Source organism: Lactuca virosa, chromosome 1 (assembly GCF_052849685.1).
Source record: "Lactuca virosa cultivar CGN04683 chromosome 1, Lactuca_virosa_CGN04683_v6, whole genome shotgun sequence".
Lineage (NCBI taxonomy): Eukaryota > Viridiplantae > Streptophyta > Magnoliopsida > Asterales > Asteraceae > Lactuca > Lactuca virosa.
In genome coordinates, this window is record NC_136426.1 from 50,036,935 (window position 1) to 50,109,023 (window position 72,089).

The following is a 72,089-nucleotide window of genomic DNA, read 5'->3' on the forward strand; positions in this document are numbered from 1 at the left end:
TTTTGGTTGAGTCCAACCGTTGTAGTGTGGGATCTTTCAGTCGAAGGACTATTTAGTCCTTGCTGCATGTAACTGTATTCGTAAGATAGTTAGTTGACATTGGTAGAAGTTTATGTCGCAGTTGATAGGATGGTGGGAGTGAGTATTCCTTGTGATCTTATGGGAGTGCTAGAGTGTGCTGGTGTGAGAACTTACATATGAGGAAGTCTAAGTTAGGAATCTAGGTAACTTGTGGTGGCTTTTCAAAGCATATGGGTGTGCTGATCCACCTAGCAGTGGTGACGTTCCTAGAAGAGCATTATAGTGCGAGCTCGTATGTGAGAAGAATCCTAGAAGGGGAGAGTCTAGGATGGGTGGTAGTGTGTTTCTGTGGTGGCACAGGCATCCACGATTGATAGTGGTCTGGTATAGTGACTTAGAGACTTTGAGGCGTTCCTCGGGACACGTACGGATAGGTGTGGAAAATAGTAGGGGACCATACTACTGAAAGCATAGGATTCGTACGGGGATCGGGAAGGGTCAAAGAGGTTTCTAAGGAGCTAGAGAATGGTAGCTACTATGGTATAGCATTAGCATAATTGCATTCGTTCCCGTCGATGTCGTCCTGTCAGGTATGATTGTTCGGATTGAGATCGGTAACCATTTGGGCCTTAGTGTCCATGGAAGTTTAGGTCTGCTTGGTGTAGAAATTTGTGACTTAGCCGATTCAAAGGCCTCACTGCCTTGCGTAAAGTAGTGTCAGAGTCGTGGGACTCATGAAGGAAGCTGCCGAGATAATCGACATGAGGATTACAGCTAGAGGTTGAGTGGTCAGCTTATGGAAAGGAGTGTTATTTTCTGTATCAGGGTTGTGTTTTCCTACCTCCTGGGCTCAAGGGAGGAGTGATCGGATGTGGGTCAGTCGATGGTTAAGATAGGAGGTGGTAATCTCCTCATTAGTTCTGATGTAAGAAGGTGAAGTTTGGTTCTTAGTGATGGGTTTTGAGCATTCTAACACTTCCTAAGTGTACATTCAACCCTAATAACCTTGAATCTATGTTTTCTCTATATACATGCAAATTTCATTTCCAAGGTTATTTCCTAACTAGCATGGCATGGGGAATATATGAAACATAAAAACTAGTAGAAATACATACCTTGTTGTTGCTTGGATTCCTTCAAGACTTTGTGAGCCTAGCACCCCAAATGTTGTGCCTCAAATGCTTCACACAACACCACAAGACTTGGAATAACTTGAGAGAATACTTCTAGCACTCAAAATCGGTTATGCCCTCTCTAGTAACACTAGGTCCACTAGGTCATCATTTTGCTAGCCATAGGGTTCCTTTTATAGTGTTGTCACAATTAGGGTTTACACATGAATGCCCTTAATTGTCATGACTCTTGATTTCCCATGACCCATGGATTTGTAACTCCCATGGACTATCCATGGAGCTCCATATGGTTACATCCATAACCCATAAACCATGGATCATTAATCCACCATAAAAGAATTGATGATTGTCATAATCAACCCTATATATTTAATTAGTCTCACTTTGATCACCAAATTAATACTAGATTAATACTTGATCAATACTAATTAAATAATACTATTATTAATATATTAGAACTTATAATATATTAATAATCATAAGTGCCTTATTCTCTCATTTAGTCTATCCAAGTATTACAATGCCATGCAACCCAAATGGACCATGCCGGGTCGGGTCAAGTACATACCAAATAAAGTTATGGACTTAGACACTATATCCAACAGTCTCCCACTTGGATAAGTCTAATAACTATATTTGCAAATATGACTTCAAAATCCGACTAGCAATCGTAGCTCTTTCAAAGTCTCTCGGAACTGAGATGATGATGATACGCCATTTAAGATAAGTGATCATATAATCCTCTGTTCTCATGATATCAGCCGGACAAACACATGGAACATGGTCTTACTTATTGTCCAGCATTTGTTTCTCGATCTCTGATTTGTTTCGACATAGAACTAAATTGAACACATCAATTAGGTTCTGACCGGGCCCGGTACATAAGTCAAAACCAAATCATCGAGGGGCCCAGATATCGCTTCTATTTCTAGAAGGAACAGATAAACTTCGACTGATATGCTTGTACTAACTACTTGTTGAATTATTCACAAAGGCACGTTTTATAACATCGATTTACCAATGCGTTTTCGTACAATCAATGAATAACCAACTCATAGTCAACAACTCATATCTCTAGGTTTGAAGATTTATATGATATTACCATCTCACGATCACTCGAGATAAATTCCATGAAGTGATGCAAGTGAGCGTGGGTTGAATCCAATACTCAACCCTTATGAGTACTCATGAATGTTGTAGCAACCATTGCATTGTCTAAAGCACTTTAGACAAATCATACAAGCCAAATTCATGACAGTCTTGATTCATATCTACTTCCAACATATGACTGACTGTGGATGGTTTGAATAATATGATATATACCATAACATAATTATTCTGGAAGTCAAAACATGCAAAGTGAAACATAAGAATAATACTAATCTTATATGGCCCCAACACTTTGAGTGTAAATAAAACACCTTTTATTTAAGCACCATATTGATTACTCATTATTTATGTTTCGATTAATCAACTTTATGCTTGAATTAAAACATTAGTTGTCCCATGCTCCAAGCATGTACACTATGGTTTTCCAAACAACAATTATGCCATACTCCAAGTATGCATACTATGTTTACATATGGTCCTCTCTTTGTGAAATAGATCAATTGACAATATTCCAATGATGCTCATTTCACAATTCCAATCCTTGTTGTAAATGAAAGAATACCAAACTCTTGCCATTTACTGTAATCTGTTAGATTCTAAACTTATATGCAATGATCCCCTTGTAATTACTATGCACATAAGTCATAAAGACTTGGCAACAGAAATTACAAAGTATTCCAATGGAAAACAATTCCATGGAAATGAAGTCTCAAATTCAAAGTACATTCCTTTGAACATCCTTCTTAGCATTAAGTTCTTTAATCTTACACAGATTCAAAGAATAACTTCCACCTATGGAGACAATTCCATATTACCATTTTGACCATCACTTCTGAACAAGAGTTGCCTCTTTTCAAAATATGTCAATATGGTCCTTACTTTATACTTCTAATTGTCCATGAGCAACCAATCTTTGGTAAACCTTAGATTGTCCTTGACAACTTTGCTTAATCATTTTAGTCATCTCCAGTTCTATTCCTTTTTCCATCTTAATGCCCTAGGCATTTGGAAAATTTAGAATGGATGAATATTATAGCACATGTAATCAAACCTATAACCAAAGCATATGGGACATGATTTATGCTATAAAATTTTTATTTGCCATGTTTTCATAATTCGAACTATGAAGAGGGATGCCGTAATCATAATCGAATTTTGAGAACGCAACGTATATAGAATTTCCTTATGTTAAACCATTCCAACATAACATTCATATATATTCTTGACTAAAGTAGATTAAATTCTCAATCTAAGCTTGTAGAATTGGAGTGAAGTATAAAATCCTCTCCCTTAATTATAGCAAAACAACTTTTTCAAGGCGAATTGAAACTTTTGTTTTCTATAATTAACATTGCTAACCTGCAATATTTAACATAATCGTCATGCTCCCACTAGCATAATGATTACCAGCATAACACTTTATGCTCCCACTAGCTTTGACATGTACTCAGAAATCAACTGGACTTCTAGAAATCAATACTTTATTGACTTTCTTACCAAAGTTCATATTTCTGATAGTAGATTGCTTTGATAAGACTTTATCAAAAACATACACCTTTCCTTAGATAGCTCACATGTTTGTCTAGACCTTTTGCAATTCTCACTAGTTAGTGTGCCGGTTAACCACACACGCTCCACTAACTATATGAGAATGCAAATATCACAACCGCTATCTACTTAAAATCTTCTTAGTGGAAGCGTTTCCTCACCATCATTATCATGAATCGAAGAGAAACCTTATGACACTTAGATTTTATGGTGTATGTGTTCCTATCCATGTGAATTTGTCATAACCATAATCACAGGACTAGGTTAGTGACACTTCCAAATTCATATGGACTGAACTTGTGCAATCTTAATTTCTTGCCACCTGGTAGCACAATGCCCACCATTGCTTCCGGGTTGTTATGCAAACAATTGAGAACTCATAGAACTCACAAGCATAATCAACTTTCAACTGGAACAGACACAGAAACAAGAATATGTCAACACGATAGGTTACAAACCTCAAGTCGTGGGCTAGTGATTATCAAAACTCTTGATTTAGTTCTTGAAACTATTTCAGAATCATTTAGACTCCCACTATCCTCTTGACATATAAGACTTCTCTTTGTCAAGAACCATTCCTTGACAAAACAAATATTCAAGATCTAGTGCGGATTCTTATCAAGTTAAACACTTCTCACTATTGGTCTTAGCTGGTCTTTGTTTTATCCAAAACATCACAACTTACCAATCTCAAATGTACAAGAATAGGAAACATCTTACTCTACATTTGACAAGTGTTATGAACTTTCTAAAGACTATGTCACTCAAGTTACAATCTTGGAGTATAACTCCAGGATTTGTTTTTGGCACGAAGTATGAATTATCTTTTGATTTAACCATTTCAACAATTCACGATTCCTCTCCTCAGGCAACAAACACACTAAGGTGTCCTTAGAGGATCAATTGTGATATGGTTCCATAATTACTAAGATAATCATAAAACAAAATACACAAGTACTCTCCCATCTCTTCAGATTGGAGAAAATTTTATCTTTCTGCCTTATTTGATTCTTCTTATTCATTCTGCCATACATTGAAACTTTTCCAATGTTTCAGAATTACACTTAAACTCGTAAGCATAACCATATTTACTAAACTTTAGTAAATCATAACGAATAATCTTATCTATCTTTGTGGTGGACCTGACCAGCACACAACCAAGTGTACCCAATCTTTTAGTCCTTCACTTGACTCACATGTACATGTGAACAAGGAATTAGTCTTAATTTCCCAAAGATGAAAACTTCTCATTCATCATACAATACAAGTTGCATGATTCCAAGTTTCTGTCTAACTGAAACTTGGGCGATGAAAATCTTTCCTTATTTGGTAAATTATGATACTACCACAAATGAAAGAATCAAATCCATTTTCAAATATTGCTATTAATGGAAACATATAATCAATAATTTTTCACAAATGCCATTGTAAGGATACTTAAAATAAATAAAATCAAAACTTTTCTTTATTTTAAAACTTTGCGGAAAACTTATCCTTACAACCCATATGAAAACCTTGTTGTTATCTATTCCTAAGCAATATGTCTCAACTCTTAAGTAATAGCTCAAAATTCTGATCACCGAACCATGCGATCAAAATCCCTCTTCGCGATCAGAATCAGCATATACTTCCTTTAAGTTTCTTCACTTTTCTTTGATTCTTAAAACATCAACATGTGACCCAGTCACATCATGCAATAAGAATCTCAGAATAGAAACTTAATAGAGTTAGACAATGGACTTTACCTGAAGTAGAGTCAAACATTTGACTTTACTATCCTTATGGACTTTTAGGTAAATTTGGCAGCTTCGCAACCAATGCCCTTCCTTTGGCAACAGAAACATATGGACTCTTTGGAAACGGTACACGGGACTATCATAGACTTAGCCTTTCTCTTTACCATTTGGTCAACCGAGTTGACTATGGCCAATCCCTTTCAATTGGGAAGAGAAAGTTTTTCTGGACTTCCAATGTTACCATTGTCAATGTCCATGGAAGTTTGGGAAGTTGATCTTCCAATCAAATTTTGCTTTACCAATGCTCCAAATCATTGCTGATTCAGCATCATCAAGCAAATAGGTAAGATAAATAAGGGTCATGTCGTGATCTGTTATCAGGGAGTGACCAAGTCAACAACCAGCTACCTTGAGACTTCGACACCCTACTCTCCCGGCTTGTCAATATGTGACTTAATCTCCAAGACCTAAGCACATATAGACTTTGTTTGCCAATAGGGATTGAGTGACTTAGAACTTATCATGTCTTGAAACTTGTGGGATAAGGAGATTTATTGGAGGAGGTGGAGGAAGTGAAGTATGATTTCCAGTCCCACTAATGCACAACAAAGGGATTGATCTTTCAGCTTGGTTGCCATTTGGGATATCATCTTCATTAGGAAGCTTGTTCCTAAAGATTTGGGAAGACCATAGCTGTCTAAACTAGACATCTATAATGGGAGAAATTCAAGTTAGTTGATTTAAAGTCCTTAATATAACACCCAATATGAAATATTAAGGCTAGGACCCAACAACCTATTTATAACTGGAAGAGGGATGCCGTAATCCAAATTATAAAATAGTTGAAGGTAGGTAAATGACGATTTACCAATTTCCTACCATAAAAACGAAATATAATTAAGTTTTTAATTGGATTTGAAACTCCTAGATCTTTTGAGATACATTGAACTTTCAATGGCATGTTTGAATCTCGATTGTGCCCTCTCAAGTTTGTGACTGGGATGCCGAGGATCACAAACAAGGTGTGAATAACCATACAAATTGACTTGGTACCCTCAACAATATTACCTAATCGATGTGCCGGTTAACCACACACGCTCCACCGATCTATAATAAAGTCAAGTTACCCTTTGCCACTCTTACTAGTCCATGTTAGTGTGCCGGTTAACCACACACGCTCCACTAACGACTTGGTAAGGTACAAAGTGTAATTTTATGGGCTAGCACCAATTTCACATTTTCCTAAAGTAACTAAGATTGGGAATTTATAATGTATAGTTACTTTATAATTAATTATACTTTTAACGAGTATTTAAAGTCGTATCCTACCCGTTCGGCTAACGACCCTCCACCGATCAAGGAAGCGGTGGGTGAGAGTGGACACCCATTAAGTCACCATTTTATAGGCAACAACCTTATACCCCCCTTATAGACCGGCTTCGTGAATGAGGCCTACTAACGGTAAGAATGACATATTCTTATACATATCTATATAATTAAAATTATAATAATAGTATAAGGGTGTATTTTAAACATTTAAAATACTTGGTGGTTTAATCTATTAATTAAACTATACTTAATTTAATTAAACTTAAACCATGTCTTTATGGAATTATTAACTCTTTTAATTAAACACTTTAATTAATTTAATGAAGTCCATAAAGCTTGAATTTTACCTTTAAAAATTCTAAGAGTTCAATTTGGAATTAAAGTGTAAGGCTTTTCAAATTCCAAAACTTGAGGGCAAGAATTGAAACTATTCCAAGTCTCTTCAATTTGTAACTTATGAGTTTTAATGGTTCATAAAATGAAGACTCTTCATTTTATGAAACATCTTTAGTTCTTTAATCATAATTAAAAGAAGTGACTTTTGGTTATCCATAACTTGAGGACAAGTTATGGACACCATCATTAGCATTAAGATCATGAATTAAACAAGCATGTAAGTTACACAAAATTCCTATGATCTTCTAAAAACTCATAAGAACAAATATTCATATCAAACAATTTCAAGAAAATCATATAAACATATACAATACTTGAAAATTGATAAAAGTCATGTAAAATGGGTTAACATAATCATTATCATTTTGAAAAACAGATTTTACAAGTCCAAAACAGATTGGGATAATGATCTTAATCCATTTCCAGCAACAAAACTCGAAAAAACTGCCCAGCACGCTCCTACTCGCCGAGTGCATTATTCTACTCGTCGAGTAGGATGAATTTGTTCATGGACTCGGCGAGTCCTCCCCATGGACTCGGCGAGTCCAGTCGTCAGAGTGCAGAATTTTCGATTTTTAAGCAGTTTTGCATCAAGTATACAGAAAACAATACCAGGCTCTGATACCACTGATGGGTTTTGAGCATTCTAACACTTCCTAAGTGTACATTCAACCCTAATAACCTTGAATCTATGTTTTCTCTATATACATGCAAATTTCATTTCCAAGGTTATTTCCTAACTAGCATGGCATGGGGAATATATGAAACATAAAAACTAGTAGAAATACATACCTTGTTGTTCTTGGATTCCTTCAAGACTTTGTGAGCCTAGCACCCCAAATGTTGTGCCTCAAATGCTTCACACAACACCACAAGACTTGGAATAACTTGAGAGAATACTTCTAGCACTCAAAATCGGTTATGCCCTCTCTAGTAACACTAGGTCCACTAGGTCATCATTTTGCTAGCCATAGGGTTCCTTTTATAGTGTTGTCACAATTAGGGTTTACACATGAATGCCCTTAATTGTCATGACTCTTGATTTCCCATGACCCATGGATTTGTAACTCCCATGGACTATCCATGGAGCTCCATATGGTTACATCCATAACCCATAAACCATGGATCATTAATCCACCATAAAAGAATTGATGATTGTCATAATCAACCCTATATATTTAATTAGTCTCACTTTGATCACCAAATTAATACTAGATTAATACTTGATCAATACTAATTAAATAATACTATTATTAATATATTAGAACTTATAATATATTAATAATCATAAGTGCCTTATTCTCTCATTTAGTCAATCCAAGTATTACAATGCCATGCAACCCAAATGGACCATGCCGGGTCGGGTCAAGTACATACCAAATAAAGTTATGGACTTAGACACTATATCCAACACTTAGTAAATCATCCATGTGTTGCAACGAAGAGATGTTTGAGACTCGATGATTCTTATGGTTCGATGGCTAAGGTAAAGGACATGATGCATGTGGAATGAGTATCGAAGATCTGGGGGGGGGGGGTCAGGTGTACTCCGGAGCGGAGACATTAAGTGGTTTCTGTTTTAGGACTCTAGAGAGTTCTCTAATTATGTTGGGTTGTCGGAGCTTTATTTTTAGCATCTATGGGGGTTCTTGATGTTTTGAGAGGAGGATGAGGTTTTGGGTCAACTCCCAAAGTGCACGATTTTTCCGTGCGAAGGTTCAATTCAGAAGGTGCCAAGTCTTTTAATGGATTCTTATCGATTTCACTAAGTTAGTTAGTGATGTTGGGTGAAAGGCCTTCGAAGTCTCCATCTGAGATTTGAAGTTTCCTTGTCTGAAGGATCATCTTGTGTTGTTCATGTATTCTGAGAGTCAATGATGGTTCTAGCCCTAAGTAGGGGAGAACAGGGTCATCTATAGTTCAGGGATGTGGAATTTTAGTTCAGGGTTATGGCTACATAGAGGAAAGAAGTGGGCTATCATTGAACTGTTCGTAATTTGGAAGTTTCTCATTCCGTTCCTTAGGGATCCTTCGGAGTCCTCCTTAGATGCGGAGAATTCAAGGTTTTGTCAGATCGTGAGTGCATAGCAAGTCGTCGTTAGTTGTGTGTGCTGTCCTCGCAGTAAAATTTGACAGGTAAGGAATTGTAGTGGTCGGTAGTTCATTTTAGGTAGCTCCATGGATCTGGTTGGAAGGGTGTTGAACCACTCTTTTGTGCATCAGATTTAGAGATCATGGTTGGGTCGCGGTGTGGGTCGGTTAGATATGGCTGAGAATGGGCAATCATTGATGTGGCATGAAACTTTAGCGTTCGATAAGAGTATTTTACGTGGGTTGTGCTCAGTATATGTGGAGTTATCAGGTTTAGTTCTCGTCCCATTTTCTATCGTTGGTTGTTTTGTTACTAGTAGCAGTTGAGATTACTCGAAAGATTCAAGTTGTATCATCTAAGGCTGCAATTGACGATTCAGCCCTTAGTCAAGCTTAATAAAAATTGGTACCTTGGTCCCTGTGAAGGTTTCCTATCGAATCCTTGGTTGTGAATTTGTTGCTTCTTGTGGTTGAGATGGTAGCTGGTCTTAGTTATTGGAAGATCGGATATCGGAGCAACGCTATTCAGTTTTTCAGGTAACATCGTGGTTTCGCAAAGTGCGGTTCTGGTAGGTCGTGTCAACTGGGCTGGTAATCAGATTGTTTTAACCAGATCTTTTGGCTGCATTCTGGATAATTGAGGAGTTTTCCTCTGCGATTGGAAGTTTTAATTGCTATCTATGCATTGGTGGGATCTGTGCAGTTCTATCAGAGTGTGGGATCTAGCTAAGGTACGTCACCTTCTAGGTAAGGTCAGGTTTAAGAAGAAATACAATTGGCTTGAGGATCGTTGTGTTATCTCCTAGGGAGTATATCATGTTAGGTTTACAAGTGATGTCAAGTTTACAAGTTGATACAGGAACTTGGTGGCTTATTTTGTTACCTGATTGTGTACGGTCATGTTTCGTTTGACGATGTGTCAGCAGTAGTCGTACTGTGGAAGAGTGTGTGTTTTAGGATGATATGGCTGCTTTTGTCGGGCGAGTGTAGAATGGGATGTTGACTGGGTTCCTACCGATCAGTAAGACAATGGAAGTATGACCTTACACCCGTTGGGGACAGGTCGGTAATCTTCATGTTGTTGTAGGATGATGGAAAAATGGTGAGGATCCGTGAACTTCTCATCCTAATGGATGGATGGCGTCATGGTGTGTAGTGAGCCATCGAGGTTTTTACTTTTGTGGGCAGGGTTGGCGGTTATGTAGTAATGACCCGTGTGTTGGTTTGCTAATCGGGTGGCAATGGCGGGTGCTTGAGCAGTATAGTGTTGTCACTAGTGTTTCAGTGACTGGCAGGTTGAGTTAGACTGTTGTAAAATGTTGTCTTGCTAGGAAAGTAATGGCGGTATTTTTGTAGCTTGTTGTTGGGAGTATTCCTATCGAAGTTGCGTTCGTTTTATGATGAGGCATCGCGATAATTCTCTCCTTGTCTTACCTATGTCATAGTAGACTAGCCAAGTCTTAGTAACTGAAGGCTATTATGAGTGTTTTCGGAGTTGTTGGAAACTCCAGGACTACTGATAGTCCTCAGGACTGCTGATAGGCACAGAGTTGCGATAACCCATAACTGATAGATTGACATAGGGGTAGTGGTATGCTGATTGGATTTCCAGCAGACCAGTTATGCGGGCGGTGAAAAGTCTCTTGAGAATTTTGGCAGCTGATGGTGCACCTATGCTGATATAGGGGCCTAAGAGTCCTACAAGTCTTAATATCGCCATGTTTGGGCTCAGGGGAGTAGTTAGTTGGTAATGATTTATCAGGAAGTCGGATGCATGGTTTTTGAACCAAAGAGGATGTGTGGGCTAGTTTAGCTTTCACTCGGATGTCAGTAAGCGAGGTTGTTAGTTTCCGCAGTTGGTAGTGTTTCATGTCTTCTGCTTTCAGTGGGACGGCGTAAGATCGGAGAGGTTTTGTTTGGGGTCATATCTTTGAGAGTTGGTTAGCATGGTAGATGCGGAGGGATGCCTTGTTTACCGGGGAGACAAGCATGTTCGTAAAGTTTTCAGGTTACGGCGAGGGAGTCAGTTTTCTTGTTTTAGTGGGTTGTGAGACGTGAATCTTCATTCTCTGTCGGGGGACGTGATTTTGACTTTGGGAAGTCTTTGCTCAGGTTTGGCGTGCGCACGTGGTTTTGAAAATCCTTGGGTTTTTCAGTCGTTGATGCGAGCATCCGGGGTGGCGATGGCTAGAGTAAGAAGTAATTGGTCTGGAAGATCCCTCGAGGGGATTTAGGAGGAGGTAGTTTCAGAGTGATTGATAATGGCATATTTCAAGAGAGAAATCCAATTCTAGTGGGGGAGATTTGTAACACCCGTTTTCTTGGATGGATCGTTTTAGGGTTTCAAGGAGTCAAAAGGTTAATTTTTGGAAGAAATAGAGTCTCACGATGTGACATGGGTTAAAATCTAAATTGGGTTCGGGATTGATCTCACGACGTGAGGCATAGAGGCTCACGACGTGAGAACTGCTGCAGTCCAAGCCTATGATCTTTTAGGGTTTCCTTCGTATTTAAGCCTCTCTAAACCATTGTTAGGGTTCATTTTCAGCCTCTAACACACTTTCACCTCAAAAAATCCTAACCCTCATTCCTTGCTTGATTCTAGAGCTTTTTGGAGCTTTTCTTGGCTAGAAGAAGAAAGGAAGAAGAAGAGAAGAAGAAGAAGAAGAAGAAAGTGATCTTTAGGTGGAGCTTGCAAGGCATCAATATTATCATCACCTCATATTGTCTGTGGACCCTTGTAAGTGTAAAATCTTCCACCTTTATTGTTACATATAGCTAGATCAAAATTTGTCCCACTCTTCTCTTTGTTGAGCAATTTTGAATGATTGGAAACCATGTAGTGACTCAGTTATGATGATGAATACGGAAATGTAAAGATTAAATGAATCAATCAATCACGAAGAACACAAAGAGTAAATAATTCGTTTAAGCTCTCATTAATCTAGTAAGCTATTACAAAGTGGGTATGTAATAATTCTCTTACTAGACTAATCTCACAAATGATTCTTACATAAAATGGGAGTCACTCACTTCCTATTTGTAGGAAAGGCTAAACCCATTACACATCCAAAGAGGGTAAGCCACATCCAAGGATAACTTTGCACCCTAATATTCTCCCACTCAAATTTAGGATTGGATGTCCCGGCTTCAATATCCAAACGAGCTCCAAGCGATCGAGACCAAACTCCCCCTCGAAGTAACACCGGTCTTCAAATCTACTTTGAAAAAGAATATCCGAGAAGCTTCGAATACCCAATTCAACATTCTCCCCCTTTTTATAATCAACAAAGGATTATAAAAACCACAAGGTTATGAGAAACGCTCGAGGAATAAACCATACGAAACTCCCCCTCGATGTATGACAAAAATGTAACCACATAAATCTTGCACGAAAAACAATCACGAAAAGTCGAGGAAAAAATCTTCAAAAGTTGTGAAGATTTTGAATTTTGGGTGAGAGTTGCAAGAAATTCGAAAACAGGGTACAAACTGTCATTTTCGCAAATATTGCAGGGACTCGTTGCAAAAAATTAGCTTTAAATGCGAAATTTTACCCCAAATGCGAAAATGGGTATAAAGTGTCATTTCGCATAAGCTTCAGACACAGAATCTGAAAAATCTTCACACTTCACAGAAAATTACCCCCACATTGAAACTGGGTATAAACTGTCAAAATGTTGAAAATGCAGGGACTTGAATTAAAACATTGAATCTTCTTCCCCAATTCGTTCCAACGCGAACGAACAGCAACATCAGTCGAATTCAACACCAATCAAGTTTCCATACTAGTCGAACTCAACCTTGATTTTCGACCCAAGCAAAGCAATTTAGCTTTCGACTATTAAACCCAAAACACATTCGACTCGGACTTAACAACCAACACCGTCGAAATCGATTTCGACTCCAAGTAAGGTATTTTCGACTCCAATTAACACCAATCGAACACACTTTCGATTTCAATCATGTGAATTCGACCATAAACCCCAAAATACATTTAGGGGGTGTTTGGTTTTCCTTTTAAAACAACTCTTGGACTTTTAACTTTTCCAAATTAAAAAGTTAAAAAAGTCCAAAAGATGTTTTGCAAAATAGAAAAGTTCTTTTAAATCAACTTCTAGCCATGACCAAAAAGGAGCCTTTTTAAAAGTCATAAAATCCCATCTGTTTGTGACTTTTGACTTTTATCTTTTAAAAGTCTTAAAAATCCACCCAAACACATTTTAAATACCTCCTTTTAGAAAAAGTTCTTTTAGAAAAAGTCCATTTTACAAAATGACATTTAACTTAAAAAAGGAATCCCAAACACGCCCTCACTATAACCTGTGAATATCCCAGTTGCAAAAATTCTTATTTCGATAGAAGCACTCGAAAGTCTCAATCACTGTAAAAGCGAAAAAGCCATCTTCTTCTTCCTAAATTCAAGTCAAAAACTCAATATCGACACCTCAATATCGAAAAGAAAACTTGTTTCCGAGTACCCATATTCAAAAATTACGACCAAGTTGCAAAAATGCACAATCTACTCGATACGAGCACAAAATCGAACAATATCAAACATCGCTTCTATCTGCTTCGATTTTCATTCCGATTTTCTCAATCAACAACAAACCAATGTCGAATTAAAAATTCTATCTACTTTGACTTCTTCAAACCAACGTCAATTTTGACTCGAAATTCTTTAAATCATTTAAAACAAAATCCAGTCTATCAACTCCAATTTCATTCCTATTCGACTTCAAGCATACACTTTCGATTATCAGCCTTCCCAATCGAGAATCAACCATTCAATCTACACTCAAACTTGACATCGATTCTCAACATTAATCAAGAGTAACGAAAGCCAATCAAACTCATATCACATTCGAATGTTCATCATCTACTTTTGATTCAACAAGATATATGATTGATAAAATCATATTGCTCAATATATGAGAGGATAAATTCAATCGATGGAAAAAAAATGTTATGACGAAGATAAATCAAGAACATATTAGGAAGTGTGAAGGAAATAATAACTGGAGCGAATACTAAAATCTATTTGATTTCACGGAGAGCAAAAAGATTCAAATGAATTTAAGAGTACGAAAACACGAATCAACTTGACGGAAGACTAAGAACAATCAATGCAAATGATTTGATCTTGGGCCGATGAATTGAGTAATGAGCAATAATGGAACAAATTTTATGGATTGGGATGAATTGATCGATGAACAGTAAGCAAACAAATTGTTTGGGCTCAAATTTAGATCAAAAGAATAGTAACTTGATTGATCAAATAGAATTTGGGATTATTCATCATTGGATCTTCAAAAACAATGAATCAACAAGAACTTTTTGGAATCCATTTCAAAATTTGTGATACCTTCTTGAAAATCCTTTTCCCATTTGCAATGCATAAATCATACATGGAAGATTTGGGTTCCTTGGTTGGAATTAAGAATTTCCAATTTGCACATTGTACCGCTCATGATGCACATTGTACCATACATGGAACTTCTTCTCATTTCTCCAAGATCTAACTTAATCTTCATAACGGATTTGAGAATCTTCAACAATTTTGGGTTTGCAATTCGATTCCATAACAGAATTTGATGATTTTTGCTTTGGAACCCAAGTTTTCTTCATTGATTTCGACTTCAAAACGACATTTGAAGAATTTTGTTTAGAAACCCAAATTTCTTGTTTTTGATCTTCTTCTTCTTCTTCTTCTTCTTCTTCTTGGATCTTGAAGATTTGAATTCAAGAAAAACATCATTATTGATAATTTCGAATTTGCAATTTTGAATCCAATCTTTTGGAGTTTGATACATTTGAACTTCTTGGATTGAAGGCTTTCTATATGGCACCATTCCTTTAAATGAATCACAAGAATACAAACAATCATTGGTTTGAACTCCAACTGAACAAAAAACTTTCACAACTTCATGAAAATCACATTGAATTCCCTTGTCTCTAACATCATGAACATCCAGGTAAAATGCAAGAACATTGACACCATATTTTCATTCATCAATACGAATTCCATTAATATTTCATTTTCTTTCTTCTTCATTTTTCTCTCATGATAAGTTGTAACCAAACGATTAAGAAACACTTTATGATTATCATGATCAAGAGGATAACCAATCATCTTTCCACATTCATCTATTTTTCCACAAGAAATGAGTGAATTTTGTTTGAAATACCCGGTTGTAAAGTTTTTGACAAGTCCTTCAAAACTATATGGATATGGATCATCTTCAAGAAATACAAACCATCTTTTACAAGATTCTTTTTCCATTTCGAATAAAAAACGAAAAGATCACAAGAATTTAAATTTTTCTAGAAAGAGAAAGTGATTTTGATATGAATTCTATAGAGAGAGAAAACAAAAATCACATGAATTCTAGAGAGGGAAAATCGAATTTGAATCAAGATCAAAGAACAATTTGATTTCTAGAACCAAAAATACTCTCAAACACGAAGAACTTACAACAATTGATGATTCACCAAATCATTTTGTCATCATGGATCAATTTCTTGAAAACTTCAAGAGCACCGTCTCTGATACCAATTGTAATGACCCGGTTATGATGACGAATGTGGAAATGTAAAGATTAAGTGAATCAATCAATCACGAAGAACACAAATAGTAAATAATTCGTTTAAGCTCTCATTAATCTAGTAAGCTATTACAGAGTGGGTATGTAATAATTCTCTCACTAGACTAATCTCACAAATAGTTCTTACATAAAATGCGAGTCACTCACTTCCTAATTATAGGAAAGGCTAAACCCATTACACATCCAAAGAGGGTAAGCCACATCCAAGGAGAACTTTGCACCTTAACAAACCATAAAGTTGGAAACTTTATGGGTTGTAAGGGTTCTTAGAGTGTCATAGAGTTTAGATCTAGTGAATGGTTAGGTTTTGAATCTTTGCATGTCGCGATTTTCCTTTTTCCAATCGAGTATAGGCAGCAGGTAATTGTAATTTTGTAGTCCTCCTTCTTGCCTTATCTCAATCTTCGATTTTGCCCTAATGTTGTTATTAGATGATGATTATACAAGGAGCAACAACATACCACACAAACAAAGGTTTGTAAATCAATTAATTGAACTCATAGTATTCCCCCATTTCATTTTACAAAAAAAAAGAATCCTATTTAGATTGAATCAAAATCACAACTTATTTTTCTTCCGACACTTATATTTTTTGTCAATCTTACTATAGATTATTCATCATATTAAATTGACATTTGATATGTAAGATATCTAATTAATAATTTAACTAATTTATCTTCTTTTAAGCTTCCATTAATAATTCTCTTTTTATGGGCATTGATAATCGTGTCCGCCCGTGTTTGTTTAAACTTTCAAGTGAAAATTGGAGCTACTCAAAGGTTTTCTTTTGATTGCTATGGTTAAGCCCTCAGAATTCAGAGTTATTGTTGATGTTAGTTTCTGGTTGCCCTTGTTGCTTTGTTTTTGGGCAATTGTTTGTTGTCGTTAACACCGAAGCTGATCGTGAGAAAGACTGCTAGAGATATAATCGTGTTATGAATTCTTGCCATTTTAGAAGGCAAAGGGCAATAAGGTCCATCTAGTTTTTAATATAGTTTTAATGATTTAAAAATATTAAAAAAAGGATTATTAAATGTTTAAAACTATTTAAAAAATAACTTTGACAAATCCGATATTTAATATTAATGACAAATACTAAGTTTGATATTTAGACATTTAGTAAGGATATGTACCAAAACTGTTTGATTGAAGTTCATTTTCCCTCTTTCATTGTAGGTTTTTCACTTTCTCTCATATGGCAGCATATTCCACTGTCATCTAGGTCGTTTGTTTTACGTTCTATACTACTTTTTAGTTTTATTAGATCGAAATTTCATTCTACTTTCATCTTGTTGATTGAGTGTCACGTTCTTATTAGTTTACTGTTGGCATAATTAGTTTAGAAACCTAAACGTACGTTTAGGGTTTTAGCATGTTCTGTAACAGTAATGGTTGGAGCAAGCTCATGCAAATTAAGGTTTCTAAGAGTTGAATTTAAGTTTAATGAAAAAAAAAAACAGATTTTACCTTTGGGGTTCGGTGTTCTGTGAAGTTTGACCATCTAGCATTTATATTCTGCATCCTGCAATTCTTTACTCCTATCGAGTTGATTATAAACGAATAAAAGCTAGCCAAGATTCGTAATGTTTTCATTATGATGTGTTTTTAAGTACAACATATAAGTAAATAGGCGTTTTCACATTGTTCTTCAATACAAAATTCTTATTTCTAAGAGCTCGAAACTTACATACCTTACCCAAATGCACAAAAATCAATCGGGAAGGGTGTTAAAAAGATATATGGAATTCTGTATATAATCAATATCTATTCATCAAACCTCCTAGACGATGTTCGATTGAGTATATTTCTGAGGCTATTCTTGCTCTCTTTCTTTCTCTTACTAGATTGACCTTGAGTTTGACCTTTACTTGATTCATCAAACTCGTTTTCCAATAATAGCCCGCTCTCGAGCCGCCTTGAAACCGCCACAATCTCGTAAGAATCCCATAGTGATTGTGTGAAATCCCAACTTGTTGAGATACTGTTACTGGCATTGTTACTGTTGTTCCATGATGATGGTTTTTCAAGCTTAAAGCGGGTGGGTTTGATCTTGAAACTCAGGCGACGGGTATCGAATTCATTGGTGGAGGAGGGTGGTGAGGTGGTGGTGGTGTGGCCGAGCCATGCCTGTGCCACAGCCTTGATGATTTCGAGTTCATGTTGTTCAATGTTTTCTTTCATGGTGTTTTGGAGGAGGTCATGTGTATGGGGGCCATGGTTAGGACTTAGGACAAATGTATTCCTATCTTTTACAGGCAAAATCAGAGCCTCACATGCCACGATTGAATTGAACAAGTAGATAAATGGGAACAAGTTAATGTGACATCACATAAATGGGGCTATCCAACCTTACTTCTCACATATTTAAAGTTCATGAGTTTTGTTAGGTTCTTTTTTTCTTTTCTTTTTTGTCGTCTTAATTATAAAGAACATCAAGAGAGTTTATCAAACTGTGCGATTGTGTTTATTTTTATTAAAATTTGATTTATAAAATGACAAAAATAATATCGGTTTGTTTTATTTTATAGTTATTATGATGTAAATATGCAAAATACATTTTTAATGTCATTTTTTAGTGTATAAACGTAAAGAAAAACAAAATTTAGTGTATGGTCTTACAAGAAACAATGTTCTCTTTTTCTGAATTCACAATTTATACAATAGTGATCGGATTAAATCAATAAATTATAAACTCTAGTGAATATAAAGAGCAAGGTGTCTATATTTTGTAGAAATATATTAGTCCAAAAGCACCCACATGCTTCAACCTCAAAATTGTGTGTTGTTCTGAAAAAAATGGATAATACAACAAACTAGGTAATCAAACAGACCCAAAAAGACTAGAAATTCCTTTGTTTTTGCGAATATGAGGTGGACACTTGAAAAGCAAATCTTTAGCCTCCAATTCTCTACCTTCATCAACAAAACCCTGAAACACATTCAGATAAGACGAAACTGAAGGACTTTCTTTATAACTCAACGCCTTCAAAAACTCTAAAGCATCATCAATCGTCCCAAATTTGGAAACAAACCCCACAAAAGGCTCTGAAACCGGTGGATAGTCGTGTTTCTTCATCAGCCTTAGGAGCTTCAATGACTCCTCAAATTTCCTCTCCAACAACAGTTTTCTAATCAAATTCTTGTAAGTCGCCTGCCATGGTTTCACCCCACCTGTCTCAGTCATTTCAACAAGCACCTGGTGTGCGTCTATGGCCTTGTTTTGACTCAAGAACCCGTTTACTAAAACATCCAAAAGATCCGCATCAGCCTCGCAGCCTTTCTCGATCATGTTGGCGAAAATGATCAGAGCTTTGTCGACTTCATTGGCTGAACAGTGTCCCTTGATTAGAATCGTCCATGTCTTGATGTCAGGAGTGCAACCATTTGCTTGCATTTCATCGAGCACCTTGGTTGCATCTTCTAGTCTTCGAGCTTTACATAGACCAAAGATCAATTGGCTGTAGGTTATGTTATCGGGTTCGTATCCTGCATCTTTCATGGCTGTCATCATCTTCTCGGCTTCATCAAATTGACCTACACTTGTTAATGATCTATGAATACCATCATAAACGCTTTTTGAAAGAGAATTTCCTGTGGCTTCAAATTTATTTACTACCCGAAAAACAAGATCCAAATTTGGTGAAATGTTGCCTGCAATGGTTCTTAGAAGAACACTACAATGTTGAATTGAGGGCTTGTAAGGGCTGTCCATCATATGCTCGTAAAGCTCTACTGCTTCTTTTAACATCTTACGTTTTTGAAAGAATCTTGAGATTTTTAGATAAGTATCAAGATCCATTTCATGGCCTGCGTTCTTCATTTCCTTAAAGATGTTCCAAAATTCTTTTATTGAATCTTCTTGACAAAGAACACGTAAAACCCCGTTATAAGTGATGGTATTTTGTTCATAATTGAAAGTCTCACTAACCCATCTGAAAAACTTGATTGCTTTCAAAGGATACTTTCGCAGATTCTTTAATACTCTAAGAACGAAATTATCTGATACCTTGAAGTCGAATTTGATCCCTGCTAATCTCTTCTCAACCCCATTTCCCCAATCTGATTCGATCACAACACCAACGATTTCCTTAATAACGTCATTCATGACATTATCTTTCGCCATTGAGTTATAAATTTTGGTCAAATTTGCAGCCTCATTGATCATATTCGAGTTCTTAAAATCCTGAAGAATCATTAAATACGCTTGATCGTCAATGAAGAAACCTTCTTCTTTCATCTTTTGAGCAGTGGCCCAAAACCGCTTTATCGATTCTTTATTCCCATAAACCCGAAGCATTATGCTATAAATGGAAGAACTGGGTTGAAACCCTTGTTTTCCAACGATCCAATTAAAGAAATCGGAAGCCTTCTGGGGCTCTTTCGAGAGTTTCTTTAGAACATACATGACGGATTCATGGGTGAAATCGGTTTTTGACTTTGATAATTCTTGTTCTAACTCATCAGACCACTTTTCAGATAAAATAATATTGAGCGTTTGTTCTGGCTTCGAAGAAAAGAAGAGTTTTGCATGGAAATTGAGAAATGGGGAAACGTAATTAGGGACATGTAAATCAACAAACCGAGTTCGAACCTTATTATTAGGGTGGGTTCTGGCGAGCTGAGTCGAGTAGAGCGAGTTGGCTAGCCTGATTGTACTGAGTAATCTCTTTGTTTGATTCATCGTTGCTGGCCTATCAAAGCTGTGTGTGTAGTATTTGCAGGCAGAAGATGAACAATGGGGGCAAAGGGTTAACGAGGGTTTTGAGATGACCGACGGAAAATGGGTCAAGTCGGACTCGGGTATAGGCACCACAAACTACTAGATCAAAATAGTTTCTTTAGCAAATTTGGATTTGATATAAAATTTAATTTAGGGATAAGTATAAAAATAACTACATGATTGTTAAGAATATAAATAAGAAAAATAACTAGATGATTGTTAAGAATATATATAAAAGATATTGATTAAATTAATCACAAATCAAAATAAATTTAATGAAAAGTAATATCTTTTTAAATAAATTGACAAAATAATCAATATGTCCGAGACATACAGGACTCAAATCCGACCCAGCCAGCACGGCCGTTCTAAACATATTTTGGGTCCAGGATGAAAGAGGAAAAAAAGTCTCTTAAAATACACAAATTTCATTAATTTTTTTATAACAACTCAATAAATGAAAGAAAATTATGTATACTAGCTTCTAAATATACTATTTTGGATTACAAAAATCTATATATTTAGAGAAAAATACTTCTTCTACCTTTTTGAAATACAAAATTATTAATGATATTTTCAAAATCTATCTTATCTAACATATCATTAATAAAGTTCATAAAATGTTTGGACCCCTTTAAAAGATGGGTCTTGGACGGTTGCCCCTATTGCCGACCTTTGGGACGGGCCTGTCAGCCAGTTCCGAAAGGTTTTCGTACTTAGTTGAGTATACATTGAAAGCAATTCCATAATTCACATCTAGACACACCCTATTTCAAACTTATTTGGCAAAGTAATATGACCTTGACAATTTTGAGATTTTACTAGTTAGTTCGTGATTATGTGTTTTTATGGAATATTACATGAAGTTTGAAATGTGAAGACATGTCTGGAAATATGCGAAGAACGTGCCCGAAACGGATTGTTACTTCATATCCAAAGCCTAAAAAAACTCCTTATTTGTCATTATTAACCTTTGACAACTGAGAAAAAACTACTATAGAATTTTTTTTTCTTGCCTTTAAACTATTCCGAAATGAACCGTCGCATTCCGAGTGAAGAACTTTGAATACGAAGAACAATTTGGAATGTGAACAACATTTCAGTCTGGAATGCATACAACAATCCAAAATGTTGTTCTAGACTCTTTTGGTTTGAACCAAAGTTTTGTAGTTAAAAACTGCAAACTGCAACACATAAGACAGATTAATAAACTTATACTTTGCAAACTGTTGAGTGAGTTGCTTTTGACCTCGTCTGTATACCATGATTGACCACTTGTTTTGATCGATTTCTTGCTTTTTAGGTACCCCATTGCTTCAATGAGAAAAGTATAAAAACCATTCAGAATCTTCCATCTTCGTGTGTACTTCTCAAATGAGTATTTCAGTATCAGAATCTTTTGTTCTAGAGCCTTCTTCTAGATCCATCATCTTTCAAATTTCACAGAACCAAGAAGAAAATCATTTTCAATTGTTTCAAACTAAAGGGTTGTTTCTTTTTTGATATTCCTATCAGCTTCCATAAGGGTAAAGTAAGTAGTTGAATTCGTAATGATGTTGTCTGATAAAGTGTTGGGTAAATTACACCAATCGTCCCTCGTGCATATGTCAGAAAATATGTTTAGTCCATATTTTCAAAAATTAACTCAAACCGTCTCTTATGTCGTTAAAAGTTGCACGCTTTGTCCCTCGTTAGTTTATTTTTGCACGTTTTATCTCTTATGAGACATGAAAGGACTATGATGCCCTTTTTATTTTATTTTTTCATTTATTTTTATCAATTTTGATTATTTTTATGTATTAAATGTTGGGTTTTGAGCACTATAACACTCCTATGGTGCACATGCAACCCTAAATGATTTGGATCTATGTTTTCTCTACTATACATGGATATTTTCAATTTTTCCAAAGCATTGTCCTAACTAGCATACAAATTGGCAATTGAATAAAACATCTAGATAGATGACATACCTTTTGAAGGACTTGTAGTTCTTGACCCTTGAAAGCTTGAGCACCTCAAGTGTGATGCCTCTAATGGTTCACAAACACCAATATGCAAGGGGATGATTTAAGAGAATAATCTATTTATCTCAAAGAGAAGAGGCAAGCGATTTTGGTCTACAGAGGGTTATATTTATAGTGTTGGACATGCTAGGGTTACACTTGGTAAACCCTAATAACCCATGACTTTCCACATTCTCATGCTCCATGGGTTTAACCTCCATGGATTAGTTTAGCCCATAATCATGGATCATTAGCCCACACTACAAGAATGATTGATTTACATAATCAATCCACATATATTTAATTAGTCTCTTTTGATCACAAAATTAATAAATTAATTCTTGATCAATACTAATTAATAAACCATAAATAACCTTATTCTCAAAATCCATCCTATCAAATTGCACTGGTGAAGACAACCCAAAAGGACCATGCTACAATCGGGTCAAGTACATACCAGTTATAGTTATGGGCTTAGACACCAAATCCAACAGTCTCCCACTTGGATAAGTCTAATAACTATTACTGCTAATGTACTTCAAGATCTGACTTAGCAATCGTAAGCTTTCAAAAGCCGTTGTCGAACTCTGACCTAGTCAGTGATGCGTCCTTCAGATAAGTGATCATATACTCCTCTGTTCTCAAGATATAAGCTAGACAAATACATGGAACAATGTCATACTTATTGTCCAGCAGTTTGTTTCCCGATTTCTGATTAGTCTGACATAGAACATAACTGAACACATCAATTTAGTTCTGACCGGGCCCGACACATAAGTCAAAACAAAATCATCGAGGGGCCCAAGATATCGCTTTTAATCCTCTTAGGATAAAAGGAACAGATAAACTTCGACATTATATGCTTGTACTAACTACTCATCAAATCATGCACAACGACATGTTTTATAACATCAAGTTACTGATGCGTTTTTATGCCATCAATGCACAACCAACTCGTAGTCAACAACTCATATATCTTGGTTTGAAGATTATATGATATTATCGTCTCACAATTACTCGTGATAAATTCCATGAAGTAATTCTGGTGAGCGCGGGTTGAATCCAATACTCAAATCTTATTTCAGAAGTACTCATGAATGGTGTAGCAAACTGTTGCTATGCCTAACTCCTTAGACAATCTACAAGCCAACGCATGACAGTCTTCTTTCATACTTACCTCCAACGTATGATCGACTGTGGATAGTTTGAATAATAATAATAATAATCATAATTTTATTATTCTGGAAGTCAAAACATGCAAAGTGAAACAATAGTAAATAATTGGCACAAGACAGTAACTTTTACTTATAAATAAAACTCATTTTATTCAATCATCAAATGTCAATTACAATTTAGCTATTACAAGTTTCGATTTATCTAATTACTAAAACTAATATCGTCCTTTAGCCCAATGCTCCTCGCATGCTGCAAGTGCTTAACCATAGTCAGTCATTTTATAAGAGGATCTGCTGGGTTGTCCTCTGACGATATCCCCTTTACCACGAGGTGCCCTTCTTCTACCTAATGTCTTATGAAGTGGTATTTTCTGTCGATATGCCTAGATCTACCATGATCTCTCGGTTCCTTGGTTAAGGCAACTACACCTTCATTATCGCAGAAAATCTCCATAGGCTCCTTTATGGATGGAATGACTCCAAGGTCTCCAATGAAGTTTTTCAACCATATTTCCTCCTTCGATGCTTCTCTTGCTGCTATGTACTCCGATTCGCACGTTGAATCAGCTACAGTCTCCTGCTTGGAAATTTTCCATGTCACTGCTCCTCCATTCAGGGTAAACACCCAGCCCGACTGAGAGCGGAAATTATCTCTATCGGTCTGAAAGCTTGCGTCGCTATACCCTGTCACTCTCAAGTAATCACTCCCACCAAGGGTAAGGATCCAATCCTTAGTCCTCCGCAGGTACTTAAGAATGTTCTTAACTGCAGTCCAATGAGCTTTACCAGGATTCCCTTGATATCTGCTGACCATGCTCAAAGCAAAGGCCACATCAGGGCGAGTACAAGTCATAGCATACATGATCGAACCAACTGCGGAAGCATATGGTATATGACTCATTTCTGCTATCTCAGCCTTTGTACTTGGACTCTGAGTCTTACTTAGTTTGACATTGCCTTGGATAGGTAAATCTCCTTTCTTGGAGTTCTCCATGCTGAAACGTTTCAACACCTTGTCCAAGTAGATACTTTGACTAAGTCCTATTAGCCTTTTACTCCTGTCTCTCAATATCCTTATCCCTAGGATATAAGCAGCTTCTCCGAGATCCTTCATAGCGAAACACTTCCCAAGCCAGGACTTAACCTCCTGCAAGGTTGGGATGTCGTTTCCTATGAGTAGTATGTCATATACAACACCAGAAAGCTCACTATACTCCCACTAGCTTTGACATATACACATGACTCATCCTCGCTTCTCAAAAATCCAAACTCTTTGACTTTCTCATCAAAACAAAGATTCCATCTACGAGATGCTTGTTTCAATCCATAAATGGATTTCTCAAGCTTACACACTCTATTAGGGTACTTTGCATCGACAAAACCCTCTGGCTGACTCATGTAAACATCTTCATCCAACTTTCCATTAAGGAAAGTGGTTTTGACATCCATTTGCCATATTTCATAATCATGAAATGCAGCTATGGCCAACATAACCCTTATAGATTTAATCTTCGCTACTGGTGAAAAGGTCTCATCATAGTCAACTCCCAGATTTTAAGTAAATCCCTTCACAACTAGTCGCGTTTTATATGTGTGTACTTTCCCATCCATGTCGGTCTTCTTCTTGAAGATCCATTTGCATCCGACTGAATTACGACCCGGTACATTGTCAACCAAGTTCCAAACTTGATTGTCATACATGGACTGAATCTCGCTGTCCATAGCCTCTTTCCATTTTGCAGACTCGGGGCCTGCCATGGCTTCCTTGTAGTTGTTAGGTTCATCCAAATTTACCAGTGTGCTATCACTGATAAATGTATCACCTTCATTAGTAATATGGAAACCATAAAACTCAGGTGTATTTCTAAATTTACTGGAACGCCTCAGAGGTAAGGACTCGTCAATTGGATCAGCCGAAGTTTCCTCCTTAGGTTGATTGCTAGTGTTTGAGGTTCCTTCACCACTTGACTCTTGAAGCTCTTCAAGGTCAATTTTCCTCCCACTGTTTCCTTGGCCTATGAGTTCTCTCTCGCGAAAAACTCCTCTCCTTGCAACGAAGACAACATTGTCACTCGGTCTGTAGAAGAGATATCTAAAGGATTTCTATGGGTAGCCGATGAAAATACATCGCTCACTTCGAGGTTCGAGCTTGTCGTGAGTTTCCTTTCTCACAAAAGCCTCGCAACCCCAAACTTTGATGTGGTCTAAAGTGGGGACTTTCCATGTCCACATCTCGTGAGGTGTTTTGAAAACCTTTTTGGTAGGGACTAGATTAAGGATATGGACGACAGTCTCTAAGGCATACCCCCAGAATGAGATAGGTAATGAAGCTCGACTCATCATGGAACGAACCATGTCTAGCAAGGTTCTATTCGCCTCTCAGCCACACCATTAAGCTGTGGTGTCCTAGGTGGCGTCAATTGTGAAACAATTCCACATTCCTTAAGATAGTCAAGGAACTCGATACTAAGATACTCTCCTCCACGATCGGATCGCAGCATATTTATCTTTCTGCCCAATTGATTCTCTACTTCTTGCTTAAACTCTTTGAACCTTTCAAAGGTTTCTGACTTATGATTGATTAAGTAATTATACCCATATCTACTATAATCATCAGTAAAAGTCACATAGAAGCGGTTCGCATCCCTTGTGGCGGTTCTAAATGGTCCACACACATTAGTGTGTATGAGATCCAACAGACCTTCACCCCTTTCACAAGTACCAGTGAAGGGTGACTTGGTCATCTTTCCAAGTAAACAAGATTCGCAAGTGTCATCCGACTTTAAGTCGAATGACTCCAAAACTCCATGCTTTTGGAGTTGGGCTATGCGCTTCTTGTTGACATGTCCAAGAGGACAATGCCACAAGTATGCCTTGTCCAATTCATTGGAGGAATCAATATTCAACACATTATTTCCTAAGTTATCTACAATCATCACAGTTTCATATATACCATTGCTAGGTAATGCTTCAAAATAAGATACACCATTACAATAAGCATAAATACCACCATTTTCATTATTAAAAGAAAAGGTAAAACCTTGTTTATACAAACTGTGAAAGGAAATAACATTTCTCGCCATATCGGCCGAGTAACAACAATTATTCAAATCTAAACTTAAACCATTACTAAGCAATAAAGAATAAACTCCAATCTTGGTCACAGACGACACTTTCCTATTTCCCATGATTAAGTTTATCTTCCCGTGCTCCACATCCCTACTTCTTTTTAGTCCCTGCAAATCAGAAAAAATGTGAATACCACAACCTGTATCAAGGACCCAAGAATTAGCATGTGATGAATTCTTAGATTGAATAGTGTAAATACCTGCAAATGAGGGTTTGATCTTCCCATCCTTAATGTCTTGCAAGTACTTGGGGCAGCGTCGTTTCCAGTGCCCTTTATCATGACAGTAGAAGCACTCTGCTTCCTTCGGATTGGAAGAGGGATTAACAGAACCAACTTTGGTCCCACTTGAAGAGGATCCATCAAGAAACTTTCCCTTGCGGCTCTTGTAGGGAGCCTTCCTCTTCTTTCCCTTCCCATGTCTGATTGCCAGAACATGGGCAGAAGTAGCAGTAGTAGGAGTAGACACAACCGTTTTGCCTTTCAGGTTGCTTTCTGCAGTCCTAAGAAGGCCTTGAAGCTTGCTAAGAGTGACCTCCTCCTTGTTCATATGATAAGTCATACGAAACTGATCATAACAAGAAGGTAAAGAGTGTAGAATGATATCTATGGCCAACTCTTCATCAAAATTGACATTCAATTTTAGTAAGCGGTCCACGAATCTCTGCATTTTCTGCAAGTGGGCCGTGATGGGTTCACCATCCTTCATTTTGGTTGTGATCATGGAGGCAATGATATCATACCTCTCCTGCCGAGCACTTTCATGTTATCTTTCCATCAAATCATGATACATTTCATAAGGATAGTAGTCCTCATAGGACTTCTGTAGCTCAACAATCATGGTTGCAATCATTAGACACGACACCTTTATCGCATCCCTCTCATGAGTAGTGTGTTCAACGATTTGTTCAGGAGTAGCAGTGGTGACATCAATCTCCTTAAGCTCTTTATCAAGGACATATTCTTTGTCCTCATAGTGAATAGCCATCCTGATGTTTCGAATCCAGTCATTGAAATTCGATCCATCGAAAATGCCCCTCCCACACAGATTCATTAGGGAGAAAGAGCCTGAATGAATTGGGTTTGAAGCATTGTTTGGGATAGACATATGTAAAAGAAGAAGAACAAAGTTTAGATTAGATGATAATCCTTAATATTACACCCAATATGAAATATTAAGGCTAGGACCCAACACAATATTCTACAATTGCGAAGAGGGATGCCGTAATCCAATTGTAAAATATTTGAAGGTAGGTAAATGACGATTCACCAATTTCCACCATGAAAAACGAAATAGATTATTAAGTTTTAACTATATTTGAAATTCCTAGATCTTTGAGATTCATTTAACTTTTCAATGGCATGTTTAAATCTCTATTATGACCTTCAAGTTTGTGACTGGGATGCCGAGGATCACAAACAAGGAGTGAATAACCATGCAAATTAGCTTGGTACACCCAATGTTACAAATCACCTAATCAATGTGCCGGTTAACCACACACGCTCCATTGATCTATGATTAACACCAAGTTACCCTTTGCCACACATTGTCAGTCCCAGATTAGTGTGTCGGTTAACCACACACGCTCCACTAACGACTTAACAAGGTGCAAAGTGTTATGGATTAGCACCATTTCACATTTTCCTAAAGTAACTAAGATTGGGAATTTTAATAAAAGTTTAGTTACTTTATATTTTTATCATTATACTTTTAATGAGGGAGAATTAATGTCCTATCCTACCCGTTCGGCTAACGACCCTCCACCAGTCAAGGAAGCAGTGGGTGAGAGTGGACACCCATTAAACTACCATTTTATAGGCAGTAACCTTATACCCCCCTTATAGACCGGCTTCGTGAATGAGTCCTACTAACAGTAAGACCGACTTTATCTTATACATACATATATATATATATATATATATATATTATTGAACTTATAATATTATAAAGTATAAGGGTTGATTTTTAACTTTTAAACTCTAGGGTTTGGAATTAAAGTTTCATTTAATGAGACTTTGCAAATTCCAAATCTTGAGGGCAAGCTTTGAAACTTGTCAAAAATCTTCACATTCATAACCTCTGAGTTTTATTTGATTTTAATGAAGAGACCTTTCATTTTCCATAACTTGAGGACAAGTTATGGAGGTCATTAAACATCATTTAGATAATTTTTCTAACAACTAAAGTATCACATAATTCTTGATCTAACTAAACTCATATGCAAGACAATTTCAAATGAACAATTTAAAAGCAATTTTGTTTATCATATAAAAACAACAATTATTTTAAAACTTTGACAATTATCTTGTGTTTGGATGAGTACAAGCACTACCATATCATAAAAAACATTTCCAATGATCCAAAACAGTTTGTGGTGGTGTTCCAAATCCAAACCAGGCCAAGAAACTCGAATTTCTGCACACATAGCCTTCAACTCGTCGAGTACATGAACTGGACTCGGCGAGTTGTTCTGTTACTTAGTGGACTTGTCGAGTCTGTTCATGTACTCGGCGAGTTCACCAGTCAGAGGCAAAAAATTCGACTTTTTCAGCTTTGAAAAACTAGTAAGCATCAAATATAATGGAAAACAATCCTAGCCTCTGATACCACTGTTGGTTTTTGAGCACTATAACACTCCTATGGTGCACATGCAACCCTAAATGATTTGGATCTATGTTTTCTCTACTATACATGGATATTTTCAATTTTTCCAAAGCATTGTCCTAACTAACATACAAATTGGCAATTGAATAAAACATCTAGATAGATGACATACATTTTGAAGGACTTTTAGTTCTTGACCCTTGAAAGCTTGAGCACCTCAAGTGTGATGCCTCTAATGGTTCACAAACACCAATATGCAAGAGGATGATTTAAGAGAATAATCTATTTATCTCAATGAGAAGAGGCAACCGATTTTGGTCTATAGAGGGTTCTATTTATAGTGTTGGACATGCTAGGGTTACACTTGGTAAACCCTAATAACCCATGACTTTCCACATTCTCATGCTCCATGGGTTTAACCTCCATGGACTATCCATGGATTAGTTTAGCCCATAATCATGGATCATTAGCTCACACTACAAGAATGATTGATTTACATAATCAATCCACATATATTTAATTAGTCTCTTTTGATCACAAACTTAATAAATTAATTCTTGATCAATACTAATTAAATAATTCCGTATTAATATATTATACTTGTAATATATTAATAAACCATAAATAACCTTATTCTCAAAATCCATCCTATCAAATTGCACTGGTGAAGGCAACCCAAAAGGATCATGCTACAATCGGGTCAAGTACATACCAGTTATAGTTATGGGCTTAGACACCAAATCCAACATTAAAAACTATTAAAATTATTTTTCTATGTTGTTGAAGAATAGTTGACCACCACAACCATCGGTAATGCACACCACCACCACCACCGGTAATCTATACCGTCACCGGAAAAATTAAGCACCACTGCCACCCCTCAACTCACCCCACCCACTACCCGGTTCAAAGCTCATATTTTCCACTGAAAATACCACCAACCACCACCTCAATAAATATTTCATTCGCTTTTTGTAAAACTCTGACGACCTCCACAACATCAACAAAAGTCTGTTGAATGTGCTAGGTTCTGTTTTCTTATACTTCAAGGAAAGCTTTCAAAATCTCCGAACAATTAGTTTATTTCACTTATGAATTTAAAATGAATCTTTGTTTCTAGAACAAAGGACTAGCATTTTTACCATACAAGAAGTTAGATTTGACTTTTGGTTTTGGATATGCAGAGGTAATGATGATCTTATCAAAGAAAATGATCCAAACAAACTTAATTTTAGATAACAGTTAGTTGTAACAAATTCCAAAAAGGTTTTAAACAAGAAAAGGAAGTATGCACAGTTTCATTTGTATTTAGGTCAATCTGATTTTCTGTTACATACTTGTAAAACCTGTGGATTCAAGTTTTCTCCTGGAGACAAAGAAGATACAAGAGTTCACAAAGAGTTTCACAAAAGATACACTCATGGTATTCAATTCAAGGTAATGTTTACTTTTCCAATATCCTTCATTGTTAGTTTCTCATATTTTTCTTCTTCTCATTCATTGATTTTATTTATACTTAAGGGTTGGCGTAATGAAAGAGTTATAGATACACACTCATTAGAACACGGACGTGGACGTGTTATTTTGGTACTTAATGATGATCCTCCTGCTCATATTAAAAAGGTACAATAATCAATAATTAATATTAAGAATATAATTACTTAATATAAATTACTAAACTTGTAATTGCAGGCTGAGGAGGTTATAAAGATGAGGGAGATGGAGCTTGGTGATGGATGGATCTTCCATAAACACTGTAAGGTGACCATTTTTCCCAAATCCCTTTCCCTTAATATTTCTTGATTTTTTGTCCCATTTTCTAACTAATATTTCAATTTTCGTTCATGTATAGGTTTATCTTTATATCTCCTCCCAACGGGTTGCTGGATGTCTAGTTGCAAAGTCAATAAACAAAGCATATCCTTTAGTTTCAAACCCAGATGTCACCACTGATGGGTGTTAAGCATTACAACATTCACATGTGCACATGCAACCCTAATTTCTTTGGATCTAGGTTTTTCTCAAGCTATACATGCAAATAAGATTTCCAAAGCACTAACCCTAATCTAGCATACAGTTTTCGAAATCAATGAATCAACTAGGGTTAGAAGAATACCTTTCTTGTTAGCTTGTAGTAACAAGTAATTCCTAGCTTGATCTTGACCTTCAAGAGCTTAGTGCCCCAAGCGTTGCACCTCTAATGGAGTCACAAACACCACTTAGCAAAGGATGAAGGAGAGAGGTGATGGAGGCTCTACAAAATTCGGATAGGGTTCTTCTTAGAATGCATTTGCTGAAAACTGTAAGCCAAGGGTCCTTTATATAGCTGAGGCTGCTAGGCTTTCCAGGTGAAACCCTAATCTGATTTCTTAAGCCTTAAGCAGTCCATGGATCCCTTCTAGAAAGCCTATGGACGAAATCTCTATGGGCTTCCCATAGATTTCGTCTATTCCTTCTTTTAGGAGTCCATCAGCCCAACTTGCTACTATCAATGATTTGCAATATCAGTCCCCTTACTTTTAATCAGTTCCTTCAATCCAAAATTAATTCCAAATTAATTTTGGATTAATACTAATTAAATAATATGATTTCCCAATTAATATATTATTCTTATAATATATTAATAAATCATTTATCAACCTCTTTCTCCATAATTCATCCTGTCCTGTTGCTATGGTGAAGGCAACCCAAAAGGACCATGCTACTATCGGATCAAGTACATACCAATTATAGTTATGGGATTAGACACCTAATCCAACAGTCTCCTACTTGGTTAAGTCTAATAACTATAACTGCAAGTATGACTTCAAAATCCGATTAGCAATCGTAGCTCTCAAAAGCCGCTGTCGAACTCTGACCTAGTCAATGACGCATCCTTTAGATAAGGGATCATACAATCCTCCGTTCTGCAAGATATCGTGCAGACAAAGACATGGAACATAATCATTCTCAATGTCCAACAGTTTGTTTCCCGACTTCTGATTTGTTTGACATAGAACTTAATTGAACACATCAATTCAGTCCTGACCGGGCCCGACACATAAGTCAACACAAAATCATCGAGAGGCCCAAGATATCGCTTTTAACCTCTTAGGATAAAAGGAACAGATAAACTTTGACTTATATGCTTGTACTATTTACTCATCAAATCATACACAACAACATGTTTTATAACATCAACTTACTGATGCGTTTACGCATTATCAATGTACAACCAACTTGTAACCAACAACTCATATATCTCGGTTTAAAGATAATACGATATTATCGTTTCGCAATCACTCGTGATAAATTCCATGAAGTGATTCATATGAGCGTGGGTTTAATCCAATACTCAAATCTTATTTCAGAAGTACTCATGAACGTTGCAACAAACCTTTGCTATGTCTAATCACTTAGACAATCTACAAACCAATTCATGACAGTCTAACCTCATAACTTACTTCCAAAGTATGATCGACTGTTGATAATTTGAACAATCCAATTATTCAGGAAGTAAAACATGCAAAAGTGAAACAATATTAAACAATTGACACAAGATAGTAAACAATACTTATATATAAATATCCATTATATAATCACCAAATGTCAATTACATTTAACTATTACAAGTTTCTAAACATCTATTTAATCACTAAAACTAATATCGTCCTTCAGACCAACGCTCCTCGCATGTTGTAAGTGCTTAACCCTGCTCAGACCCTTTGTAAGGGGATCTGTCGCATTCTCCTCTGACGATACCCTCTTGACTACGAGGAGTCCCTCTTCTACCCGATGTCTGATGAAGTGGTATTTTCTGTCAATGTGTCTGGATCTACCATGATCCATTGTTTCCTTGGTTAAGGCAACCGCTCCTTCGTTATCACCGAAAATCTACATAGGCTCCTTTATGGCTGGTACAACTCCAAGGTCTCCAATGAAGTTCTTCAACCATATTGCCTCCTTCGACGCTTCGCTCGCTGCTATGTACTCTAATTCGCACGTTGAATCAGCCACAGTCTCCTGCTTGAAACTTTTCTAAGTAACTACTCCTCCATTTAGGGTAAATACCCAGCCCGACTGAGAGTGGAAGTTATCTCTGTCGGTCTGAAAGCTGGCGTCACTATACCCTGTCACTCTCAAGTCATCACTCCCACCAAGTGTAAGGACCCAGTCCTTAGTCCTTCGCAGGTATTTAAGAATGTTCTTAACTGCTGTCCAGTTAGCTCTACTCTGGTTCCCTTGATATTGGCTAACCATGCTCAATGCAAAAGCCACATCAGGGCGAGTACATGTCATAACGTACATGATCGAGCCAACGGCGGAAGCATATGGAATTCGACTCATTTCCGCTATCTCGGCATTGGTACTCGGACTCTGAGTCTTACTAAGCTTGGTATTGCTCTGGATTGGCAACTCCCTTTTCTTAGAATTCTCCATGCTAAAAAGTTTCAGCACCTTGTCCAAGTAAGTACTTTGACTAAGTCCTATTAGTATTCTACTCCTATTTCTCAAAATCCTTATCCCCATAATGTAAGCAGCTTCCCCTAGATCCTTCATAGCAAAATACTTCCCAAGCTAGGTCTTAACCTCCTGCAAAGTTGGGACGTCGTTTCCTATAAGTAGTATGTCGTCGACATACAATACTAGAAAGCTAACTGTACTCCCACTAGCTTTGACATACACACAAGACTCATCTTCGCTTCTCGAAAATCCAAACTCTTTGACCTTCTCATCGAAACAGAGATTCCATCTGCGAGACGCTTGCTTTAATCCATAAATGGATTTATCAAGCTTGTACACTCTATTTGGGTACTTTGCATCTACAAAACCCTCTGGCTGACACATGTAAACATCTTCAGCCAGTTTCTCATTAAGGAAAGCAGTTTTCATGTTCATCTGCCATATTTCATAATCATGAAACGCAACTATGGCTAGCATAACCCTTATCGATTTGATCTTGGCCACTGGTGAGAAGGTCTCATCATAGTCAAACCCTGGGGTTTGAGTAAAGCCCTTCGCAACCAGTCGTGCTTTGAACGTGTGTACTTTCCCATCCATGTCTATCTTCTTCTTGAAGATCCACTTGCACCCGACCGTCTTACGACCTGGTACATTGTCAACCAAGTTCCAAACTTGATTGTCATACATGGACTGAATCTTGCTGTCTATTGCCTCCTTCCACTTTGCAGACTTTGGGCCCGGCATGGCTTCCTTGTAGTTGTTAGGTTCGTCCAAATTTATCAGTGTACTATCACTGATAAATGTATCACCTTCAGCAGTTATATGGAAACCATACAACACAGGTGGAACACTAACTCTACTGGAACATCTCAGAGGTAAGGACTCGTCAACTGGTTCAACAGGAATCTCTTCCTCAGGTTGAGCGCTAGTGTTAGAGGTTCCTTCATCGCTTGGCTCTTTAAGCTCTTCAAGATCAATTTGCCTCCCACTGTCCTCTTGGCATATGAGTTCTCTCTCGCGGAAAACCCCTATCCTTGCTACGAAGACCACGTTGTCACTAGGTCTGTAGAAAAGATATCCAAAAGATTTATGTGGGTAGCCGATGAAAATACACCGCTCACTACGAGGTTCAAGCTTTTCGTGAGTCTCTCATCTTACGAAAGCCTCGCAACCCCAAACCTTGATATGTGCCAACGAGGGAACCTTCCCTGTCCACATCTCGTGAGGTGTTTTGGCAACCTTCTTATTTGGGACTAGATTAAGGATATTGGCGGCAGTCTCTAAGGCATACCCCCAGAATGAGATAGGTAATGAAGCTCGACTCATCATGGAACAAACCATGTCTAACAAGGTTCGATTGCGCCTCTCAGCCACACCATTGAGCTGCGGTGTCCTAGGTGGCGTCAATTGTGAAACAATTCCACATTCCTTAAGATAGTCGTGGAACTCGATACTAAGATACTCACCACCCATATCGGATCTGAGCATCTTTATCTTCCTACCCAATTTATTCTCCACTTCTTTCTTAAACTCTTTTAACTTTTCAAAGGTTTCCGACTTGTGCTTGATTAAATAGATATATCCATATCTGCTATAATCATCGGTAAAATTCATATAGAAGCGATTAGCATCCCTTGTGGTGGATCTGAAGGGTCCACAGACATATGTGTGTATGAGATCCAACAAACCCTTACCTCTTTCACAAGTACCAATGAAAGGTGATATAGTCATTTTTCCAAGTAAACAAGATTCGCACGTGTCATCCGACTTTAGGTCAAATGACTCCAAGACTCAATCCTTTTGGAGTTGGGCTATGCGCTTCTTGTTGACATGTCCAAGACGACAATGCCACAAGCATGCCTTATCTAAACCATTATATGAATCGATATGCAACACATTATTTCCTAAGTTATCTACAACCATCACAGTTTCATATACACCATTACAATCCAATGCTTCAAAATAAAAAGTACCATTATAGAAAGCATTAATAGAACCAACTTCATTATTAAATGAAAATCTAAAACCTTGTTTGTACAAACCATGAAATGAAATAATATTCCTTGTCATCTCTGACGAGTAGCAACAATTATTCAAGTCTAATCCTAACCCACTACTAAGTACTAAAGAGTAAATCCCGATCTTGGTGACAGGCGATGATTTCCTATTCCCCATTATCAGGTTCATCTTCCCATGCTCCACATCCCTACTTTTTCTTAGCCCCTGCAAATCAGAACAAATGTGAAAACCACATCCTGTATCAAGGACCCAAGAACTAGCGTGTGATGAGTTATTAGATTGAATAGTATAAATACCTGCAAAGGAGGGCTTTTCTTCCCATCCTTGATGTCCTGCAAGTACTTCAGGCAGCTTCGTTTCCAATGCCCCTTCTCGTGACGGTAGAAGCACGTTGCTTCTTTAGGATCGGATAAGGGAGTGACAGAACCGACTTTACTTTTGGATCCATTTGAAGAAGATCCATTATGAGACTTTCCCTTGTGGTTCTTAGAGGGAGCTTTCCTCTTTTTCCCTTTTCCATGTCCTATCGCAAGGACCGACAGCTTTGCCTTTAAGTCCACTTTCAGTAGCAGTAGGAGTGGACTCGATAGCTTTGCCTTTAAGTCCACTTTCAACAGTTCTCAACAAACCTTGAAGCTTGCTCAAGGTAACTTCCTCCTTGTTTATATGATAAGTCATCTTGAACTGATCATAACAAGGGGGTAAAGAGTATAGGATTATATCAATCGCCAACTCTTCGTCAAAGTTGACATTCAACTTGAGCAAACGATCCACATAACTCTGCATTCTTTGCAAGTGGCTCATGATGGACTCTCCATCTCTCATCTTGGTTGTTATCAGCAAGGCGACAATCTCGTACCTTTCTTGATGCGCACTTTGATGGTACTTTTCCATCAAATCTTGGCATATCTCGTAAGGCCAGTAGTCATCGTAGAACCGTTGCAGCTCAGGAGTCATAGTTTCTACCATAATACACGACACCTTTGTCGCGTCCTTTTCGTGAGCCCTATACTCTGCTATTTGTTCAACAATAGCTTTGGTTTCATCTATCTCTTTGAGTTCTTTGTCGAGGATGTATTCTTTCTCCTCGTATCGCAGGGCCATTCGAATGTTGCGAATCCAATCATTAAAATTGGATCCATCGAAGGTGACCCTCCTACAAATGTTCATAAGAGAGAATGAGCTTGAGGAGTTGGAGTTCGAGCCAGAAGCGTTGTTTGAGCCAGACATCTGAAAAAGAAAAGGAAAAAAGTTTTGATTAGATAAAGAATCCTTAATATAACACCCAAATGAAATACTAAGGCTAGGACCCAACACAATAATTCACAATTCAGAAGAGGGATGCCGTAATCTAATTGCAAATTATTTGAAGGTAGGTAAATGACGATTTACCAATTCCACCACGAAAAACGAAATAACGAATTAGGTTTTAAATGAAATAAAATTCCTAGATTCTTTGAGATTCAATGAACTATTCAATGGCATGTTTAATCTCGATTATGCCCTTTCAAGTTTGTGACTGGGATACCGATGATCACTAACAAGGTGTGAATAACCATGCAAATTAGCTTGGCACTCTCGATGTCATTTACCACCAAATCAATGTGCCAAATACCACACATGCTCCATTGATCTATGGTAATTCTCGAGCTGCCCTTTGCCACGCTTGATAGTCAAAGTTAGTGTGTCGGTTAACCACACACGCTCCACTAACGACGTAGCAAAGTGCAAAGTGTAATTTCATGGACTAGCATCATTTTCACATTTTTCCTAAAGTAACTAAGATTGGGAATTTATAAAAACATTTAGTTACTTTATAATTTTCATTATACTTATTAATGAGAGAATTAATGTCCTATCCTACCCGTTCGGCTAACGACCCTCCACTAGTCAAGAGTGCGGTGGGTAAGAATGGATACCCAATGACGATCATTTTATAAGCCGCTTCCTTAAACACCCGTATTAGACCAGCTTCGTGAATGAGGCCTACTAATGGTAAGACTGACTCATCTTACACATATATATACATATTAATCTTTTAATATTATAATAGTATAAGGGTTGTATTTTAGACTTTTAAAATACTAGGGTTTTAGAATTTAATATTTTAAAATTAAAACTTTTAATCAGATTTTAAATTCCAAAACTTGAGGGCAAATTTTGAAACTTTTCAAAACTTCTAGATCAAATTTTAAATAATTAAACTAATCACGTAATTTGAACATTATCTTAAAATTTGACCATAATCTTTTAATTAGATGAGGATATCCATTACCATATCAGAAAATTTGATTTTAAACAGTTAAAACAATTTAAGGTAATGATCCTTATCTAATTTAGGCCTGAAATCCAAAAAATCTGCCAACAGACGAACCAACTCGTCGAGTCAGGGCATGGACTCGTCGAGTTCAGCAGACAGTGAGCAAAAACAATTTTGATTCAGCTTTGAATAAATTACAATTGCATCATATATAACAGAAAACACCCTAAGCTTTGATACCACTGATGAGTTTTAAGCATTACAACATTCCTATGTGCACATGCAACCCTAATTGCTTTGGATCTAGGTTTTTCTCAAGTTATACATGTAAATAAGATTTCCAAAGCAATAACCCTAATCTAGCATACAGTTTTCGAAATCAATGAATCAACTAGGATTAGAAGAATACCTTTCTTGTTAGCTTGTAGTAACACGTAATTCCTAGCTTGATCTTGACCTTCAAGAGCTTAGTGCCCAAAGCGTTGCACCTCTAATGGAGTCACAAACACCACTTAGCAAAGGATGAAGGATAGAGGTGATGGAGGCTCTACAAAATTCGTCTAGGGTTCTTCTAAGAATGCATTGGCCAAAAAATTGTAAGCCAAAGGTCATTTATATAGCTGAGGCTGCTAGGCTTTCCAGGTGAAACCCTAATCTGGTTTCTTAAGCCTTAAGCAGGCCATGAATCCCTTATAGAAAGCCTATGGACGAAATCTCTATGGGCTTCCCATAGATTTCGTCCACTCCTTCTTTTAGGAGTCCATCAGCCCAACTTACAACTATCAATGATTTGCAATATCAGTCCCCTTACTTTTAATTAGCTCATTCAATCCAAAATTAATTCGAAATTAATTTCTGATTAATACTAATTAAATAATATGATTTCCCAATTAATATATTATTCTTATAATATATTAATAAATCGTTTATCAACATCTTTCTCCATAATTCATCTTGTCTAGTTGCTATGGTGAAGGCAACCCAAAAGGACCATGCTACTATCGAATCAAGTACATACCAATTATAGTTATGAACTTAGACACCTAATCTAACAACCACCACTCTAAAGGAGGTCAAAAAGTCAACTCTAACCACTCTACAATTCGGAAGCATTAGTTTCCGATGAGAAATCATAAAAAAAGATAAAAATTCAAACGATACCACAATCATTTGTGAAAAAGACTCAATCCCTGCTGTTTGTGGCATTCGTTCACTTTGGGTCACACCCTCCAACATAAGAAAACACATTTTCATTCATTTACTTGAAGCCGCAAGGTGAGGTACCCTGCTTCTTACCCCCTCCCCCCTTTATGCCTTTAAACTTCTAAACCTTTTCTTTTCTCACATGAATGTAGGAAAAGTTTTAGTGAGGATTTAATTCTACAACATTTTGCGTTAGCATTCTCTCAGCCAACAAATGTGGGGAAGTTATTAGCATCAACTTACACCAACACCAAATCTTTTTTGGTCTACACAACAAATTCATAGTAACCCAATAAATTCTTTCTTATTTCAACAAACAAATGTTATTTATGGTATGCTATTTATTTCAAGAAACCACTGAATTTTGGAGCTGCTACGTGAGGTACTGTAACCGGTTCCAATAAAACCAGTTAGGACTTAGGATCATTGCATAACCAGCCTTGAGTTACATTCCCTCTAACTGTTTTTTCCCATTAGAATCTAATTAATATACTTTTTTTTAACTATTTGATTACTCCAATCAAACAAATAAGTATTTTATTTGATTATTAGATACATAAAATACGATTATGAAACTTAATTTTCTATAAAAATACACTATTTATTTTATTAATATATTTGTTATTGCTACTGTCTCTGTTTTGTCTTGGATGTCGTCTTCGCTACGGAAATTGTAGAAACTTTAACTGTTAGTAAATCACAAGGCATATAAATGCATCTATATTACCTAATTAAATCTTCAACACCTAAAACATTTATATAGCTAAATAATACAATGGCCATCTCTTTAAAAAATTTATAAGTTTTTTTTTGATTGGTAGTGTCATGTTAGTCCATATATTCCTTATATTTTTGTGGACAAAATTGCAAAAATGGTTCTTGTGGTATGATTTTTTCTGAGATTTAGTCTAAAACTCGACTTTTTTGGGTTGGTGGTCCTTTTGAGTTAGTTTCCTTGCAGTTTTGGTCTCTGTCCAAACAAAAAAGACTATTATACCCTTAATGAATTTATTTTTCTTTTTTTCTTTCACTTTTAAAAATTATTATTATTATAAAAATATAAAATTGGGCCCACAAATCTCTCTCTCTCTCTCTCACTTGAGAGAGAGAGAGAGAGACGTCCCAAAAATAAGATCCAAAAATTTCGTTTTTAATTTAATAAAATCAGTATTCCAAAACATCATCAATACAATCCACATAGAATAAATGTATCAGACATCATATCAGATCAAAGTGAATATCAAAAAGTGGAACGAGGTGGTGTGCGCTCTGCAATCATCCCGACCCTTTTCCCTTGGAACTGGAAGAACCTAAAACATAAACTGAAAACCATAAACACAAAGATTATTAAGTTCCCCCAAGATACCACATACTATACATACATAACATATAACGGGCTCCGCCCTAACTCGGATAACGGGCACCGCCCAATGAGTATAATGGGCCCCGCCCTAACTCGCATAATGGGCCCCGCCCATATACAATTCATATAGCATAGCAGACAATATCATACATAATAACCATCGAACCCCCCCCCAGTAAGCATACAAGCACATACACATACTAGTGTCACAAAGACAACGAGTATCCTAACATTACATAACATGGGTCGGCATTGGTGCCTTCAACCCGCTAAACATGGCGATGAAACTCACCTCGTACTACTGAATCACACTGATAAATCCCTTGCTGCTGATCCAACAAATCCTCGAGCTATCAATAACAAATAACACCCAATTATTAATTGGAGTCCAATTCATAACCATCATTCTAAATTAAGATAAAAAGACCACTTTACCCTTTTATCTAGCTTGGTCCAAGACCAAGGCCCTATTAACTACACTAGAAGGCCCAAATTCCTCAATGATTACTCAAGCCCAAATATGGCCCAAATTTCCAAATTGGACCCAATCCCCTTTATGAGCCTTCAACCAAAAGTCCAATAAACACCGTTAGCCCATCACAAAATCCCAAGGCCCAACATGGTCCAAAATCTATGGTTAAAACTCCAACAGTTGGTTCTCACGTTGTGGCCAAGCCCTGGTCACGTCGTGTGGGCCAACTCGACCTAGTCCCTACTCGGCGAGTCAACTCAATCCATTGAGAATATTCCATACTTCTTCACGTCGTAACCCAACCTTGAGTCACGTCGTGACCTAGTCTGGACAAAACAAACGGTGTGGCCAACATCCTCAGGACATGAAGATCCTAAACCCCACGTCGTGAGATTTGAACAGATCAACTTAAGACACTAAGCTCTTAATCCCTTCAGCCATAAGTTGGGACTTTTCAGGGGGTCTTCCTTTATCCAAAAGATGATAAAAATCGAAGCTTTTCAGTCATGCATGTCCAACACATGACTCAAACTCTTATTAGACAAAAAGTGGTGAAAATGAAATCTAGACTCAAACTTGGAGTCCCAAACTTCACAAAAACTCAGATCCAAAGACTATAATGAAGATAATAAGCCAGTGATCCATAAAGTTGCCAACTTTATGGATCCCATGCAAGCAATCCCACCCAAACATGCAAAAAGGAGCTCATAACTTAGATCTAGAAAGAAATATATGGAAAGGTCCAAGCTTTATGACTTACAATGGTCCAAAAGCTCCCAAGAGATTGCAAGATGAAAACCAAAACACCAAGAGGTTGCTCAACCAATATCTTCTTCCACTACAAGTAACCAAAAACCACTCCAAAGAATGCTTCAAGGATCTAAAAAATGCTTATAAACTTCAAGAGAGTCGAGATTAGGGTTTTCCAGAGGCTTAGAGGGTGAGAGAGGCCGATGATGGATAACCCTAGCCTCTCAATCACTTAAATACCCGAAAATTAGGGTTTTGGGTCATTAAGCCGATCCTACGTCGTGAGACCTATGCCTCACGTCGTGAGTTCCTAGAAACGCGGGTCAACAGGTCAACGGTCAGTCACGACGTGATCTCTAAGACTTCACGTCGTGAAGACCCTCAATATGCAAAAATGAATGAATAAATTAGTACCTTAGGTTACCGGATGCTACAATTCTCCCCCACTTGAATCAGACTTTATCCTCGAAGTCTGCTGGAACGAATAAATCCGGAGTGTGCTCCCTCATCTCATCTTCCGGCTCCCAAGTCCACTCCAAACCCTTCCGGTACTGCCATTGCACCTTCACCAACTCTACAACCTTGTTCCTCAAGGTTTTTGTCTTCCGATCCAGAATCGCCACCGGTCTCTCTATATAATTCAGATGGTCATCCGCAACATATCCTCAAGGGTCTGAATAGTCCGCACGGATGTCGATCAATGCTGGCGTGGTAACTGTTGTTATATGAAATCCAGAACGCACGCCCGCAACATATCCTCAAGGGTCTGAATAGTCCACTCATTCTGGCCATCGATTTGCGGATGGAATGTTGTGCTGAAATGGAAACGAGTGCCCAACTCGTCATGGAACCTCTTCCAGAACCTAGAAGTAAACCAAACATCTCTGTAAGAAACCACTGTCGACATCGGCACCCCATGACGTGCCACAACCTCCCTGATATAAATCTCATCCAACTTATCTGAAGAAATACTCTCCCGAATAAGGATAAAATGCATGCTCTTGGTCAATCGATCTACGATGACCCATATCGAATCCACCATGCGCGCACTCCGAGGTAGCTTTGTGATAAAATCCATGGTAATATCTTCCCATTTTCATACGGGAATCTCCAACGACTGCATCTTGCTGTGAGGTCTCTGATGCTCAACCTTGACTTTCCTGCAATTTAAGCACCACTCCACATACCAAGCCACATCACGCTTCGTGCAGGGCCACCAATAATCAGGACGAAGATCCCTATACATCTTCGTCGCCTCGGGATGAATGGAGAACCTATATTTGTGCGCCTCCTCCATCAGAACCTAACGCACAATGCCCCAACACGGAACCTAAACCCGTCGATGGAGAGTCAACAACCCACGACTATCATAGTCGAAGGAAGCCACCTGACCCACAATACACTCATTCTTCCGGTGCTCTTCCATCATAGCCTCAACTTCAGCCTCACGAATCTGCTCCAATAATGGAGTAATCACAGTCATCCTCAAACATGTGTCTCTGATCGGAGTCGCGACCGCCTTGTGGCTAAAAGCATCGGCCACCATATTGGCCTTCCCCGGGTGGTACAGGATCTCGCAATCATAATCCTTCACCACATCTAACCACCGGCGCTACCTCATATTCAGATTCGGCTGATCCATCAAATACCTCAGGCTCTTGTGATCTGTGTAAAAAGTACAATAGACCCCATAGAGTTAATGCCGCCAAATCTTGAGGGCAAAAACCACGGCCCTTTACTCCAAATCATGCGTCGAATAATTCACCTCATGAGGCTTCAGCTGTCTCAAAGCGTAAGCGATCACGCGACTGTTGGGTTATGAGCATTCTAACACTCCTAAGTGTACATGCAACCCTAAATACCTTGGATCTATGTTTTCTCTATTATACATACAATTATGAACATCCAAGGTATTATCCTAATCTAGTATACAAAATAATAAATATAACAAGATTGAATACATACCTCTTTGATGTAGAATGTCTTCATGAAGCTTGAGTGCCTAGTGCCCCAAGTGTGACACCTCAAATGGTTCACACAACACCAAATACACTTGGAATAACTTGAGAGAAACTTGAACACTCCTTGAAATCGTCTAGCCCTCACACTCACACATTAGTGCCCGATTTCTTGAGCCATGGGATTCTTTTATATGATGGCTATTAGGGTTACACCATGTAACTCATAACTTTACCCATTCCTTATGCTCCATGGATTTTAACCTCCATGGAGTATCCATGGGTCACCCCATGGACTTAGTCCAACATAAGGAATCTTGGATCACAAGCCCACATATATAAGAATGAATGATTTACACAATCAACCCATATATTTAATTAGTCTCCTTTTGATCACTTAATTAATTCCAAATTAATTCTTGATCAATACTAATTAAATAACCTTATTAATATATATTAGAACTTATAATATATTAACCAACCTTAAGTGTTATTTCTCTCATTATAGTCTATCCAAATGCATGATGCCATGCAACCCAAATGGACCATGTCGGGTCGGGTCAAGTCTTACCAATTATAGTTATGGACTTAGACATTAATCCAACAGTCTCCCACTTGGATAAGTCTAAAACTATTATTGCGTATGACTTCAGGAACCGATCAGCAATCGTAGCTCTCAAAAGCTTCTGTCGAACTCTGACCTTGTCGATGAACTCTGACCTTTGTCAATGACTTGTCCATTAGATAAGGGATCATATATTCCTCCATTCTAGATATCATATGGACTGAGACATGGATTATCAATCATTCTCTCTGTCCATTTGTTGTTTCCCGATTTCCGATTCATGATGACTGACTGATTGAACAAATCAAACCAGTCCTGGCTTGGCCAAGCACTCACATGTATCATCTTTAAATCATCGAGGGGCCCACATATATCGCTTTTATCCCGAAGGCAAAAGGAATGGATAAACTTCGACTCATATGGCTTGTTCTACTACTTGTTGAATCATACATAAAGGCACGTTTTATAACATCGAGTTACCAATGCGTTTTCGTGCAATCAATGTATAACCAACTCATAGTAACAACTCATATCTCTAGGTTTGAAGAATATAAGATATTATCGTCTCATGATCACTCGTGATAAAATCCATGAAGTGATTCAAATGAGCGCGGGTTGAATCCAATACTCAGAACTTATGAGCACTCATGAGTGTTGTAGCACCACTTTGTCCACCAACTTGGACCTCTACAAACCAACCCATGACAGTCTTGATTCATATCTACTTCCAACATATGACCGACTGTGGATGGTTTGAATAACTTAATCATTCAGGAAGAGCGACTTAGTTATTCTGGAAGTCAAAACATGCAAAGTGAAACACAAGAATAAATGAATCAAATATGGTATCAAACCCTATGAATATAAATAAACACTTTTATTTATCACCATACCGATTACTCATTATTCATTGTTTCGGTTTTATCAACTTTATACTTGAATTTAAAACAATAGTTGTCCCATGCTCCAAGCATGTACACTATGTTTTCTAAACACTAGTCATGCCATACACCAAGTATGCATACTATGTTTGTCTATGATCTTTACTTTGTAAAATAGATCAATTGAACATCACTCCAATGATCCTATTTTCACAGTCCCAAATCCTTACTGCAAATGCAAGAATTCCAAATTCATGCCATTTACTGAAATCTGTTAGATTCTAAACTTATATGCATTGATCCTCTTAATGATTATGCACAAAGTCAGAAAGACTTGACAACAATCATTATAGAGCATTCCAAAGGAGATCAGCTCCTTGGAAACATCCTTCTTTCATTAAGTTTCCTAATCTTACACAGATTGAATAATTTCTAACTTTGAAACATTTCCATATTCCATTTTGACTATCACTTCTGAACAAGAGTTGCCTCCTTACAGATTATGTCAATATGGTCCTTCCAGAATTAACATTATACTTCCAACTGTCCTTGAGCAACCAATCTTTGGTAAACCTTAGATTGTCCTCGACAATTGCTTAATCATTTTAGTCATATCCAATTCTAGACCTTTTCCCTTCATAATGCCCCAGGCATTTGGAAAATTTTAGAAAGGATGAATATAGCACATGTAATCGATTCTATATCCGAAGCATATGGGACACGATTCATGATGTCTCACATAAAGACTAAACCAGTCTTTTGCTATAATATTTCCATTTCAATTTGCCAAGTTCTCAAAATTCAGATTATGAAAAGGGATGCCGTAATCATAATCGAATTTTAGAACGCAAATAATGGACCCATATATAGAATTTCCTTATGTTGAGCCATTCCAACATGAAATTCATATATATATCCTTGATTAAATACAATTAAAATCTCAATCTAACCTTTTAGAATTGAAATGAAGTATAATTTACTCTCCCTTAATTATAGCAAAACAACTTTTTCAACCCCTGCAACCTCACGAATTGAAACTTTTGTTTTCTATAATTAACATTGCTAACTTGCAACCTTTGTCATAATTATCATGCTCCCACTAACATGATGATTATTAGCATAACACTTATGCTCCCACTAGCTTTGACATGTACTCAGAAATCAGCTGACTTTCTTACCAAAGTTCAGATTTCTGATACTAGATTGTTTTGATAAAACTTTATCAAAATCATACACCTCTCTTAGATAGCTCACATGTGTGTCTAAACAATTTTAGAACTATGAAAAGGGATGCCGTAATCATAGTCTCAATTGTTTAGACCTTTGCCACTTCTCACAAGTCCATGTTAGTGTGCTGGTAAACCACACACGCTCCACTAACGACTTTGAGAATGCAAATATCACAATTGCTATCTAGCTAAAATCTACTTAGTGAAAGTGTTTCCTCACCATCATTTTCATGAATCAGAGAGAAACCTTATGACACATAGATTGAATAGTGTATGTGTTCTTATCCATGTGAATTTGTCAAAACCATAATCACAAGACAAGGTTAGTGACAAATCCAAACTCATATTGATTAAACTTGTGCAATCTTAAATTCTTGCCATTTGGCAGCTCAGGTGCCTGCCATTGCTTCCAAGTAGTTGTGCAACCAATTGAGAACTCTCAGAACTCCTATGCAAAGCCAACTTGAATAGGCACAAAAATTTCAACACGATAGGTTATAAACCTCAAGTCGTGTGCTAGTGAAGGACTTTAGGTTTTATTCTTGATTAAGTCTTGAAACTTTCAAGAGCTTTAAGACTCCCACTGTCCTCTTGACATATAAGACTCCCTTGTCAAATATTCAAGAGATAGTGCGGATTCTTTATCAAGACTAACACTTTACACAATTGGCCTAAGTTGGTCTCTGTTTTATCCAAAACATCACAACTTACCAATTTCAAATGTACAAGAGTAGATAACCTTTTACTCTTACATTTGACTAGTGTTAACAAACCCTCTTTAAGATATGTCACTCAAGTTACAATCTTGGAGTATGACTCTAAGAATTGTTTTGGAACGAAGTATGACTCATCTTTTTGATTTAACCATTTCAACAATTCATGACTCCTCTTCTTAGTCATAAGAATGCACTAAGATGACTTTAGAGGACCAATTGTGATATGGTATCTTAATCATTAAGATGATCATAAACATGATACTAAAGTACTCTCCCATCTTTTCATATTTGAGAAACTTTTATCTTTCTGCCATACTTTGATTCTTCTTATTCGTTCTGTCTCACATTGAAACTTCTCCAATGCTACAGACTTATACTTAAACTTATAAGTATAACCATATTTACTGAACTTAAGTAAATCATGACGAATAGTCTTCTTGATCTTTTGTGGTGGACTTGACCAGTGCACAAGAATGTGTACTCGATCCCTTAGTCCTTTCCTTATTCACATAAGGAATTAGTCTTAATTTTCCAAGCTGAAAGTTCTCATTCATCATACTATACAACTTGCATGATTCCAAGTTTCGGTCCAATTGAACCTTGGGTGATGAGAATCTTTCCTTATTTGGTAATATTAGACACTACCACAACCGAAAGAATCAAATCCATTTTTCCAATATTGCTATCAATGGAATCTTATAAGCAACAACTTTTCACAAATGCCATTGTAAGGATACTTAAAATAAATAAAATCAAAACCTTTTTCTTTTATTTTAAAACTTTGCGGAAAAACTTATCCTTACAATCCATATGAAAACCTTGTTGTTATCTATTCCTAAGCAATATAAATATCATAACTCTTATGTAATAGCCCAAAATTCTGATCACCGAACCATGCGATTGAAATCCATCTTCGCGATCAGAATCAGCATGTACTTAATAGAGTTAGACAATGGACTTTACCTGAAGTAGAGCCAAACTTATTGACTTTAACATCCTTAGGTAAATTTGGCAGCTTCGTAACCAATGCCCCTTCCTTTGGCAATAGTTACCTATGGACCCTTGATAATGGGACTATCTCAGACTTCGCCTCTCTCTTTACCATTGGGTCAACTGAGTTGACTATGGCCGATCCCTTTCCATTGGGAAGAGAGAGCTTTACTGGATATCCAATGTCATCATTGTCAATGTCCATAGCGTTTTAGGAAGTTGATCTTAGCAAATAGATAAGATCATTAAGGGTCTTGTCTTAGTCTGTTTCATAGGATTCCCAAAAGAACTCACTATGTGACTTAGAAAGTAGTTGAGCCACCAACTTTCTCAAGACTTTGACACCCAACTCTCCCGGCTTGTCAATATGTGACTACATCTCCAAGATGTGATCACACCTAGACCTTGCCTTGCCAATAGGGCTTGAGTGACCTTAAACTTTTTAGGAACTTGTGGGTTAGGGAGAATAATTGGAGGAGGTGAAAGAAGTATGATATCCATGGGATATCATCTTCATTTGGGAAAGCTTGTTTCAAGAGATTTGGGAAGATCATAAATGTCTAGACCAGACATCTTTTTGGGAGATATTCAAGATAGTTGATTTAAAGTCCTTAATATGACACCCAATATGAAATATTAAGGCTAGGACCCAACAAACTATTTTATAACTTAGAAGAGGGATGCCGTAATCCAAGCTATAAAATATTTGAAGGTAGGTGAATGACGATTCACCAATTTCCACCATGAAAAATGAAATAATTTATTAGGTTTTAATTGGATTTGAAAGTCCTAGATCTTTGAGATTCATTGAACTGTTCAAAGGCATGTTTCAATCTCGAGTGTGTCCTTCAGGTTTTGTGACTGGGATGCCGAGGATCACAAAACAAGGTGTGAATAACCATGCAAATATACTTGGTACCCTTAATATTTACCCCTTAATCAGTGTGCCGGTTAACCACACACGCTCCACCGATACTATGATAAATATTAAGTTACCCTTTGCCTACCTTGTTAAGTCCAGGTTAGTGTGCCGGTTAACCACACACGCTCCACTAACGACTTAAGCAAAGTGCAAAGTGTAATTTCATGGGTTAGCACCAAATTCACATTTTCCTAAGTAACTAAGATTGGGTATTAATAAGAGTTTAGTTACTTAGTATTTATCATTAATACTTTTAATGAAAGGAGAATTATAGTCCTTGTCCTACCCGTTCGGCTAACGACCCTCCACCAGTCAAGGAAGCGGTGGGTGAGAGTGGACACCCATTAAACTGCCATTTTATAGGCAGTAACCTTATACCCCCCTTATAGACCGGCTTCGTGAATGAGGCCTACTAACGGTAAGACTGACTTTACTCTTATACATATATATAAATATTATTAACTTATAATATTATAAAGTATAAGGGTTGAATTTTAACTTTTAAAATTCTAAGGGCTAACTTGGAATTAAAGTATTCATAAGTGAAAACTTTTCAAATTCCAAAACTTGAGGGCAAGTTTTGAAACTATTCAAAACTAATTAATTCCATAACTTATGAGTTTAAAGTAGTTTTAATTAAAACTACTTTAAACTAATTAATAAAAAAATAACTTTTTTTATTGTAACTTATGGAACTAATTAAGGTTACACTTTTTTTTTTAATTTAATGAAGAGACTCTTGAACCTCCATAACTTGAGGACAAGTTATGGAGTCATAAAACCATTTAATTAGAACTAGACTCTTCATTTTTGTAACCTTTGCCAACTTTTATGAGTTTTATGATTCTTAAATGTGACTTTTCATATAACTTGAGGACAAGTTACAAAAACACACTTTGGAATCAACTCTTAGATTAAAATGGATTGAAAACAACTATTTCACACAACTTTTCTATTAATCTAAGAACCTCATAAGAACAAGATAATTCAAATCATCAATCTTCAAGAAATTAGCATGAACATACAAACTAATACAAATCTTGAAATTATGACAATTATCTTAGAAATTGGATTAGCATGAACATTACCACATCAAAAACAAGTTTATAAGTCCAAAAACATCTTAGGGTAATGTTCCTAGTCCAATTCCAGCCAAAACAATCGAATATATGCATCCAACTCGATTTTTTCAGCTACTTTTGCAAGTATAACAAGAAAACAAGCCTAGGCTCTGATACTACTGTTGGGTTATGAGCATTCTAACACTCCTAAGTGTACATGCAACCCTAAATACCTTGGATCTATGTTTTCTCTATTATACATATAATTATGAACATCCAAGGTATTATCATAATCTAGCATACAAAATAATAAATATAACAAGATAGAATACATACCTCTTTGATGTATTAATTTAAACTCCTATAGTATTTTAAGTGTTATGTTTGGTTCTTGACGATTTTCTTGTATGGGTGTTGGTAAGTTGATAGACTTGTTGTCCACTATGACTATCCCCCGGCACATACTAGTCACTTCTCGGACGAATATAGTTGATCAGGCTATATTCCTCCCAGACTTGATTGCATATCCCAGGGCATATTCACATTGCGCAACTCCTCTATTTTTTAACTTTTGTATTGTCCTAGATATGATACTACACTAGTATGTATGCATGCACTCATACTTTTAACAAGAAACTATTTATTTCTAAAAGTATAGTTATTTGAAAATGTTTAATCAGAGACTTTAGTCCCAATGCATTTATAGTTTGTATATCTTATGTGGTTCGATATACTTAGTTCACTATAAACAATGCTCTGATACCAATCTGTCACACACCCAAACCAAGGATGGCGGAAACGTCCGGGGGTGGAGGACTTCATGTATAGTATCACAACAACGAGTATAATAGTGCTCAAAGTAAATACAACCATCATAAATATAATTGAAAAAGTTACACCATAGTATGTGTTTACATGTTTCAAATCAATTACATTAAGATGACAAAATGAACTGTTTGACGATTTAACGTCCCATCCTCAAGATGTTGTTGATTTCCTGTTTCACTGATTTCCTGAGAATACAAGTAGTTTTGAAAAAAATGTCAACAATTAAGTTGGTGAGTTCATAAGAGTTTTATTTGAGAAAGAAGCCGTTTTCCTTGTAAAAGCGATAAAGTATGATTCCAGAAAATCCAATATTTTCTTTATTAAGTGTGGAATGAAAGCTCCTATGTTATGCAATAATGTACCCTAGAAGGACCCGTAGATTCCTTCTATAATCACCCAGTGTATATGAGTTATATAAAATTTAAGTTAAATAAACCGTCGAATATAATGGGTTTGCCCTAGGTCCACAACCAAACAAGGAACAGGAAGTAAGGCGGGCCCACCAATTCTAAGTCGATTGTGACCAGATTCTTATATAACTCTAGCATATACACTTAGCAATTATAGCTGAAGTCTAACAATTCTAGATGAAACGTAGTTTTAATATCATAAAAGCCATTTAGAGTAAACCTGGTACTTTGCCATGTATACTTCAAGAAAATCCCTTATTTTCCTTATAAAAAGTTATGTAGTCTTAAAAGTCAAGACCGAGATGTACAAGTATTTTACCATACTTAAATAATTTATGCAAGTTTAAATCAACATAAACTCGTTTAATTCGAAGTAAAACCCGTAAATCTTATGTTTTGTTAATACCCCATGTGAGTTATTATAACCATACTATGACTCAGACGGCCTTGTAATACGACGTTCTTCAGGTGTCGCAAAGTTAAATGACACTTGTCACCCCAGACCTGCCGGTCTAGCTGTTGCATGCAGCTAAGGTGTGGGTTTGTCAGACCCAATATAGATCTATACACAAATATCATGCTCTCCCTACAAGAGACTCTGGTTACAATTACAGGACTTTTGATTTCGTTACTTTGGAAGTAACGTGAAGCGAATGTCTCACAAAGTTATTCATTAACAGATTTACGTGAACTGAACTGAAAACCTTTGGTAAGTGAATTTGAAATGTAAATGAAACATAAACTATACCTATTATAGTTTAACATAATTGTTTATAATGTACATGAAACATAAACTATATCTATTATAGTTTATCCAAAACGTTTGTAATGTAAAAGAACCCTTTTCTATGTAAGTAGAATGTTTAGCAAAAATATAACTATGTTTATCATGCCTTGTCTTGTACTATTGATAATGATGGAGGATTCTTACAAATCAGTGAGTATTTTCTGTTATATAATTATACCACAACAAGAAACACATGAAAATTATGAAATTCTCAAATATTAACACTTTGCTCAACATGTTACAAAGTGTGATGAAAGTTATAAGCTGTTAACTTGTTTCTAACATTTCTACACTGTTTTGGAAAAATCATAGATAAATCATACGAAGTCGAAAACTAAATCCGTAAACTCTGAGAGTTTAGAAAATTTGTCTAGTTTGTTCATAAATTTTTTTATGATTTTTAAAAGTCTCTAATTGGTGTAAAAATGTTCATATTCACAGACTGGTCCGAATTCGTAGCTACAGTGATAGGCAGTTTTGTAAAAATCACCATAAATTGTAGAAAAATCGTATGGAGATGTGCAAATAGTCATTTTAAAGGTATGAACCTGAACTATTGGAATCTAAAACAGTTTTGAAAACAAAAATGTTTAAGTTTCCCAAAACAGTCTGTGAATGGAGTTAAACTTTTCTGATGAAAGCTGATGGATGAGTTTAGTTGTGTTCTTGGTGTTTTAACTTGTATTCCCCCCCCCCCCTCTTAAAAATTAAGAAAAACATGAAAAGATAGGGGTATGAACTCACCTTTTTTGGTTTCAGAAGATGGATGATGAAGAAAGGAAGTGTTCAACTCAAGAACACTTTAGAAGATGCTTGAAGATTCGAAGATCTAACCCAAATATGACGATGTTTGTGTAAGATATCCATGATTTAAGTAGAAAGAAGGAGAAATAATCATGTGAGGAGTGATATTACTTACTAGGAGTAGATGAAGAACTTGTGATCAGCCTTGAAATTTCGAGATTAGAGAGGGATAGTGAGAGATAATGAGTTTTTGCTTCTTGGAGGAGTGTGAGTGAAATGGGAGGAGAGATAAGGATTTTTCTATCCTTGAATCAAAGTGTTTGGCTGAAAAGAGTGGGAAGAGGACGATCGAATGACCAGGTTGTTGGGTTTTGAGCATTCTAACACTTCCTAAGTGTACATGCAACCCTATTAAACCTTGGATCTATGTTTGTCTAAAATACATGCAAAATATTATTTTCCAAGGTTTATAACCTATCTAGCATGGCATGGGGTACTTTTAACCATAAAAGAACTAGATGAATTACATACCTTTTGTTGATTGTTGATTCCTTGGAGTTTGAGAGCCAAGCACCAATAATGTGAATGCCTCAAATGGAAATCACAAATCACCACAAACTTGGAAAATGTATGAGAGAGTATACTAACTCTTGATTTTGGCCACCACACTTACACACACATTAGTGTCTTTTTCATGCAACATAAGCTTGTTTATATAGTGTACATGGTTAGGGTGAAAGCCTAATAACCCATGTCTTTTCCTCTTCCAAGGATCCATGGGTAAAAGCTCCATGGATCATCCATGGACTTCCATATAAGCTTAGCCCATTCCCAAATGAGTGTTAGCCCACACCATATAAATATAATAGGCCATGATTTAATTAGTCTTCCTTTTAATCACTAAATTAATTCATAATTAATTCAAGATTAAAAATAATTAGGTAACATGACTTTATATTAATATATTATAACTTATAATATATTAATAAATCGTAAGTATACAACTCTCATAAAATTATCCATAACTAGTTTGGGTGAAGTGCAACCCAAATGGACCATGCCGGGTCGGGTCAAGTATATACCAAATAAGTTATGGACTTAGACATCTTATCCAGCAGACTCCCACTTGGATAAGTCTAATAACTGTATTTGCCTATATTACTTCAGGAACCAACCGACAATCGTAGCTCTCGAAAACTCTTGTGAACTATGAAGCGCCATTTTAGATAAGTGATCATATAATCCTCTGCTCTCATGATATCAGCCGGACAAATACATGGAACAATGTCTTACTTATTGTCTAGCAGTTGTTTCTCGATTTCCGATTTGTTTGACAAAGAACTTAACTGAACACATCAATTTAGTTCTGACCGGGCCCGGTACACGAGTCAACACAAAATCATCGAGGGGCCCAGATATCGCTTCTATTTCTAGAAGGAACAGATAAACTTCGACTCATATGCTTGTTCTACTACTTATTGAATTGCACACAAAGGCACGTTTTATAACATCAAGTTACTGATGCGTTTACGTGCAATCAATGCACAACCAACTCATAGGTAACAACTCATATCTCTAGGTTTGAAGACTTATATGATATTACCGTCTCACGATCACTCGAGATAAATTCCATGAAGTGATACAAGTGAGCGTGGGTTTATTCCAATACTCATAACTTATGAGCACTCATGAACGTTGTAGCAACCATTACTATGTCTAAACACCTTTAGCCATCTACAAACCCAATTCATGACAATCTTGATTCATACCTACTTCCGACGTATGACTGATTGTAGAAGTTTGAATAAATTAATTATTCTGGAAGTCAAAACATGCAAAACTGAAACAATAGTAAATAATTGACAATGATAGTAACACTTTACTCATAAATAAATCACACATTTTATTCATCATCAAACGTCGATTACATTTTACAAGTTTCAGAAAAATTATCTAATCTGTAAAACTAATATCGTCCCTCAGCCCGATGCGCCTCGCATGCTGCAAATGCTTAACCCTCGTCAGTCCCTTCGTAAGGGGATCTGCAGGGTTCTCATCTAACGATACCCTCTTTGCCACGAGGAGTCCTTCTTCTATCTTGTGTCTTATGAAGTGATATTTTCTGTCAATGTGTCGGGATCTGCCATGATCTCTTGGTTCCTTGGCTAAGGCAACCGCACTATTGCTGTCACAAAAAATCTCCATAGGCTCCTTAATAGCTGGTACAACTCCAAGGTCTCCGATGAAGTTCCTCAGCCATATCGCCTCCTTTGCCGCTTCACTCGCTGCTATGTACTCTGATTCACAAGTCGAATCAGCTACAGTCTCCTGTTTGGAACTCTTCCAAGTGATTTCCCCTCCATTTAAGGTAAAGACCCAGCCCGACTGAGAGCGGAAGTTATCCCTATCAGTCTGAAAGCTAGCATCACTATACCCTACTACTCTCAAGTCATCACTCCCACCAAGGGTAAGGATCCAATCCTTAGTCCTCCGCAGGTACTTGAGAATATTCTTTACCGCAGTCCAATGAGCCTTGCCAGGGTTCCCCTGATATCTGCTGACCATGCTCAAAGCGAAGGCCACATCAGGACGAGTACAAGTCATAGCATACATGATCGAACCAACAGCGGAAGCATAAGGTAATCGACTCATCTCAGCTATCTCATCTTCTGTAGTCGGGCTCTGAGCCTTGCTCAGTTTGGCATTGCTTTGGATCGGTAATTCTCCTTTCTTGGAATTCTGCATGTTGAACCTTTTCAACACCTTATCCAAGTAGATACTCTGACTAAGTCCAATTAGTCTTTTACTCCTTTCTCTTAATATCCTTATCCCTAGGATATAGGTAGCTTCTCCAAGGTCCTTCATAGCAAAGCACTTCCCAAGCCAGGACTTAACCTCCTGCAAGGTTGGGATGTCATTTCCTATGAGTAGTATGTCATCCACATACAGTACCAAAAAACTAACTATACTCCCACTAGCTCTGACATACACGCAGGACTCATCTTCACTTCTTGAGAAACCAAACTCTTTGACCTTCTCATCGAAACAAAGATTCCAACTTCGAGATGCTTGTTTCAATCCATAAATGGATTTCTCAAGCTTGCACACTCTATTGGGGTACTCTGCACTGACAAAACCTTCTGGCTGATTCATGTAAACATCCTCAGCCAACTTTCCGTTAAGGAAAGCGGTTTTGACATCCATTTGCCATATTTCATAATCATGAAATGCAACAATGGCTAGCATAACCCTAATAGACTTAATCTTTGCTACTGGTGAAAATGTTTCATCATAATCAATTCCCTGAGTCTGAGTAAACCCCTTCGCAATCAGTCGAGCCTTATAAGTGTGCACCTTCCCATCCATGTCGGTCTTCTTCTTGAAGATCCATTTGCACCCGACTGTCTTACGGCCTGGTACATTGTCAACCAAGTTCCAAACTTGATTGTCATACATGGACTGTATCTCGCTGTCCATAGCCTCCTTCCATTTAGCAGACTCTGGGCCTGCCATGGCTTCCTTAACACTGTTAGGTTCATCCAGATTTACCAGTGTACTGTCACTGATAAATGTATCACCTTCCGTACTAATATGAAATCCATAATAAAACTCAGGTGTGTTCCTAACCCTTGTGGAACGCCTCGGAAGTATAGACTCGTCAGCTGGATCAACAGGATTTTCCTCCTCAAGTTGATTGCTAGTGTCTGAGGTTCCTTCACCAATTGAGTCTTGAATTTCTTCAAGGTCAATTTGCCTCCCACTGTCTCCTTGGCTTATAAATTCTCTCTCTCGAAAGACTCCTCTCCTAGCCACAAAGACCACATTCTTACTGGGTCTGTAGAAGAGGTAACCAAAGGATTTTTGTGGGTAGCCGATGAAAATACACCTTTCACTTCGAGGTTCGAGCTTGTCATGAGTTTCGCGCCTCACGAAAGCCTCGCAACCCCAAATCTTGATGTGGTCCAAGTTGGGAACTTTCCCAGTCCACATTTCATGAGGTGTTTTGGCAACCTTCTTTGTAGGGACTAGATTAAGGATGTGGGCGGCAGTCTCTAAGGCATACCCCCAAAAAGAGATTGGTAGCGAAGCTCGACTCATCATAGAGCGAACCATGTCCAACAAGGTTCGATTGCGCCTCTTAGCTACACCATTCAGCTGTGGTGTCCTAGGAGGTGTCAATTGTGAGACAATCCCACACTCCTTAAGATAGTCGAGGAACTCAGTACTAAGATACTCACCACCTCGATCGGATCGAAGCATCTTAATGTTCCTGCCCAATTGATTTTCTACTTCCTGTTTAAACTCTTTAAACCTTTCAAAAGTTTCTGACTTATGTTTGATTAAGTAGACATAACCATATCTACTAAAATCATCAATAAAAGTCACATAATAGCGATTAGCATCCCTTGTGGCGGTTTTGAATGGTCCACATACATCAGTATGTATAAGGTCCAACAAACCCTCACCCCTTGCACAAGTACCAGTGAAGGGTGATTTTGTCATTTTTCCAAGTAGACAAGACTCACAACTATCATCCGACTTGAGGTCGAACGACTCCAAGACTCCATCCTTTTGGAGCTGGCCTATGCGTTTCTTGCTTACATGTCCAAGATGACAATGCCACAAAGATGCTTTATCCAAGCTAGTAGAAGAATCAATATATAATACATTATTTCCTAAATTATCTACAACCGATACAGCTTCATACACACCATCACAAGGTAATGCTTTAAAATAAAGAACATTATTAAAGAAAGCATTAATACTACCAACTTCATTATCAAAAGAAAAGGTAAAACCTTGTTTGTACAAAGCATGAAAGGAAATAATATTCCTCGCCATTTCAGACGAGCACACACATTTATTCAAATCTAACTTTAACCCACTATCTAGCAACAAAGTATAAACTCCAATCTTGGTAACAGGTGCAACCTTCTTGTTCCCCATGATTAAGTTTATCTTTCCGTGCTCCACATCCTCACTTCTTCTTAGGCCCTGCAAGTCACAACAGATGTGAATACCACAACCTGTATCAAGAACCCAAGAATTAGAATATGGTGAGTTATTAGACAATATAGTGTAAATACCTGCATGGGATGGTTTCACTTTCCCATCCTTGACATCCTGCTAGTACTTTGGGCAGTTTCGCTTCCAATGCCCCTTATTTTGACAGTAGAAGCATTCAACATCCTTAGGGATGGCAGAAGGAGTGATAGAACCACCTTTGGTTCCAGATGAGGAGCCTTCAAGGGACTTTCCCTTGGTACCCTTCGAAGGGTGCTTCCTCTTTTTCCCTTTGCCTTGCCCGATAGCCAAAACAGGGGTAGTAGTAGGAGTAGGAGTAGCAACCGACTTACTCTTAAGACCACTTTCGGCAGTCTTCAGAAGTCCTTGAAGCTTACTGAGTGTGACTTCCTCCTTGTTCATGTGGTATGTCATACGAAATTGATCATAACACGATGGCAAGGAGTGCAAAATGATATCAATTGCCAACTCCTCAGGGAAGTTCACATTCAGTTTCATTAGACGGTCCACATACCTTTGCATTTTTTGCATGTGGCTCGTGATTGGTTCGCTATCCTTCATACGGGTAGTGATCATGGAGGAGATTATTTCATACCGCTCTTGATGAGCACTCTGATGGTACCTTTCCATCAGATCCTGATGCATCTCAAAAGGGTAATAGTCCTCATAGGACTTTTGGAGTTCAGCTGTCATGGTGGCCATCATGATGCATGCCACCTTGGTGGCATCTCTTTCATGTGCCTGATACTCAGCGACCTCCTCAGGAGTAGCAGTGGACTCATCAAGCTCCTTTAGCTCCTTATCGAGGACATATTCCTTGTCCTCGTAACGAGTAACCATCCTGATGTTCCGGATCCAATCCATGAAGTTGGAACCATCAAAGATGACCCTCCCACAAAGGTTCATGAGGGAAAAGGAGCCAGTAGGGTTAGAGCCCGAAGCTTTGTTGTTGGAAGACATCTGAAAAGAAGAAAACAAGTTTAGATTAGATATATCGAATCCTTAATAATACACCCAAATGTAATATTAAGGCTAGGATCCAACACAATATATTATAACTTAGAAGAGGGATGTCGTAATCTAAGCTATAATATATTTGAAGGTAGGTGAATGACGATTCACCAATTTCCACCATGAAAACGAAATGAATTATTAGGTTTAATTGGTTTTTGAAATTCCTAGATTCCTTTGAGGTTCATTGAACTTTTCAATGGCATGTTTCAATCTCGATTGTGCCCTTCAAGTTTTGTGACTGGGATGCCGAGGATCACAAAACAAGGTGTGAATAACCATGCAAATTCACTTGGTACCCTTAATATTATCACCTAATCAATGTGCCGGTTAACCACACACGCTCCACCGATCTATGATAAACATTAAGTCACCCTTCGTGATCCTTACTAGTCCAAGTTAGTGTGCTGGTTAACCACACACGCTCCACCAACGACTTGGTAAGGTACAAAGTGTGAATTTCATGGGTTAGCACCATATTCACATTTTCCTAAAGTAACTAAGATTGGGAATTTATAAAAGGTTTAGTTACTTTATAATATTCATCATACTTTTAATGAGAATTTATAAGTCCTTGTCCTACCCGTTCGGCTAACGACCCTCCACCAGTCAAGCAAGCGGTGGGTGAGAGTGGACACCCATTAAGTTGCCATTTTATAGGCAACAACCTTATACCCACCTTATAGACTGGCTTCGTGAATGAGGCGTACTAGCGGTAAGACGACTTTAATCTTATACATATATATAATAATTAACCATTAATGTTATAAATAGTATAAGGGTTGAATTTTAACTTTTAAAACTCTAAGGGTTTGGAATTAAAGTATATTAAAGTGTGTGTAACTTTACAAATTCCAAAACTTGAGGACAAGTTTTGAAACTATTCAAAACTTTTCATTTCATAACTTATGAATTAAAGGTTCATAAAAATGAAGACTCTTCATTTCCATGTAACTTATGTGTTTTAAGTGTGTGTTTAAAAGAAGTGACCTTTGGATATCCATAACTTAAGGACAAATTATGGACTCCATTAAAACACATAAATGATCAAGAATTAATCCTAAACAATTCAGCAAATAATTCCTATCATCTTCTAAATTCATAAGAACATGAACATGATCATCAAATTTTCAAGAATTATATGAACACATACAAAGCATGAAATTTTGATATAAGCTATTGTAAATGGATTAGAACAACCATTACACCAACTAAAACAAGTTTTAAAACACCAAAACAGTTTAGGGTAATGTTTCTAGTCCATTTCCAGCAGCAAAAGTCGAAAATCTGCATTCTGAAGCTCCTACTCGCCGAGTGCACGAACCTACTTGCCGAGTAGGATGAGTTTACTCATGAACTCGGCGAGTCCCCCCATGGACTCGGCGAGTTTATCAGTCAGACAGCAAAAAAATCGACTTTTTATCACTATTTTGCATCAAGTATCAAACAAACTAGCCTAGGCTCTGATACCACTGTTGGGTTTTGAGCATTCTAACACTTCCTAAGTGTACATGCAACCCTATTAAACCTTGGATCTATGTTTGTCTAAAATACATGCAAAATATTATTTTCCAAGGTTTATAACCTATCTAGCATGGCATGGGGTACTTTTAACCATAAAAGAACTAGATGAATTACATACCTTTTGTTGATTGTTGATTCCTTGGAGTTTGAGAGCCAAGCAACAATAATGTGAATGCCTCAAATGGAAATCACAAATCACCACAAACTTGGAAAATGTATGAGAGAGTATACTAACTCTTGATTTTGGCCACCACACTTACACACACATTAGTGTCTTTTTCATGCAACATAAGCTTGTTTATATAGTGTACATGGTTAGGGTGAAACCCTAATAACCCATGTCTTTTCCTCTTCCAAGGATCCATGGGTAAAAGCTCCATGGATCATCCATGAACTTCCATATAAGCTTAGCCCATTCCCAAATGAGTGTTAGCCCACACCATATAAATATAATAGCCCATGATTTAATTAGTCTTCCTTTTAATCACTAAATTAATTCATAATTAATTCAAGATTAAAACTAATTAGGTAACATGACTTTATATTAATATATTATAACTTATAATATATTAATAAATTGTAAGTATACAACTCTCATAAAATTATCCATAACTAGTTTGGGTGAAGTGCAACCCAAATGGACCATGCCGGGTCGGGTCAAGTATATACCAAATAAGTTATGGACTTAGACATCTTATCCAACACAGGTATGGTGGAATAGTGACTGGGGATGGTCATGGAGTGGGTGTAGAAGGTTGCTTGTGTCATAACTCAAAGGTAAAGTCAACACTCCACCTAAATATCTCACCCACTAGATTTTAATCTTGGATAAAGATTATCCTCAAAATGTGATTAAAATGTGAATATTTAGGGTCTTATCTGTCAAAATATAAGTTTGGGTGAAAATCCCACGTTAAAATAATGAAAAACGGGTTTAAAACGAAGATTGGGTCAAAAACCGGGAATAAAATGGAAAATCCGAAGTCAGGGGCAAGGTTCGGTCTTAGAAGCATTAGAACCGAAGGTAGGGTTCGGTTGGTGTCTTGGAGCCGAGAGTGAGGGGTTTCGGTCCGAGCAGGTCTCGCAGGCGCACTCATCAGAAGGGACCGAAGGTGAAGCTGGCTAGCGGTTCGGTCCGAAGGGACCTTCGGTCTTCCGAGGTTCGGTTCTAATAGGAGCTTCGGCTTTAAGAGGGTTTCGCTCCTATAAGAGGGTTTGGTCCTTAAGCTAGGTTCGGCTCCTTAAGAGGGTTCGGCTCCTTAAGACTGTTTTTCGCGTAAACTTTCGTTTTCGGGCTGTTTTTGACTAATTTAAGGGTCGGGATGCCCCGAGTGATTATAAAAAGTTGAGAGATATTTTGAGAGAGATTTGGGAGAGATTTCACATACTTGGAGAGATTTCTCATACTTAGAGAGATTTGGGAGAGATTTGACATACTTGGAGAGATTTGGGAGAGATTTCACATACTTGGAGAGATTTGGGAGAGATTTCACATACTTGGAGAGATTTGGGAGAGATTTCACATACTTGGAGAGATTTCTCATACTTAGAGAGATTTGGGAGAGATTTGAGGTAGAGAGAGATAGAGCGAGAGAGATTGAGAGAGACTTTGTTCGCGACCTTTGCGAGTGTTTTAACTTCGAAAAGCAAGGTTTGTAAACCCCGTTTTGCCTTGTTATGAGTGTTATACGCCCTCGAAGGGTATGTATTAATGTTTTATTGAGTTGATCCATCAGTTACACTGATTTGGGTTTAGATTTTTTGAACACAATGAGACTTAAAGTGATACTTTGCATAAAGATAGTGTGTTGTACAATAGTAAGCATGATGTAAACCCTTTTATACAAAGATTAATTGAGTTGACCGGTTTGACTTGTTGACTTTATTTGACTTTGACTTGACCGGAAATTGACGGTTGTCACATCATCCCCCCGTTAGAAGGAATTTCGTCCCGAAATTAGCACTTTGACCAGGACTTCGAGAGTTGTGGAAAGATGCGGGTATTTTTGTTTCATCTGGTCTTCGCGTTCCTAGGTGAACTTGGGTCATCGTTTTACGATCCAACGGGCCTTCACAACAGGGATGCGACTTTGATTTCTGTTCTTTTGATCTTTCGACGCATGGTTTCTATCGGTTTTTCCACGAAGAGTAGACTCTCGTTGGTTTTGATTTCGTCAGGATGTATCACCAGAGTCTCGTCAGACATACATTTCTTTAAATTTGACGCGTGGATGGTTGGATGTACATTATTAGGTTCTTGTGGCAGTCGGAGTTTGTACGCAACTGGGCCAACCCTGGCAAGGATTTCGAATGGCCCGTTGTACCTTGGATTTAGTTTCCCATGTTTACTGAAACATATCATTCTTTTCAACGGTGAGGCCTTTAGCAGAACTCGGTCACCAACCCGCAATTCTGAGGGTTTGCGTCGCTTATCTGTGTAGCTCTTTTGTCGGTTTCGAGATGCTTTCAGCCTTTCTCGAATTTGTACTATGTCATAAGTAATAACTTCTCCTCGGAGTGCTGCATAGGGCCTGCTTTAGTGTTTCTCGTTTGATTAGATCGGTAGGGAGCATATGGGTTTGGTTTATGCGACTAGACTTATTCCGATGGTAGAACGTTCACTCGTACTCCTGGGTAGCCTTGTCCCACAGTTCCTGGTAGGACTTGTACCTGGTCCATCTATCTTTAACTTACACATAAAGGTCGTATGTAATTAAGGTTGGTAAGGCAGTTGGATGGGTGACTTTGCCCCAAGTCCACAACCAGACAAGGAACAGGAAATAGGGCGGAAACACACATCCAATGTCCATAGAATCTTAATTATATATTGTCCTCGCGTATACACTTAGTAGTGATAGACAAACCGTATTCATCCCAAGCTTCTGCGCTTGATCTTGACCTGCTATACGAGTGATATTCTCGAAGGGTCTTCTGGAAATACTTGTGGAAGGGTTTCGGAAGGTATAATACTCCTCTGGTGAGTGTTTTTGGGGTTTCTCAACGAGAGATGACCCGGTGGTCCGTGTTGGATTTGTGTTTACGAGAGGCGAGGGTTTCGATATTCAGTGGGTTAGGTGAAGGGTCTTTTCGTAGCCGTTTAATCGGGAAGGTGAGGGCTATACCAATCGAAATCGAATGAAGACAACAAATCTTTTAGGTAAAACATGTGTTAAGTTGTATTCGTAAGAGATATTCGCTAGAGTGATAATGCATCCTGTGTTTCTTTTCAGTGTGTTCCGTTTTGATCGGTGTATTGCTACTGCAAATGATTCATACCACATCAACTAGTACTGGTAGTAAGTGTGTTCTGATAGCTAGTAATGATAATTTCTATCATGATCCCCGACAGGTCACTCTATGATCGATCGGCATATGCAAGTCGTATGTAAACTGGTATTGATGAAACCGTCGAGTGAGTGGTTCTACCCTAATCCCACTACTAGACATGGAACATGAATTATTCGCTTTAAGTCTGTAGTATTTTATTTATAATTAACCCTGATGTATACACCAAGTCATCACAGCTCACCGGTAATGATCCTAAGGTCATATATGAGTGTCTTTGATTTGATTGAACGAGAGAGTATTTTACTACTTTTTGAAAGACGGTAATTTTAGCATACATACCAAATTCATTACAAACATATGGTACTTAAACGTTTTTGCTGTTGGAACATTACAAAAGTCCTAATAAGGTTCCTTGTTGCTCCTGCCGGTTTGTTTGTCACACTCCTCCTGCTCCCCCGTCATTCCTCTCAGTTGGACAGTCTCTCTTGAAGTGTCCCATTTCCCCACATAGGTAGCATGCTGTGCTTACACCGATATTGGTGATTGAGGCGATGTGCCGAGTCCGGGTTCTGCAGGAGCGGGAAGTGTGCCCGTTCTTGTTGCAGTTGTCACAGTGCAACACTCGACAAACCCCATTGTGATGATAGCCACACTTATCACACCTTGGGAGTGTTCCCATATATTGTCTGACCGGTGCTTGTGCGATAGACGTTGTGGCTAGTGTCGAGGCATGAGTAATAGCTGCAGTTGTAATTGCAGGGGCAGCCACGGATTGTTGTCTTTTAGCGAGTGCTTGAGATGGGTTGCGCTTCTTTTTGTCCCAAAACTTTCGTTTCTTGCTCTTAGGTTTGTGGTCTGAGGCATTTTCGTTGGTAGACGCCCGCTGGTGTTCTTGATTGTTATTGCGGTTAGCATTCCCGGCACCGCCTTCACCTCTGTTGGCGTTGTTAGCATTGAGTTGCGCCATGACGGCTGTCACGGCTGCCGTGACCGCGGCTTGAAAAGTGGCAGAGCCTATCTGCAGGATTGCTGCCTTGCTTGTTGGTTGGTTACCTTCTTGTGAAGACATAAGCCTGTTGCATGGGGAGAAACGATGTCGTGAGTGGGGATGATTATCTCTAGTTATATCGTTACCATTTATATACACATATATAAATTTCGCACTTTACTGAACTATTCTCGATGTTTCTGTTAGCGTTCCTGAGACGGAGTTATGGTAATGGGTAGAAGTAGGTTTTGTACGGGCGTTAAGTTTTTCCCATCCTAGGATTATGTTTGTCCAAACACACTTAGCCGAGGAGTTCTGATGGGATCCGGTGCATTAGTGCTGGTATGGTCGCACCCTATAGGTCTACGAAAAAGGCACCTTTCAACTATGAGGTTTAAAAATGTGAGATGATAATGAGTCTTGAATAAGGGCTTATACGTCGGGAGTTATCTCGCTAAGTTTATCTTAGTCCTGAGTGTATCGTGTTCCAATTTTTATGGTGTTCTGAAAACAATTCATAATGAGAGTCTATATGAAATAAACTTATGAATTTTTGGTAGTATTTTCTCCAAATGAAATAAAACGCATGCCCATTTCATTTGTATGTTTCTAGTATATTTAGTTTTTAGAGGAAGGTTTTGAGCCTAATGCAGGTCTACACCACATCATTGCAAGGAAAAGTTTGGACCACAACTAAATCCCTCGACTAGTGTAATTACTAACTCATAGGGTCGGGTCTACACATGGAGGGGAGTAGCACCAACGCATACTCATAGACGTAATCTACAAAGTCTTGTGAGTAAAATTAACTCTGCTCACGACAATACGTCCCCAGTGGTGCTTGAAACGAAGCCGATGCATCCTGTAGTTTTGCCAACCTATGCTCGACCACTCTCTATTCGAGTGCCGAGTGTCTATCCTGATATTCCTTTGCCTTCGCCTGAGCGGTGATAAGGTCCTTAATGAGTTGGTCTCTGAAATAGCAGTCTCTTTCTAAGTCTCGAGTTTGTGAGATGGTAGCGTCTGTAGTGGTACGCAGTTCCCGAACTCGATTCGCAGTCTTCCTGTTTTGGTCCTCGATGGTTGAGGTTACTGCAACCTTGTTGGTCCCCAAATGGCGATTGTTGTTGCTGATGGGGACTCTACCCCTTGATTAATGCTGCCCAACGGGGCACAGGTTCGATGTAGTCGAAACAGTTCGCGAGAGCCCTGGCTATGTAAGGAGAGTTGTCGACCTCTGGCTCCACTTCTGACTCTTTTCCTAATCACCCACTAACTCTCCGGGTTCGGAAAGTAGGGGTCTCCTAGTAAGTAAAATCTTGCCATGATGTCCGTGCGAGAATAGAGGTGAGGTAAGAGGCATATAATAATCATACTCCGAGAAATATTTATAGGGGTTTGATCCTCTTTAGTTACTTCTATAATGACATGGTGCATACCCGTTACATATAACAAAAGATATGATAGACCTTCGAATAAGTGATCATACTCCAAAACCACAACCAAACAAGGAACATGAAGTAAAGCAATGATCACAGATTCTAAGTCTATGATATCTAAGTTATATATAACCTTAGCGTATCCACTTAGTGATTGTAGACTTACTAGCAAGAATCTGTTTAGTTTTCATATAAGTTATAGCACCACAAAATACTCCTATAGTATTTTAAATGTTATGTTTGGTTCTTGACGATTTTCTTGTATGGGTGTTGGTAAGTTGATAGACTTGTTGTCCACTATGACTATCCCCCGGCACATACTAGTCACTTCTCGGACGAATATAGTTGATCAGGCTATATTCCTCCCAGACTTGATTGCATATCCTAGGGCATATTCACATTGCGCAACTCCTCTATTTTTTAACTTTTGTATTGTCCTAGATATGATACTACACTAGTATGTATGCATGCACTCATACTTTTAACAAGAAACTATTTATTTCTAAAAGTATAGTTATTTGAAAATGTTTAATCAGAGACTTTAGTCCCAATGCATTTATAGTTTGTATATCTTATGTGGTTCGATATACTTAGTTCACTATAAACAATGCTCTGATACCAATCTGCCACACCCCCAAACCAAGGATGGCGGAAACGTCCGGGGGTGGAGGACTTCATGTATAGTATCACAACAACGAGTATAATAGTGCTCAAAGTAAATACAACCATCATAAATATAATTGAAAAAGTTACACCATAGTATGTGTTTACATGTTTCAAATCAATTACATTAAGATGACAAAATGAACTGTTTGACGATTTAACGTCCCATCCTCAAGATGTTGTTGATTTCCTGTTTCACTGATTTCCTGAGAATACAAGTAGTTTTGAAAAAAATGTCAACAATTAAGTTGGGGAGTTCATAAGAGTTTTATTTGAGAAAGAAGCCGTTTTCCTTGTAAAAGCGATAAAGTATGATTCCAGAAAATCCAATATTTTCTTTATTAAGTGTGGAATGAAAGCTCCTATGTTATGCAATAATGTACCCTAGAAGGACCCGTAGATTCCTTCTATAATCACCCAGTGTATATGAGTTATATAAAATTTAAGTTAAATAAACCGTCGAATATAATGGGTTTTCCCTAGGTCCACAACCAAACAAGGAACAGGAAGTAAGGCGGGCCCACCAATTCTAAGTCGATTGTGACCAGATTCTTATATAACTCTAGCATATACACTTAGCAATTATAGCTGAAGTCTAACAATTCTAGATGAAACGTAGTTTTAATATCATGAAAGCCATTTAGAGTAAACCTGGTACTTTGCCATGTATACTTCAAGAAAATCCCTTATTTTCCTTATAAAAAGTTATGTAGTCTTAAAAGTCAAGACCGAGATGTACAAGTATTTTACCATACTTAAATAATTTATGCAAGTTTAAATCAACATAAACTCGTTTAATTCGAAGTAAAACCCGTAAATCTTATGTTTTGTTAATACCCCATGTGAGTTATTATAACCATACTATGACTCAGACGGCCTTGTAATACGACGTTCTTCAGGTGTCGCAAAGTTAAATGACACTTGTCACCCCCGACCTGCCGGTCTAGCTGTTGCATGCAGCTAAGGTGTGGGTTTGTCAGACCCAATATAGATCTATACAAATATCACGCTCTCCCTACAAGAGACTCTGGTTACAATTACAGGACTTTTGATTTCGTTACTTTGGAAGTAACGTGAAGCGAATGTCTCACAAAGTTATTCATTAACAGATTTACGTGAACTGAACTGAAAACCTTTGGTAAGTGAATTTGAAATGTAAATGAAACATAAACTATACCTATTATAGTTTAACATAATTGTTTATAATGTACATAAAACATAAACTATATCTATTATAGTTTATCCAAAACGTTTGTAATGTAAAAGAACCCTTTTCTATGTAAGTAGAATGTTTAGCAAAAATATAACTATGTTTATCATTCCTTGTCTTGTACTATTGATAATGATGGAGGATTCTTACAAATCAGTGAGTATTTTCTGTTATATAATTATACCACAACAAGAAACACATGAAAATTATGAAATTCTCAAATATTAACACTTTGCTCAACATGTTACAAAGTGTGATGAAAGTTATAAGCTGTTAACTTGTTTTTAACATTTCTACACTGTTTTGGAAAAATCACAGATAAATCATACGAAGTCGAAAACTAAATCCGTAAACTCTGAGAGTTTAGAAAATTTGTCTAGTTTGTTCATAAATTTTTTTATGATTTTTAAAAGTCTCTAATTGGTGTAAAAATGTTCATATTCACAGACTGGTCCGAATTCGTAGCTACAGTGATAGGCAGTTTTGTAAAAATCACCATAAATTGTAGAAAAATCGTATGGAGATGTGCAAGTAGTCATTTTAAAGGTATGAACCTGAACTATTGGAATCTAAAACAGTTTTGAAAACAAAAATGTTTAAGTTTCCCAAAACAGTCTGTGAATGGAGTTAAACTTTTCTGATGAAAGCTGATGGATGAGTTTAGTTGTGTTCTTGGTGTTTTAACTTGTATTCCCCCCCCCCCCCCCCCCTCTTAAAAATTAAGAAAAACATGAAAATATAGGGGTATGAACTCACCTTGTTTGGTTTCAGAAGATGGATGATGAAGAAAGGAAGTGTTCAAGTCAAGAACACTTTAGAAGATGCTTGAAGATTCGAAGATCTAACCCAAGTATGACGATGTTTGTGTAAGATATCCATGATTTAAGTAGAAAGAAGGAGAAATAATCATGTGAAGAGTGATATTACTTACTAGGAGTAGATGAAGAACTTGTGATCAGCCTTGAAATTTCGAGATTAGAGAGGGATAGTGAGAGAGAATGAGTTTTTGCTTCTTGGAGGAGTGTGAGTGAAATGGGAGGAGAGATAAGGATTTTTCTATCCTTGAATCAAAGTGTTTGGCTGAAAAGAGTGGGAAGAGGACGATCGAATGACCAGGTATGGTGGAATAGTGACTGGGGATGGTCATGGAGTGGGTGTAGAGGGTTGCTTGTGTCATAACTCAAAGGTAAAGTCAACACTCCACATAAATATCTCACCCACTAGATTTTAATCTTGGATAAAGATTATCCTCAAAATGTGATTAAAATGTGAATATTTAGGGTCTTATCTGTCAAAATATAAGTTTGGGTGAAAATCTCACGTTAAAATAATGAAGAACGGGTTTAAAACGAAGATTGGGTCAAAAACCGGGAAGAAAATGGAAAATCCGAAGTCAGGGGCGAGGTTCGGTCTTAGAAGCATTAGAACCGAAGGTAGGGTTCGGTTGGTGTATTGGAGCCGAGAGTGAGGGGTTTCGGTCCGAGCAGGTCTCGCAGGCGCACTCATCAGAAGGGACCGAAGGTGAAGCTGGCTAGCGGTTCGGTCCGAAGGGACCTTTGGTCTTCCGAGGTTCGTATCTAATAGGAGCTTCGGCTTTAAGAGGGTTTCGCTCCTGTAAGAGGGTCCGGTCCTTAAGCTAGGTTCGGCTCCTTAAGAGGGTTCGGCTCCTTAAGACTGTTTTTCGCGCAAACTTTCGTTTTCGGGCTGTTTTTAACTAATTTAAGGGTCGGGATGCCCCGAGTGATTATAAAAAGTTGAGAGATATTTTGAGAGAGATTTGGGAGAGATTTCACATACTTGGAGAGATTTCTCATACTTAGAGAGATTTGGGAGAGATTTGACATACTTGGAGAGATTTGGGAGAGATTTCACATACTTGGAGAGATTTGGGAGAGATTTCACATACTTGGAGAGATTTGGGAGAGATTTCACATACTTAGAGAGATTTGGGAGAGATTTCACATACTTGGAGAGATTTCTCATACTTAGAGAGATTTGGGAGACATTTGAGGTAGAGAGAGATAGAGCGAGAGAGATTGAGAGAGACTTTGTTCGCGACCTTTACGAGTGTTTTAACTTCGAAAAGCAAGGTTTGTAAACCCCGTTTTGCCTTGTTATGAGCGTTATACGCCCCCGAAGGGTATGTATTAATGTTTTATTGAGTTGATCCATCAGTTACACTGATTTGGGTTTAGATTTTCACATCAAGTACATTGTTTTCATTACAACATCACGGAACATAAATTGTTTAACGACTGACATTGCACAAAAGAAATTTCAGAAACACGCTTGATGATTCTTCATTCTAACGGTTACCTGAGAATACAAGTTATTTTGAAAACGGTCAACATATATAATGTTGGTGAGTTCATAAGCATGTTTGATATAAAAATAGTTTGTATTGTTTGTAAAACCCAGAAAATCCGATATTTTCTATAACAAAACTGTTTACAAAAAAAAATGTGATGATCCCATAAGTGCATATGTATGTGATTTCAAAACATGTAAAAGTGAATGCCTTTCATAATTGTTCCTTGAATTGTAGTTGTTGTATGTAGAAGTGAATAATGTCGTTCCCCGGAAAACCCGATGTTTTCCAAATTAAATAGTATGATAGTTTTGTATTATTGTATAAATCACTTTGCATCGTCACAGTGTATGAATATGATTTCCCATGAATACTTAGATGGTAATGGATCTCTATGTGAGCCGTTATAACCATGCATAATAGTGACTAATTCGCCTGTCTTGGCATTTTTCCAGACGCCGGTTTTGATCAAGATTTTGTCACCCTAGACTGGCCGAGTCTAACTGTAGCGAACAGCTCAGGTGTGGGGGAGTCACCCCCGTATAGATCTATACACAAACTCTCGCTCTCCCTCCAGGAGACTCTGATTATAACTACAGGCTACGGCCGACACTTATTGGTGCCACCCGTTATTTCTCACTAAATCCCAATGAAATTGAATAACATTGTTTTACAACTCGATTGATGTTTACGTGAATATGAAGTAAGCCTAACAGACACGAAAGAGGACAACGGTGGCCCACTAATCATGTATGTTATTATAGGCTGTCGAGTATGCTATGGACACGTTATAGCCCATTGAGCATATGATAAAAGTTTAGGGCCATATTAGCAATGCAAATGGGCCACTACGGCCCAATAGCATGTTTAAGCTGATGAAGGCCCATTGGGCATGTAATTGGGTCACCAAGGCCCAATAAACATGTTTTGATTATATTGGGCCCAATAATCGTATAATTGGGTCACGAAGGCCCAATAAGCACGAATAGGAAATATTGGGCCCAACCATTGAATCGTTTATCTGTTTGTCGTTATAAGTTGTAGTATGGGATTTGGTTTACACTTAGTGTTTACTTTCGATGTTAAAATACTCAATGTTGGTTTATAACGATATTCTTAGTTTTTATAAAAATACCATTTTAAAACCTTCATGTTGTTAAATTTTTTATCTTTGATCAAATTGTTTAGAAATTTTACATATTTGGCCCAAAATGTTTATTTGACTATTTCAGTTCCTTTTTCATACAAAATTACATTTTCAGCCCTTAATGGTGCAAAATGACACTTTTAGTCTTTTTTGATAAAAAATGACATTTTAGTCTATTAGATTGTTTAACTTGGCATTTTCGGCCCAAATAAAATCTTAAATTATAATTTCATCCCAAAATACAACTTTTGACATTTTCAGCCCTTATTTGCTAAAAATTTACATT

The 72,089-nt window shown here is 37.4% G+C and overlaps 2 protein-coding genes and 1 pseudogene across 2 annotated transcripts; 1 reads left to right on the forward strand and 2 right to left on the reverse strand.

Moving 5' to 3' along the window:
- Positions 1–17,733: 17,733 nt before the first annotated feature.
- On the reverse strand, positions 17,734–18,150 carry LOC145113759 (uncharacterized). Its single transcript, XM_079049818.1, has one exon. The coding sequence runs from the start codon at positions 18,148–18,150 to the stop codon at positions 17,734–17,736; it is 417 nt and encodes a 138-aa protein (XP_078905944.1).
- Positions 18,151–18,673: 523 nt separating this feature from the next.
- Positions 18,674–20,730, reverse strand: BIR6 (Pentatricopeptide repeat (PPR) superfamily protein). Its single transcript, XM_079061845.1, has one exon. The coding sequence runs from the start codon at positions 20,648–20,650 to the stop codon at positions 18,791–18,793; it is 1,860 nt and encodes a 619-aa protein (XP_078917971.1). The 5' UTR covers positions 20,651–20,730; the 3' UTR covers positions 18,674–18,790.
- Positions 20,731–30,412: 9,682 nt separating this feature from the next.
- On the forward strand, positions 30,413–39,809 carry LOC145113767 (protein CHROMOSOME TRANSMISSION FIDELITY 7-like; annotated as a pseudogene).
- The last annotated feature ends 32,280 nt before the right edge of the window (positions 39,810–72,089 follow it).

Bases quoted from the DNA above. Each gene is read 5' to 3' on its own strand.
- LOC145113759 (XM_079049818.1), bottom strand. From the start codon at position 18,150: ATGAAAGAAAACATTGAACAACATGAACTCGAAATCATCAAGGCTGTG.
- BIR6 (XM_079061845.1), bottom strand. From the start codon at position 20,650: ATGAATCAAACAAAGAGATTACTCAGTACAATCAGGCTAGCCAACTCG.